Consider the following 72,089-nt stretch of genomic DNA (forward strand, 5'->3'; position numbering starts at 1 on the left):
AGCACTATTTTTTATGCTCGCACTTCGCACTTCGGCACTGAAAGTATATAATTTCGTGTTTTCAGTTTGTTTTTCCATTTTGTGCTTAAGGAGAACAATGATTTGTTATTCTATGTGTATTTCTTTTGTTTGTTTTTGTGTTTTTCATGAAAAGGACATTTAAATTATATATATATATATATATATATATATATATATATATATATATATATATATAGGGTTAAGGTAAGATATAGTGTGTCTGCTATATATCTTCACATCTTTGGACTGTGGGAGGAAACCAGAGTACTCGGAGGAAACTCACCAAGCATGTGGAGAACAACCTGAACAATAACAACAAACACAATACAACAAATTCCCGAAAAATAGCATTACATATCAATAATAATTCAATTATATAGGCTAAATGTAATTTATAAATGGCAAAAGGGCATATAATACAAGCCAGTTAAATTTTATCTGTAAAAAAGCCAGATTTGTTTAAATAAAGCCAGATTTTATCTGTAAAAGTGGTGCTTGGTGGATTTTGTATGAAATGTGTGTTGGTCAAATGAAAAATACACAGAAAAGGCTACTTTACAACTTGTGAATTGTGTTGAACTTTGAGCTAATTTAGATCCTCTTTATGAGTGATAATTATCAATCTGGCAATCCTGCTCTCCGCGTGCCTGAGCTGTGTGGAGGCGCGCGGCGACACTCGTTGCCATGACAGCAGAGTTAGCAAACTGCCCTGTTGCCGTGAGCTCATTAAGAGCCGCAGCGAGTCGGACAAACGCCTCTGGTTATTCCTGCCATTTATCTTGTTTTTGGCATTAAAACACATCCAGAGCCAGTGTGCCGGGCTCAGGACGGTACCGGAGCTGGTTCTGTTTCGGTCGGCTGCAGGGGAAGGGGAAAAAAATATATATATAATAAACTAACAGGAGTCACGCAGCAGCAGCAGCACTGACCTATTCTTCCATGAGAAGATCTTTTTAACGTCCGACATGATTTAACTGCTAAAGTGGAGATGGAGATGTTTGGAGGAGGTGTAGCTGCTCTCGGGGGTGAAGAGGACGCAGAGGAGGAAGAGAGGGCTAAAGTTGGGGCTCTGCCCCCGCTACTCGAGGATGAGGTGAGCTGAAATCTGCAGGAAGGTTGAATAGTATAAAGAGAATAACAGTCTAAGAGTCTAATGTAAAGTGTTTTTGGGTTTATAAGCAATGTATGTCCATAATTTTAGCTTGCACCTCAGGAGTTTTTCATTTTATGTATGAATTTCGCACTTCATGCCTGAATTTTCTAATGTTTTTTTCGTTTTTTTTTGTGTATCTGTTTGTGTATCTAAAAGTCCCTAGAAATCTTTGAACACAATGTCACTCTGTTGAAAGGTCTCCAGGTAAAAGTGAAGAGAATCCATAACTGTCTTAAAAAATAAAAAATTAAACCTAGAAAAAAAATTAGCCCTATTAAGGAAATTCTACATACAAAACACTAAGTGCTATATAATTATATTCTATTCAATAATTAACATATATAAAATTATTTTCACTTAAATTAAGAGAAGGGAATTCTAAGTTTTTTTTTCCCTAAACCCTTCAATATGTTATGTCTTTATAACATCTAATTAAAGGTAAAACTCCATTACTGAGCATAGAGGATTGCTTATTTATCCAAAGAACTCTTGAAGTTTTTCCCCTCGACTAGTATTTCTTTATACCATAAAGAGTGTTGGGCCCAGAAACTTGCGAAAATCCGTCACCACTTGATTATGTCTCAAATCATATGCAGGACACAATTTCTTTTAGTTGTGTTGACATTTCCTTAAACGGCGTGGGCTATAATTTTCTAATACTCGCTAATATTGGTTTAAAAAAATATACCCCTACATGGTGTTGGCCCTTTATTATACCCTTATATGTAATCTCCAGACTAGAAGAATTAGGTCTTGAGACCTGCAGTCTTAAATTAGCACCTTTTGAATGACCTCTTGTTTTGCTGGTTATATAATGCACATGAATACTTTTAGCACTGTAAACGAGAAAAACACATTTGAATACATAAATATATTAATAAATAAAATGCAAATACTGACATTTGTGGGTTGTGGCTCTGCATTAGATTGCTATTTATATCAAGCAGCCTGAGCAGAAAAGCTTTTCCTCTGATGGAAAAGTGTCTGAGCTGTGTTGTGGCGTTAATATACCAAATCTCTAATGACCTCATACATTATCACCAATGTGCAAAACGACTTAGAAGTTATTCTATATAGCCCTCCTGTAATGAATCAGCGCCCCAGTGGTTATAGGTTGAACCAAGAATCCTATTACCTCACACATTATAGTTTTTGGTTTAAGACTTTCACTCACTTATGTTTGTTATGCAGTGTTTGAAAAGTGAGGTTTCAGGGGATTAGTGGAAGATGTCCAATGTGGTATTTTACATTTGTTGTGGTTGTTTAATTACATTTTAATAATTTTGGTATGGCTTAAAATAATTCTACTGGTAATGAGTTAAAGTTCATCATACAGTAAAATGTTCTCAAAATGTAGACAAAACTAAGTCCGATTTCTTCTAAAGTTCTGGTCAAACAGAAATCCCAGGCAAATAAATGCACATACACAGCATACGAAAAAACATAATAATACTGAATACAGTTTGTCTTATAACTACCAAAAAACAAACAAAAAAACACAAAGCACATTTGGTATTCAAACATGTAAGATGGGCATCTCTTTAATTAAAGGGATAGTTAAAGGGTTGATCAGTCAATCAATCAATCAATCAATCAATAAATAAATAAATAAATAAATAAATAAAATAATACATATTTTCATTTAAAATAAAAGTATTTTGAAGAGTATGACTGGAGAGAACCTGTATAGATCTCTCCAGCCATAAATCCAAGATCGGTATACAAAATTTAAGTATACAAATCCAGACTGAAAGGGAAACTTATCTAGGACGAAGTGTGTAATTTGCAGAGAGAGTAAGACAGAGAGAGAGAGAGAGAGAGAGAGACTGTGCTTCTCTGCGCTGTTCTCGTGGGAGTTCGCCTATTTATGGGGTGCACTTTTGTAGCACTGTAGCACTTTCCTGTTCTATGTCTTATACTGCAGCTTTATGGGTTTGGCCTGTTCACTCCGAGTGCTGACTGTGTGAAAGTTTGTTTTTCAGCTTTAAGATGCTCCATGTACTTTGGAAGAGCTTTGTGGATTTTTTTTAATTAGAGAGAATATTGAAATTCTGCTCTTTTGAAATGTAATTACCCAAAACAAGTTTTGAGACTTCTGTAGTTTGTAATGAACAGTAGTTTCCAGGCAAACTTGATGGAACAATGAATGTCTGTGAAAAAAACAACCGCTTATTCACAGTGGATTACATCATCGCAGCAAGACATTTTATGTATTTGGAAAAAAAATCTATTTGGGGAACTAGAGATTTAGAACAAAGGTTTCCACTCAAAGTTGTATGTGAACTTTTTAAGGTTTAGCAGAAGCTAGGTTTTAAATGTTTCTCAATTTAGTTCTGCTTTTCCCTGTATTTAGAGCCAATACCTGTTTCCCCATGCATTTGTATTTTTAATTCCTGAGATTCATTGTCTCTTGTATTTTTGATAGGTTTTCAGCAGACAGCAAATTTATTGTATCCAAAAGATACATTATAGTGCTTAATATTTACATATTGCTACATTATACAATTACTTTAAAACATTTCTGTACACAGGTTTTACTGAGTTCTCTAATTCTAATAAGAATAAATTTTGAATGGTCACATATTTATTTATATTCACATTATATTCAAACCCTTTGCTATAACACTTACAATTAAGCTAATGTGTGTTCAGTTTCCATTTTCATTTTTAAGATGTTTTTTGATTAGGGTTCATCCATGATAAAGGTAGTTGTTTAGACATGATTTGGAATGTGAATGTCTTCCATTTGTGAACCTTTTCCATTTCAGAATAACAAATGTTTTTGTGCTATTTCATCTATTGGTGCATTTCAGAAAAACAAGAAACAAGCCTTTGAGTCAAATAAATTGTCAAACTCAGGATTGGATGAAAAAGCACAAAAACATTTGTTATTCTGAAATGGAAAAGGTTCACAAGTCTTCCTAGAGATGGTCATCCAATTAAACTGACTGAGTAGTCAAGGAGATGATAAAGAATACAGAGCTAACTCTGTCTGGCATTCCAGAAATGCTGTGTTGGGAAGCCCTGAAGGACTCGCTTTATGGCACCAATCAAACCTCTATAGTAAACTGGCTGGACATAAGTTCTCCTGAATAAAGGACATGTGACAGTTTGCAAGGAGTTTACCAGAAATCACCTAAACAGCTTAGACCAAAATGTTATGGTGTATTTGCACCAAAATGGAACATTCTGTCCTGAATCCCAAGTAACATCTATCGCCATCCACCAGTGGAGGCCAGTGGTGACCATTGTATAACCGTAGTGGGACCCCTGGTCAACATTAACATGTACATTTAAGTAAGTTTGGAATTTGGTAACAACAATTAGCCTAATGTTTATGTTTTTGGACTGTGGGAGGAAACTAGAGAACACATAGGAAACCCACCAAACACAGGGAGAACATGCAGACTCCATGCACTCAGACGTGATGACGGAATTGAATCACAAAGCTGAAGGTACAAGGCGACAGTGCATCTGAATGAAACTAAGCACCACTGATCACCTGTAAATTTCAAACATAAGCTGAAGACAGTGGCACCATGAATCTGTGAGGATGTACCAAAACTCAAAGGTGCTTAGGACCACAGATTGGAACAATAGTTCACCCTACAGCAGGACAAAGACCTAAACACACAGCCAAGACAACACACGAGTGGCTTAAGACAACTCAGTTAATGCACAAGCATGACACAGCCAGAGAACAGACTTCATGCTGATTTGTGTAGAGACCTGAAAATAGCTCTTTTATGCCTAAGATTATATTTACTCCAAGGGTGCTGACTAAGGTGTTTAAATGCTTATGTAAATGTGTCTTCTGTTTGTTTGTTTGTTTGTTTGTTTGTTTTAATAATAAATAGAGTGTTTGAAATGTGTTTTTTCTTATGGAGTACTTTGTTGAGTTCTGAGAAAAAAAAGAATTGAAAATGAAGGTAGCAAAAAGAAAGGTCAAGGGGAATGAATACTGAATGCACTGTATGAGTTACACAACTAAGTCAGATTTAGAGATGACATCATGAGTCTTATGGTCTTGAATACTGTCTTTCACATCTAAAAATAATCAAGCTAAACTCCCATCACTTAGGGCAGGAGATTGAATATTAGGATGTTTAATGCCTAGAACCCACAACCAAATTGATGATAAAATGATTAAATATACAGTAAACGACTGAGCGGAGCGAGCATAAATTTATCAGCATAGAAGGTCAAAAGAGGTTAAACAGGATAGCTCACATCACTAATGGCTTAAATTCTCATATTTTGACAAAAAGCCAAAATTATCCAACAATAAATAATTTACTGAATAACATTTTTCCGTAATTCCGTAATTCTCTCTTCTTAGGAAAATGTGTCTTTGGCAGATATCCTGTGTCTGAGAGACAGCTGTCTGTCTGAACAGGAGGTGTGGGCAGTGTGTGCAGAGTGTGTGCGCTCGCTGCAAAGCATTTCACGCTCTCCACTTTTTTACACTCTCTGCATTACACCGGACACTCTGGCCTTCAACGCTCATGGCAACGTGTGCTTCATGGAGCAGCTCAATGGTCAGTAAGCTTCACACTCACCTGTTCACAATCATCAGTTTCACTGTCAGCAGTTTTGTGTGATTTTTAAGCTCCTAGGTTTGATGATCTGGACTTAGGTGGTGTCTTCTAAATTGTTACCTTTTAAAAACCTTACCATACAAATCACATGCAAAGTGATATTATTATTTTATATATAAACATATTTTATATATAACTGGGGGGCCTAGAGCCAATTCCAGGACACCAAGGGCATGAGGCAGGGTACACCCTGGACAGGGTGCCAATCCATCGTCTTTGGACTGTGGGAGGAAACCGAAATACCCAAAGGAAACCCATCAATCATGGGAAGAACATGCAACTCCATGCAGGAATCGATCCTGGACCCTAAAGGTGCAAGTGCTAATCACTAAGCCACCCTGTCGGCCTAGAAGAACATACTTATATTCAGACTTACACACACAGTTTTTGCAATGCCAGTTAGCCTAATCGGCATGTCTTTGGACTGTGTGTGGAAACCCACCAAGCACAGCGAGAACATGCAACCTCCATGCACACAGTGGCGGAAATCGAACCCAGACCCTGAATGTGCAAGGCGACCACTTCTGAAAATGATCTGTAGTGGAAACATGGGTCAAAAATACTGTGCAGCCAAACAACAAGTATTCAAATAGGGAGAAAAACCACAGACTTCAGACTTCCTAATTCAAATCCTAATATATAGCCTAATTACTAATCACATTGAACAGTAACACTATTCTTTCATACTGGATATGAAATGCAAAAATACCGAATAATAATAGGTTACAATGAAGAATTGTTAGGTTACTCACATCTTTATTAGAACCGAAACCAAAACCTTTTACATAGTTCATTTCCTAGAGAAATGTTAGAGAAGAATTATTTCCTTATTTTAAAAGGTTTCAGAGGGCAGGGAGTGAAGTTTTACAACAAGTGAAAAGTACTAACAGTTTTCCCCAAATGCATTATGATTATTCATCTGTGTCGACATGGAACAAGGCTAGAGTAAGACAGTATTTTATACTGCAAATGATATCTGAGCAGCCCACACACTCAGTCAGGATGTGCACAAGGACAAATTTACAGTTTATACTCACTTCTCTACAGTTAATTTGCGTTTATATTATTAGCACTGTTATGATTGCTAGAGGGTCATTGCTAAAGTAGCACGTATTATGCAGTGATACACTGTGCGTGCCATAGATACCTGCCTCAGAAGCTAAATTACTATCACCTGGGCTTGTTGTCCTTGCAAACAAATTTGCCACATTTTATCTGGCATGTTCATAAATCTGGCCTTGTCCTCCTCTACTTTTCTTTATTTGCTGTCCATGTTGATTAAAGGCTAAAAAAGCTCTCTGCTGTAACTGGTAAAAATTGTGCATTTTCCAAATCGTGCAGCCCGGAATTAGCGGACCAATTAGTGATCTTGGAAGATGGATTTTAATGTCTCATTACCTCCTGTATAATGAGGCAGGGGTGTGATCAAAAAGCTACCTGTGTATGTGTGTTGCTCAGAGCCTAGCTGCCTGCAGCCTACACTGCACCAAGTAGTTCTAACACTACCATCAAATGTATTGCATCAACAAACCCACGGCCAACATGAAGTTGAGACCATTAAATTAGTAATATCTCTCTCTTCTTTGATGTAATTGTATTTCAAGAATTCCATGTATTACAGTGAAGACTCCTTGCTGTTTGCCTTCTGGATATCTTTCATAGTTGAGAATATGTATTACTGTGCACAAAGGATAGTCAGAAGAAAGGAATGTGACCTATAAAACTACCCCAACTCTGCAAAACAGTCTGGAGGAGGCTGGGGATCCTCAGCATCTTTGTCCTACTTAGAAGAGGCGATGCTGCGGCAAGCACCACAGTAGCCTGAGGTTGTCTTAGAGAGTAACACTGTGTGCCTTGATTACTCATCGAAGGAATTTAACCCTCTGGTTCACAGTGGTTTGTTGTTAATCAGGCCCTTATTATAAACCCAGATTATTTTACACAAGTATAATAGTCAAATGTATTTTGAAAACACGTTTAACCTTAATTAACAAATAATATACTGTATGTACAATATTTATGGTCCCCTTCCAAACATACAGAGGATGCAAATAGACCAGAATTTTTTTTTAACTCTTTTGTAATGTGACATATATTTTTATGTCAACTTATTACTCAAGTAAAAATTATTTATTTAATATTATTATAATACATTTTTTAAACCTGACTGTTTTAATCATTAGATAAATTAAAGCTGGTTTGATGCTGGAAGATATATATTATTAGTTTTAGCTTTTAGCTTATTTTTTAGTTTTATCAACAACAAAAAAATGAGTTAAACCTTTGATTCTATGTCTTTTAGTTTATTTGATATTACAGTAATGTTTAGTTGGAATGTGATTTTCTCACCATTTTCCACCAGATGACCCAGAAGGTTCATTTGTCCCTCCAGAGTTTGACAAGACCGGGAATACGTTTGAGGTGAGCTATTTATATCCTGACATTGAACACTAAGAGGTGGGCCAAGTACACAAATCCTGTACTTGGATAAAAGTAGAGATACCCTAGATCTAATATTACTTAAGTGAAAGTAAAAGTCCCCCATTTACATGTCAACTTGAGTAAAAGTTGTATACTGTATAGGTTGCATAATAAAAATTATATTTCATAATTGCTTGCTCTCTCCCATTCTTGCACACACACTTGTTGTTGTCTCCAACCATCTTTGCATCTGATTTCAATAACCTGTAGTGTTATTAAGTGTGTCACAAGGTAAACGCAATTATGTGTTATGTAACACAATGCCAGGCAAAAATTTAAAGTAAGTAAAAGTACAGATATTTGCTGTAGTATGTAATGGAGGGAAAAAGTATCTTCGAATAAAACTGCTCAACTACAGATACGCGAAATATGTACTTAAGTAAAGGAACAAAGAAAAAATACTTAGTTACTTTCCATCTGTGTTTAGTCTTTGACTTTTTTAAAGAGCTTTATGACTATGGGAATTTTGGGTAAAATCAATACAGTGGGGTCCAAAAGTCTGAGACCACACAATTTTTTAGAGCTGGAAATAAGCTGAAAGAGTTTTACCATTTCCATGTAAGCAAGTTTGTCATATTTTGTTGATATCTTAACTCTTAAGGTGGCTTAGCTCTTGGCACTGTCACCTTGCACCTCCAGATCCTAGGTTTGATTCCTGAGTCTGGTCTGAGGGCATGAATTTTTGCCCGTGCTTGGTGGGTTAACTCCAGGTTCTCCGGTTTTCTCGTATAGTCCAAAGAAATGCGGATTAGGCCAATTAGTGTCCCCAAATTGACTGTAGGGTGTGAATAAGCATAAATAAGGAATAAATACAATGGCCACCTGCAGTCCCTTGTTGGACTATAAAGGTTTTTAGATGGATGGATAGGAACTCTCTTGTGCAAACAGTCAGCTTTTCTGTAAGTCATATCTATTTTTATAGAATTTTCTTTAACAAGGATCATCACGTTTAACATAAAAAAGGGGACATACCAAATACTAAGGAATTCTAAAATTCATGTCACATTTTCACATAAGTAAAGATAAAAGTCTTTTCATCAGTGGCATCAGAGTTCTGGCTGTAGGAACTAAAGTAATTTCTTATTTCTGTTTTATTCAGACTCAAAGAGCATCTTTTTAGTTAAAAATATTCCTGGTAGTCCTCCTGACATGGATACAGTAGATTGTGTATGATGTCCTGGTTAAGGAGAGGTGTAGATAAGGACTCATTTGTTAGACTGGAGGAGAGAGTGCATGACCTGCCACAGATGATGGATATTGCCTGGTCTGGCTACAGACAGAAAAATGGATGACACTGTTCACTTTCATCTGTGTTCGTCTGTGCTCACTACTTAATGGCTTTATGAATAGCAGGATGACATAACCAAAACAGAACCATGTGTGGGTGGTCCAGTTTTCTACAGGAATGACTAAGTTTCACACTTTCGAATCTGGCACTAATATCAGTATCTAGAGTGAAAGTGATTTATTAGGACAAAAAATATGATCACTTCTTAAAAATAAAACTTGTTTTTGCTCAGTACCACTATCATTATTATTTCTTGTCACATTTCTTTTCAATACCTCATGACATACCACAATTTTGCTCTGTACAACGTTTTTTTCCACTGAGCTAATGTTGCTGTCATAATTTCTTTACTCTCTATTACTTTTCCTCTTCTGTAGGGTCATGTGTTCTCTCTCGGCTCCACACTTTCAGCTGCTCTGGGCTACGATATAGATCCTGAAACAGAGCTGGGGGCTGATACTCGCAGGCTGCTTGAACAAATGCAAGAAGAAAAACCAGATGACAGGCCTTGCCCACAGGTTTGAAAAATTTTAAATCATTTTTACATTTGGTTGTTTATTGCTATTTGTTTTTTACAGTCTTGTTTTGTTTTTTTAATTGTGCTAGAAATTTCTGTTTTATAAATATCATAAGAAATACATCAGGTATAATTCTAAACCGATTTTTATTTCATCACAGTCCAACACAGATATAAATTGAGAATATGTTAGCCACTATAAACTACTAAAATCTAAACATTTGCACCAAATAAAATACAAGGGCTATACCGAAAGAAATTAATTCTTTTATTTTTTTATTTTTTTACAAACAGACATAGGACGTTCAAATTGCACAAGCTGGTAAAATAACTTTGTGTCTATACAAAAGGTACTACTCCACATAGTCTCCATCACTTGCGATGCATTTTCTCCATTATTAAACACAACTCTCGAAACCTCTTTTAGTATAAATTTATGAGACAAATGTGTAACAATTGATAAAAAACATTAAAGAGAAAAAAACAGCATTGAAGACAAACCATGTGGTGGGAAACTTTGTATAGAGGAAGCTGCTGGAGCTACTCTATCAACATGTGCAATTTGAGCAAATTAACTTTTATTAGTTAATAAAAGTTACACTTACATTTATATTTAGGCATTTGGCAGAAGTTCTTATCCAGAGTGACTTACAAAAGTGCCTAAGTTTCTGTCATTGGATAGATCCATACACTAGTTACTAGATTACTAACTATGTAACATCAGTCAAACACTGTTGGGAATGTGTTTCTTTTTGTTTCGTTTTCGGGGGAGATTAAATGAAGTATCGAAGAAACAGATATGTTGTCGTTTAAGATTGCCAGAGACGTAGTTGTAGAGACATCTAGAGGAAGTTCATTCTACCACCTAGGTGCCAAAACAAAAAGGTGTTGTCTAGATGCATGGCTTTATCAACCTCTGAGAGATGGAGGGACTAGCCGAGCATTGCTGGAGGATCAGAAGCAACATGGTGTAGTGCGGGGTGTGATTAGAGACGAGGCTTAATTGAGCCCTGGCCCGTTTTTAGCTTTGTAGGCAAGCATCAAGGTTTTGAATTTGATGCGGGAGCGAAGAAGTGGGGTAGTGTGGTAGATGTAGCTGCATTCTGGATAAGTTGCAGAGGATAAATGGTGGACAGAGGCAGACCTGACAGGAGTGAGTTGCACTTTTACATTACTTTTGGTATAGCCCTCATAGTTTGAACATGGATGAGCCTAATCCTAACTCTAAGCTTCCTTATTTGGTACCACTTAGATATGCCCAGTAATGTGGCAGCTACAATAAAATACGTTAACACCTTTTTTCTGTTTGGTCTCAAACCTTCCAGGGCTTTCTTTGTGGATAGAAAATGTCACTTTGGCCCTCTGCAACTACCCACATTCTAACATTGCAAATAAATCTTTGAGTAGGCGTTAGATGGCTTGGAATTGTGTTTCACTGGCACATATTTAATTATGAAAATGTTTCAATTCTCCCATATCAAATAACAGATACTAACCAGCAAGGGTGGGGCAAATATGTGCTTTTCCTGAGATAGTTACTTAGCAGTTGAAAGCTATTCTGTATCTTAGCCATTAAAAATCATTTTAGAAATGTGACCGAAATATAATAATATGCTCATTTAATGAGTCATTCCCTCAAGTGAGCATGTTATTAAAGTTATGATAACTTTCGTTGTACCTGACATATCCGAAAACCCAAATTCATAGTTTGATGTTTAAAGCCTTCCAGATAACACACACCAGCAAGGCTTTCCATATGAGCATTTTATTTTTCAGATCTATGCCACTTTTGTTTCTGTGCATTTCTGATTAACCCATGATTTAACAGATCATTGAACAGGATATAGAGCTTAATAAGATTGAATAAATGTATTTAAAAAAAAAAAAATAAAGTGTTTCTTACAGGACTGGTTTTAATATTTGTTTTATGGGCCTTGAGAGAAAGTCTTTGAGAGTAAACTGGAGAATAATCACATTATGAATGCAAAAGTAAAAGTAAAAAAGCAATCATTGTTTATCATGTTTTATGCACGTACTGTACATGAAAAATAACAACCTAGATCGTTTTTTAAACACATATGTCTGTTCAGTCACTTGCTGATGTTGCTGAAGTGAGAGAGATTTGCTTGTAACAGAACATATATATTTTTGATAGTGTATAGAAAGACAGTTCTACTTTCTATATGAGCTTGGGGTCGAACATTTTTCAGTACAAATCACACACTCTAAAGCTTAATTGTAATAATTTGTGTCTCACTGATGTGTAATTCTTATGCTGAGTATATACCATGTTGCCAGATTTTGTCTCTTCAAATTTCTTTCAAACAAGAAAAAAGCTTCTATAACTTAATTATAGACCAAATGACATTACCAGTAAAGCAAGGTAGAGCAAAATTCTCTTTCTTAGAGGACCAATTGGAAAAGTGTGAAAGATGAAAATGCAACACAGCTCAACACAACACAGTAATGAAACACAACACAGAACACAAGAGAATCCACTAGAGAAGAAGAACAGAAAGGCACAGTGGAAACCAAAAAGCTTTTAAAATGGACAAAGCAGACAGGCATAAGTAAATACACTAGAGAACAACAGATCAGCCTGAATAACTGCCATGACAACAGGGTAATGAGAACAGGAAACATTAGCCATATAAAGAAAGTGGAGTTCAAAGGGAGCAATACTGCACAGAAAAAAATGGGACAGAGGGTGGATGTGACAGTGTATTAAATTTGGTCATTATTTTTGTGCAATCTCAGAAAAAAAGCATGAATTAAATAGCAACAAAAAGACAAATCTTGTGAAGACTAGCAGCCTTTCAAAATCTTGTTATAATTCTTCTCCCTGTTGGTGAAAACTAATGGAAGTTTGAAAGTTTTTAAGGTGGTATTTTCCTACCTTAAAAACTAGTTGCATATTATCCTGTTGATATTGATCTCAAGTAAATTTTTAAAAAGATCAGTTGGTTATATTATACCTTATAATATAGTTGGTCTTATTATGGGTCTGTTAAGTAATTGCATTTATTTTTTGTTAACATGTCTTTCTTCATAGGTCATGTTGTCCCTAGCAGAAGCCAAAATTAGAGACACCACAACCAGAGCAGTGTGTCGAAAGCTATCAGCGATCGGAAGAAGAGTGTTGTCTATAGAATCAGTCGCACCTTTTCAAGGTATTACAGCCCTCATTTCTCAGACTGTAAAGCTTTTATGGTTGTTGTTGTTATGGCCTAAAAGTGTTATTTTAATTCACAGATGAGTGGGAAAAATCATATCAATTTATGGAATATAAAGGATCACAGTCAAGCTCTGTTGAGAATCATACATATGACCAGCTCATGGCCAGACATTATTCTACAGATTCTCATGAAGACGAAGAGCATCAAGTTAAACAAAGGCGAAGAGTCTGCAATGGTTCATTCCGCTCAGGGAGTGTAGATGGATATCATGGAGGTCCAATGTCACTTCGAGATGTAAACGCTGTCTATCCATCCCAGAATAGCTTTCCCTTTCTTAAAATGAACCAAGATGTAAGGTGGAGAAGATCACGGAGTGCCCTCAACCGCTCCTGCTCCATTCCTGACTCCAACAACCCCCCTGTGTTCTCGTCTCCATCACACACAAACCTAAGCATGATGGTAGCAGACTTGTCAGAGATTGGAGGAGACGAAAGTATGATAAGGCAATGGGAGGACCATGTGCTGAAGGAATCACACAAAACAGATGCAGACAGAACAGAGCAGGTCCACAGTCACTTTATAGAATCTGTGAACAGAATAAATAACAGCACCCCTACTTATGTCAGTGTTGGCGCAGCTCCAGATTACATAGGTCAAAGTGCAGTTATAAGAGACGAAACCCCTGTGTTCTCCACATATGTAGAAGAGGAAATAAAGTATAGCAGTCTGGGCTGTTCTAATCATATGACCAAAAGCATGCTGTGCCTCAATGAAGAATCTCAGGATGAGGTGAGAAGTAGATTCAGAGTCTGTGTTTTTATGAGAGACTATTCGTTTCTCTCCTTGGTGGTTTGTCAGATTAAGTGCTGAGCATTTTTATATTGAACATTCAGATGAATGCTGTTTTGGATTTTATTTGCAGTGGGTCTCTCTGCGGGAGCTTCTGTCACACTGTACGCGGCCTCTGTCTGTGAATGAGTTGTGGGCCCTGTGTTACACCTGCCTGTCCACACTGCAAACCTACACTGATTTCCCAGGTCAGTCCTATACAGGAAAATGTATAGAAATACATTGAACAGTTTCTAAAACCATATGTAACATGGTGGTATACTTTCCTCATGACTCTATGGGTTTCTTTCAGGTTTATCAGTTTTCTCTTGGACAGTATCTTAGGAATAGTTGCAGTCATTTTACATTTATACCAAATATCAACTTGTTTGAGTATAACCCATAAATATACACCGATCAGTCATAATATTAAAACCTTAAAACATTAAACCCAGTATTGTGTAGGTTCCCCTTGTGTCTCCAAAACAGCTTTCACCCCTTGAGGCAAGACCTCTGAAGGTGTGCTGGGTTATCTGGCACCAGAATGCTGGCAGCAGATCCTTTATGTGCTGTAAGTTGCAAGGTGGGGTCTCCACTCGTTTGTCCAGCACATTCATGGATCAGATCTGGGTAATTTAGAAGCCAGATTAACAACCTTGTGATCTTTTACTGCTATACCCCATACACAGCAAACAGTGATGAACTGAGTGTTTGGATGTTTTTATAATTATAGCCAGCATTAATCTTTTTCAGCTATTTTTGCTACATTAACCTTTCTCTGGCATTAATCTGAACAGGCTGGTGTTTTCTTCCCAAGGCAAAAATAAACCTTGGGTACCCATGATCTTGTCACCATTTTACTGGCATATAGTTGATAATTAGTGTTAATGTTATGTGGTGTTAATGTTAGGGCTGATATGTGTGTACATTAAAAGTTATTTTACATTTATTTTGATTCAGCATTATTTCATTGCCTATCTGGGACAGTCTACCAAAGGTTACCAGCTATTGAGGTAGTTTTCATGTAGAAGAGGTTTAAATTTAGGATGAATAACATTGTTTCACATTACCCTGTGGCATTTTTTTCCAGGATTTCTGCCAGAATTTATAAGAACAAGTTTTTTTTTGTTTAAATGACATGCACTTTTTTAAAATTATTTGTCTTGAAAGCCTTCCTGTGCCTGGACTCTGTGTATGTGGGCTGGGATGGAGACTTGCTGTTCCTTATGCCTAAAAACACAGGTACTTTTCACGTTTTCAAAAGATATATTTGGCTTACAGTGACTGTTTCTAACTAGAAGACATAATAATGGTGTCTTATTGGAACTTATGTTAATATTTACTGAGCAATGTCCATTAAAAAGTTAAGTACTGTTAAAGATTAGCTGGTTAGCATTTGCACTTATCTACCACTCATTATGTTGCCACATTCCAGTAAATTGCAAAGATGATATTAACGGAGTTCCCTTTCAAAAGCTACACTCGATGCTGCGTGAATACACTATGGGAACATCTTTTTGTGTTACCGGTTGTGAAGCATGTGTGTATCAAACACACCAAATTTTGTGCTCCGCGCACGGCTCGCGATTTCGCGTCTAAAAAGGTGAAGCACTTGAAGCGCTCGTGGCACGTTCCTAGGGTTCACGTGCAGATCTGGCAGACGTGCATGAGACGGAATTCCCCCTTTCCCCTTCCGCGCATATGGAGGAGTTAATGCAGGTAAGTAATGCGTGCGATTGAGTGATTGCATATCGTCTGGCCGCAGAAGCGGGATTCCCCCAAGCGCTCAAAATTAGACGACAGGTTTCTGTCGGGTGGCCGGGAGGAGGAGCCTCAACGACGCTCTCTCTCTCTCTCCCTTTCTTTGGCGACCTCCATGACGAGTTAACTCTTTTATGGAATAAGCCTTATTCATCCCATGTTTTTCGTGCAATCAACTTCGATTGATGCGAAGGCACGGGGTTATATGATGATGCCCCAGATAATCGCTTGCATGCTATCTCCCTCCTGGGACATCATCCTCCCTGAAATAGCCCACACTCCCCACCAAGCCGTGTAGACTGACATCTTCCTTGGTGGAGAAAAGCTTTCAGGCAGTGGGTCAGGCAGGTATCCACTGCACACCATGGGGGTTTTGCAGGCCTACCAGGCTGACCTGCTAAAAGTTTCTCCACCTTTCGTGCTCAGGAGTCGGGACTGTCAGCCACCCAGTCCTGACCAGGTCTAGCTCTCGCGAGGCACGAAGCGCAAAAGAAGAGTGTGGTGAGCCAGTCACCCCCTCGTAGAAACTGGGGTGGGGCTTTTTGAGGATCTTTGCAATCCGCCTCAAAGAGGCTGGACCTGTGCACCGTCATCTTCTCAAAGAAGAAGTCCTGAGGCTCATGCACCCAGGACCGTGGGGCGCGTAGAATTTCTTCTGAAAATAAAGTCTTCTCCCTGGCACCCCCAGGAGGCCGGTGTTTAAGCACGCCACTACTGGTGTTTCGGGGAACAATGGTCTTCAATATTCCCCCCCCCCCAACCATCTAGCTGAAACTTGGGCCCCTTTCGGAGAAGCTGTCACCGTGGAAGCTACTGCCAGGTATATCTCCTTGGGTACTAAGGACTGTACAGAGAGGAACTACAGGATTCAGTTTGCACATCGCCCTCCGCGTTTCAACGGTGTGGTCTCCACTTCCGTGAAACTGGAAAGGGTGCATCTGCCGACTCTGGAATTGCAGACTTTGCTGGGGGAAGGGGCCATAGAACATGTTTCCCTGCCCGACAGAGAGTCAGGCTGCTACAGTACGCTTTTCTTTGTGTCAAGAAAGATGGGGGGGCTGTGTCCAATTTTAGATCTTCGCGGGCTGAATCACTATCTCAAAAAGTACAGGATTAAAAATTCAAAATTATTGTTTCTAAAATCCAACCAAAGGATTGGTTTGTGACAATCGACCTGAAGGACGCATATTTTCATATAGAAATATCGCCACAACACAGAAAGTTCCTGAGGTTCGCTTTCAGGGGCGAAGCTAACCAGTATTGGGTCCTTCCATTTGGCCTAGCTCTGTCACCCGCACATATACAAAATGCATGGATGCAGTCCTGGCTCCTTTACAACTCCAGGGCATCCGTATTTTTAATGACATAAACGACTGGCTGATTCTGGCTCAGTCTCAGAAGCTAGCGCTTCGACAGCGGCATGTCGTCCTAGCTCATCTTGATTCTTTAGGATTGAGACTCAACACCACGAAAAAGCATTCGCTTTCCTGCTCAGAACACAACATATTTGGGTGTCACATGGGATTCGATCGCCATGCGGGCACAGCTGTCTTCTGCGCATGTCGAATCCATTTTCAACACCCTGAAGGAAATCAAGCTATCGTTTCAGTTGTGGCTAAAAGCCAATGGATTTCACTCAAATTCAAATTCAAATTCAAATTTTTATTTGTCACATACACAATCATACAGAGTACAATATGCAGTGAAATGATTTTGTGCGACCACAGAGTCGCGACGGCAGCCACCTAACCGGCGCCATCATAGAAGATAAGGAATAGATACATTAGGATAACGAGGGTAAAAAATCCCCTCCCAGACTGTCCTTCGAAAAGGGCAGTGTGCGATCAGGGGTACAAAAAATACCTCAGCAACGAGCACATAAAAACATGTAAATACAAGACATAAACATTGCAACGATTAGGGTACAGGGGATAGGAAATGTCCAATGTAGGCAAACAGCTCCAGTCCCTGCAGCTAGAGAGCGCTGGTCCTGATTCCGCCTACCCACACTGAAGGGAATAAGCACACGAAGGCGTTGGATATGGGGAAGGTAGAGTGTCTATCTGTAGCTGTTATGTGTGTGCGTGAGTGCGTGCGTGTCAGTTGTAAGCCTGTAACATCCCGTAATAGTCTGCGCCAGGTGTCCTTAAAGGGGGGAAGGGAAGTAGGATTCCAGAGCGTCTCATTATCTTGGTCTTCGGGGAGTTTGTTATGTCTCCAGCCACGGCCTTGAAATGCAGTAGCTGGAAAGAAAAGGGGCAGCCGAAAAGAAAATCATATTTTCCAGGTTTCGGTCAATATCTGCCAATTTCACAGATATTTAATGTCCATCACTGGTCTCCAGGTCTGTCCAGATCACGTTGCATAGCTGCTAGTCTCACCAAGATGTTATCCAATTTGCGGTCCAGAACCACAGTCTGATTACTGACAGCTCTCGTCACCACTATTTCCCAGCCAGCCAGTCTCTTGGGGTTGAGACTGACTGCTTTTAAGATTTTTCGATATCCAAGTATTCCACCTAATCCAATCAGCAGAATCCCTGTTATCAAAGTTCCGAATAGGTAGATATCTTCAACATCCTCCAGAGACAGTGCGGCCAGGCACACAATGCGCCACTTCTCCCAACCGTCCATCATGTATCCAGCAGCAAACGTCCCAGCAGGACAAATAGGTTCCCCAGAACCCACACTTCTTGTCGAGAAGATCGTGTCAATTTCATTCAGAGACCACTTGATCAAATCCATATTCCTTTTTATTTTCAAGAGCAAGGCGAGGAGAGTCTCTGAATAGTATCACAAGACAGACAAGAGAAGCAAGCGGGGAGAGATAAGGGAGGGAGAGCAGATGCGACCGCCTTCGTCAAGAGCCAAGAGGGGACAATCCCCGGAGGCAAATAAGTGTTACGCGCCAGGGGCTTCGTACCCTTTCTATGTGGTTCAGACCCCGGTTTCTGATTTTGGGTCCCACTCTGCGTGCATCTTGTCGTCGCATGCGCTAATGAGAGACGCTTCCCTCATGGGCTGGGGTGCAGTCTTAGATGGCTGTCCAGCCTAAGGAAGCTGGAGAGGCCATCTTCTCGCATGGCACATCAATTTATGGCTTTATTTCTGGCTCTGAAACGCTTTCTCCAGCAGTTGAGAGGCTACCATGTCCTAGTGCGGGTGGACAAAACTACGGTAGTCTCATACATAATGGCTAGGGCAGACTGTGCTCACGCCGCTTGACCAAGCTAGCGCACCAGATTCTGCTTTGGTCACAGGACAAGTTTCTATCTTTCAGGGCGATTTACATTCCAGGGCATATGAAGGTGGGAGCAGACTTGCTGTCCAGACAGACTGTGACACATGGGAATGGAAACCCCACCCCGAAGTAATCAGTTAAATCTGGAAGAGACTTTATGTAGCAGAGGTGGACCTCTTTGCCTCACAAGAAACATCACAATGTCCCCTTTGCTACTCTGACTCCTCCAGCCCCCAACACCCCCCCCCCACCTCTCCGATGGCCCATACGTGGCCCAGATTACGTCTCTAATATCTCTCCTGGACGAGTCACCTTGGGTGATTCCAGTAAAAAGGGATCTTCTGTCTCAGGCGCAGGGGACAATATTTTATCCCTGGCCCGAGCTCTGGAACCTTAACACCACTAGAAGAACTTGGTGCATGGCAAAACATGTAGACAGAGTCAACTGCCGAATTGTTTTAGTGTTGGAGTTTCTGCAAGAAAAGTTGTCCTCGGGCTTATAGTACCCTCAGAACGTATGTAGCCGCTATTTCGGCTTGTCATGCTCTGACTGATGAGGTTTCTGTGGTAAAGCACCCTTCCTCCTTAGCTCGCCATTTATTTGCGGAGCTAAACATTTGTGGCCACCCACTAGAGCGATGGTTCCTTTTTGGGACTTAGCGATTGTGCTCGAAGGTCTGATTGACACTCCTTTTGAACCACTAGAGTCTTAAGATGGTTTTTCTTATACTTACTTCTTTCAAGAGAATTGGAGATCTGCATGCTTTGTCAGTCTCACCAGCCTGCCTAGACTATGCCTCTGGGCTAGTCAAAGCTATTGTTCATCCTCACCTGAACTATCTTCCGAAAGCTCCATTCCCGACTATGCACCCAGTTGTCCTCGAAGCCTTCTGTCCTCCGCCTTTTACAGCTCCAGAGCAGAAAAAGATTCACTTAATGTGTCCAGTACACGCTCTTCAGATTTACGTCCACCGCACTAGCCAGTGGCGTAAGTCAGAGCAGCCTTTTTTTATGCCAAACACTGTCACATCGGGTGAGAGATGCTATTGCCTTAGCCTACGAGGTGCGGGGTCACAATTCGCCTCTAGGAATTAGGGCTCATTTGACCAGGGGGATTGCCTCATCTATTGCGCTGGCAAGAGGTGTCCCCTTGCAGCAAGTGTGTGATGCGGCAGGTTGGTCCTCTCCGCACACATTTGTCAGATTTTATAGTTTGGATATTCATGCTACTCCGGGCTCACAGGTCCTTGAGTCAGCCTCCCAGAGCTAGGTTTGAGACCTCCTTGGCTATTGTGCGCACACACAACACAACCTTGGGGTTCCAGGCACTTGCAGTGCGGCGGCGTTGGTATTCTCGTTCCTATCGCGTTTTCTTGCAGCATGGAGTGTAGCTTTTGAAAGGGACCATCTCGGGGTACTTTGCTGTAACCTTGTTCCCTGAAAAAGCGGGAACGAGATGCTGTGCTCCAGTGCCGCACTGCTTGCGTGACAAGGCGTCCTTTCAGACAAAATTGACCTGAGGATGTTTCCGGTTCACTCCTATTTATAACCTGCAGGTGCACTTCATCAGATGATGTCACCTGACCGAGGTTATATATAGCCAAAATTAGGTGTGTTTGATACACACATGCTTTACAACCGGTAACACAACACTATGGGAACATCTTTTTTTCATGCAGCATCTCGTTCCCGCTTTTTCAGGGAACAGGGTTACAGCAAAGTAATCCAAGACGATCTAGTGGTTAGTGAGCTGAACCCCTTTTTCCACTGCTTCCTGTTTTAATATACCATACCATACCATACCATACCATACCGTACCATACCATACCATACCATACCATACAGTACCGTACCATACTATACCATTCCATACATACCACATTTTATTAATCCAGAGTGCCTAATCTCACTCACTTGTGTCTAGGCTGAGTGGTGTTAGCATTTTTATCTTAATCTGTGTTTCTGCTTACTAAGATGCTCAACTGCTGGATAACTAACGATATATGTATTACTATAACATTTGGCTTATAATCATTGCCAGCAGGCAAAATGTTTTGCAAAGTGTCCTTCTAGTCCTGTTTTTCTTTGTAACTGTTTGCTGATTTTTCAGTTGTTTAGCATACCACACATTTCTAGGGTTTATCTAGAGCAGGTCCTAAAGAGCCTTGCAGATTTTAGCTCCAGCTCAAAAAAAAAAATCTCACCCGTCTGTAGCCTTAGTAATCCTAAAAACCTTGATTACCTTGTTTAGGTGTGTTTGATTAGGGTTGGAGCTGAACTCTGCAGGATTGTGGCTCCCTTGGACTGAACTTGCCCACCACTGATCTTGAGGCACCTGCCTCTCAAAATTATAAACATATACACTGCCTGGCTAAAAAAACATATACGCCTGGCTAAAAAAACATATACACTGCCTGGCTTCTGAACATTTCAAAAGGGTCTGCATCAAGCCAACTTTCAACTTTGTAGAAGAAATGTGGTGGGAAAAAATCATGAATGGAACTCATCTAAACACATGGGGAAGTTTACGGTTAAAAAAATTAACCATTAACACCATAGCTTTGTTTAATGGTTTAAGTAAGAGCATTGTCATATGTACAGAATGTGGCAAGAACTCCTGAATTGGGACTAAACAGCTGTGTGGCCATATAAAAATCACTTGTTAGTGAGATTAATTTGAAAAAAGGCTTCTGTTTGCTAGGGAGCATAAAGATTGGACTTTGTAACAATGAAAAAAGGTCATGTGTATGAAGTAATGCATCCTACAGGCAGGTGTTATCATCTGGGGATGCTTCAGTTTGTCAGGTCTAGGTTCGGCTCTGTTATGTGGCATTAAAATTAAGTCAGCTGATCACCTGAATGATCAGAGTATCATATTAATGGAGTTTTTTCCCCTGATGGCACAGGAATATTGTAAAAGATTGGGAGCATAGGAAATCATTTTTGCCATATTGTGCATAAGTGGAAGCTAAAGGTGAATGAATGAAATAATTAGTGTGTGACTTTTTGTTGGCCAGACAGTGTATTTACTTGGTTCTGTCCTTCATCTAAGAGGACTAATGCTAATTCTGCATTCAGCTTTATGTTTTTTTTTTAAGCTCATGTTCAGTTCAGCAGACCTATTGTCTTTTTTGTCTCTATTTATAGGGTCTAATGATGTCTTTTATGTAGCTCCTGAATTCCAGGAACATGGTATTTTAACAGAAAAGGTTAGTTGAATGACAGCCCTATTTTTATAGTGATCTGTGCTTCTTTTTTTTTAGATATCTAATTGCTTGCGCTTGCTAGGAAAACATGTTTTTCTTCTTTTCTAGGCCTGCATATATGGAGTGGCAGCTATTTTGTGGGCCACAGCAAAATTCCATTTGTCCCCTAATCAGAAGCTAGCTATGCCAAGAAAACTCAAGAGGCTCCTGCTTGACATGGCTAAAAAAACTCCCATTGAAAGGCCATCTATTGTCATGGCAAAAAAGGTTATCAACTAATAATTAAACTGAAATTTAAGAGATAAATTAATTGCATGTAATTGCATATTTGTTTCATATGTTTATATGGAAACCTTAGTGTTACCTTATAGTGTCTATATAATTATATCCTTATATGTCATTGAATCTGCCTAACACAATAACGAAATTATAGACATGGTGGTTTAAACACTCAAATTTCCTTTATGCTGCATCAGAGTTGCTGTGATTATTTGTCACGCCAGGGGACCAATGCTGAGACTGTGTGGACACAGCTAATCAACAGACTTCATAAGGTATGCATTAGCATGTACAGAGACCTTAAGAAATATTGATCGAAAACATGAAATCTTATAAGATTCCTATTTTAAAGCTGTAGTCAGTGCATTTAAAACTTTATTTACGTACATACATTTAAATACTTTCTTCATCTAATCATTTAGCAATAAATTTAATTAAACTGAAAGCTAAGCACACCACATAATTACAAACTGTGTATGTTAATCAAATCATGGTTTATATTGATAGCGGCTTTCTAGAACACCATAAAATACCATCAAATATTTTGAATGGGTCAAAAATTAATCGCTAAAGAGCACTGAGTGCAGCTTTTCATGGCAATATTAGATGTAAGTGGCTAGTAGTAAACCCTTTAGGCAGCTTGTTTAAATAAACTTGGAACAAGTGTTATCACAACCTTCTTGTTTATTCAATCTTGTCATTTTTCCTCTCCAATGAGAGACTTCTTACTGTGTATAATTTAATATAAACACAGTATGTACCCTCATCTATTATTATATAAAATATATATATAAATAAATATATATATATATATATATATATATATATATATATATATATATACAGTATATATATATAGATAGATAGATATACAGTGAGGTCAATAAATATTTGATCACCCTGTGATTTTGCAAGTTCTCTTACTTAGAAATCATGAAGGGGTCTACAATTTTCAAATTTCCTCTGTGAGAGACTGAATCTAAAAAGAAAAATCCGGAAATCACACATTTCTTTTAACAATTTAAGCAAAACTAATGAGCTGTCAAAAGACACAATAGACAAAATTGTAGACCTTCACAAAGCTGGAAAGGGCTATGTGGGTAATTGCCAAGCAGCTTGGTGAAAAAAGAACAACTGTTGGAGCAATTGTCAGGAAATGGAAGAGGCTAATGATGACTGTCAATGTCCCTCGGACTGGGGCCCCATGGAAGATCCCTCCTCGTGGGGTATCAATGATGCTAAGAATGGTGAAGCATCAGCCCAGAACTACACGGGAGGAGCTGGTCAATGCGTGAAGAGAGCTGCGACCATCGTTTCCATGGCTACTATCAGTAATACATAAAGACGTCATGGTTTAAAATCTTGCATCGCACGGAAGGTTCCCCTGCTTAAGTCAGCCCATGTCCAGGCCCGTCTAAAGTTTGCCATGGACCATCTGGATAATCCAGAGGAGTCATGAGAGAAAGTCCTGTGGTCAGATGAGACCGAAGTAGAACTTTTTGGTCTTAACTCCATTCGCCGTGTTTGGGGGAAGAAGAATGATGAGTATCATCCCAATAATACCATACCTACAGTGAAGCATGGGGCTGGAAGCATCATGCTCTGTGGGTTGGGTGTTTTTCTGCAGAGGGGACAGGACGACTGCGCTGTATTAAGGAGAGGATAAACGGGCCATGTGTTGTGACATATTGGGCAAAAACCTCCTTCCCTCAATCAAAGCATTAAAGATGGGTCATGGCTGGGTCTTCCAACATGACAATGACCCAAAACACACAGCTAGGAAAACCAAGGAGTGGCTCCATAAGAAGCACATCAAGGTTCTGGAGTGGCCTAACCAGTCTCCAGACCTAAATCCAACAAAAAAATCTTTGGAGGGAGCTGAAACTCCGTGTTGCTTAGCGACAGCCCCGAAACCTGACAGGAGGAGTGGGCCAAAATCCCTCCTGCAGTGTGTGCAAACCTGGTGAAGAACTACAGGAAACTTTGACCTCTGTAATTGTTAACAAATATTAAAAAACAAATTGGTTCAAGTGATCAAATACTTATTTGACACAGTAATTCACAAATAAATTGTTATATATATATTATATATATATTGTTATATATATATACACACACACACACACACACACATGTATTTATATATATATATATATATATATATATATATATATATATATATATATATATATATTTGTAGTAGTAGTAGTAGTAAATACAGTATAATAATATAGTAATTTGTTTAATTTTAGGTAATGTTCCTAATTTTTACTTGATTAGTAAACTGTATTTAAACTTGCATTCCTGTGTAATTTTAGGCATCCAATAGAATTAATGAAGAAGACAGTTTCTCAGATGTGGCTTCATTCAAAAACACAGCTACAGCTGAAAGGAAAACTGGTACATTTGTAATCTGAATCATTCTTAACTGATTATAGCTCATTATATTCTGTCTTAGTACATCAAGAGTGGCTAATTTTACACCAGGATATTTAATCCATCCAGGATATTTAATAGGTCCTACCTCTAAATGAGCAAAACCAAAGTCCAAACCTGCTCAAATGCATCTAAAGACCCAAATTACTTTGATCTAGTTTTATTACATTGGGGTTGGAACCCTGCAGAACTCTAGATGTAATAGATTATATCCTTTAATTTATGCATATTTAAGTACCTGTATATATTATTTGTATGTTTAATGAAGCATTCAACTGTTATGTTGCACTAGAGAGTAAACATCAGTGTTTGTTTGCATAATAACTGTGTGCTATTTTATGTGTTGATGTTTGCAGGTTTCATCCCTCTAGGGCAAGATGTTAGGTTGGCCCCTGTTTCTGGTCCTCTTCCCCAGAGCAACTCACTCTCTGTGTCTGCAAAGCTTCCTGAGGCATTTACTTCTTTAGCGACCCACTTTACTCCTATAGTGGTGGCCCAGGAGGATGTCAAAGAAGAAGAATCACCCATCCCTCAGCCAAGGCTAGGCAGGTAGGGCATTGGATATTACTGTATAACATAAAGGAAATGAGTAAGCATGATTTTGTGACTTCAAATAAATATGTTTTCAACCCCTAAAAGAGCAATCACATATTAACCTGACAGAAAAGGTTTTTTTTTGTTCATGTTTTATACAGTAGGGTTTTTAACAGATTTGACTATTTATCTTTTTTAATGCAATGTGTTAAAGCAGCTCCAGTGAAATTAAAATTAGACATGAGGACCTGACTTCTGAAACACCACAATTTCATGAGAACTGGGTGCAGGGAGAGGAAGAGGAAGAACATTGCTCATCCTTGTCCAGTAGCACAACAGTTCTTACCTCTTCACATCATACCAACTTACAAACAGCCTGTCTGGAGTCAAACAGCCAATCTCTGTCAACCTGTCCCAATGTTTTAAGTTCTCCTGGTGTTTACAACAATTTCCTTCTACAGCAGGACCCTCAGAGTGGCCGTCTAACCCTGTTCCCTGTTCATATAGCTGTTTCTCAGCCCATCACAGGCCTAGATCTTAGTCTTCCATTGAGAGCGGATTCAGAGACTGACCCAGGAACACAAAAGAAAGAGCATGATGTACGTCATGTTACCAAGAATGGAGAATCTGATCATCATGTCACATCCTCTTACCTCAAGAATAGCAAAAGCAACATTCCAAATAACAAAGCTCATCTGAATACCACTGAGCCTTCCCAACATGCCAGGGTTTGGAGCACTATACGGCAGAGACAGCCTGTCTTGCAGCAGGTCATTGGTCTTATCAGAGAGGAGTTTGCCTTTGACTGTTATCTGGGAAAGGGAGCAGAGGAGCTAGTAATGGGTAATTGAATTATGTTATTTTGATTAAGTCAGCTCTTTCTGCATACAAATGCTAAGAACTTTCTTATTTGGTAATAAACCTAATATTTCAGGATGTAATGCTCTCTTGTGCATTGCTGTATAAATTAGATTAGGGCATTAGATTCTCTAGCAAAATACTCTTTTTATTGCTTTAAAGAAAAATTGGCTAACATTTCTTAAGCATATTATGGTGATTTAGCCTCTATTTAATTAAGCTATAATTACATCATTAGTTTTACTATAATCACACGATGACCAAAAAGGGATAAGCACATTTAACTAGAGATACTGCAATACTTGTTCATTTTGCTTTACCTACTCCCTTATTTTTATTTTAAATGACAACTCAATGACAATTAAGTGATTTTCCTGTAACTCTTGCTGTATATATTTATGTTCTCTGTTTGTAGGAGAGTACATACTTTCTTTAACAAGCCTCCAATTTGAAACCTTCTCTAGAGCAATAGTGGAGAAGTTCAGTGATCTCCACTGGGATGAAGACCTACTAGGACTGCTACACAGTCTTATCAATCAGGAGCCCTCTTTCCTGTAAGTAGAATGTATTCTACTGCTGATGCCAGGCTCCAGAAAACAAGACTTTTCACATTACATAAACCATTTAAACATTTAGTAGACAAGACAGTGTTGAAATATCAGCTTTTGACTCTAAGTATGGTAAAATTATTATTTATTCTCACCAACCTATTTAAGTCAGGAACAAGCAGCACACATTCCCTTTTTTTGTTTTTTTGCCTGAATCAGAATCAGTCAGTTTAATGGAGCTCTATGAATTTTAATTTGCTTCCAATGAGACTTCCACAATACACACTTAAGATACCAAAACACCTACTTATTACTAGCATTCATACTAGAACCATTTCAAGAAGCCCTTCACCCAGTCCTTCTTCAGTCCAATAGTTTCAACAGTAACAAAATAGCCTGAGCATAGGACTGACAAAAAGATACTTGAGCTTTTTTCAAGTCTTGGAGGGGTCTGAAGGAGCCAGATGTGTAAACAGAAAAGAGAAGGCCATGCAGATGATCCCACTTCTTTCTAGAATTTGTTTCCGGAGGGATCACATGAGGAAGAAGAGTTGTGAGGAGGGTGTGTAGCATGGAGCATAGCACATAGTCAAGCACAATGGGGCCTTTTGCTGAATGAGTCACATGACTTTCAGGCCCTTCTCTGTGTAGGCTTGGAGGGCTGGGATGATGAGAGGTTGGAGCAAGAGAGACACAAAGAGAGAGAAATTCATCTGTTTCTCACTGAAACTGCAAACTCTTTTAAAAAGTTTTCTAGGGACTTAGGAAGGATGCCAGGAGACTTCATGATTGGCAGGTTACTTACTTTCCGACTGACCACTATCTAACTGGTATGTGTTGCTGTTGTGACTTCTGATCAGCTGTCTTTTATCAGTTGTTCTTTTCTGCCTAATTTAACTCAAAGAATAAGCATTTATGACAGCTGCAGTCATAGTAACATGTATTTAAATATATTCAGGTTATTTTTTGTGGTGGAGCTGCTTAGGTTTGTCATTTAGTAGTTTGCCAGTTTTATGTGGTTTGCCATTGGTTTTCTAAAAACTGTGTAATGCCATGTTTTACATTACACACATTATTATATTGTTCTATGGTCAGTGATAAAAACGCACTGTATTTGTTGACATTTAAAATTATATTTATATACTGTATTTGTCAGAAAGAAATATACAAATCTACATACAAGTAAGGTAGAACTAATAACCACGCATAGGGTCAAGTTACGCAGTGAAAAGCAACGCAGTGAAAAGCGTTTCCAATGAAGCCTCCCTTCGGGGCTTGTGTCAGTTCCCTGAGAGTCATGTGACAATGACAAACGAGACCTCAAGTTTGTCGAAATCATGTGACTGACTTGTTTAGTAGCTCGATACTTGGTATAACAGTGATAAGTTTTGAATGGAGCCACTGAGAAAGAAGAATTTTGGGAAGTAATTTATCCCAATAATGCAATGATGTAATTGTTGTAAAATAAATAAATAAATAAAAAAAACCTCTCTTTTTTAGTGTGGGTAGTTTTTTCTTCACTTAACTTTTACAGATTCAGAGATGGTGGTAACATCTCCTTTGCACTGGGCATTTTTAAGCAACATTATATACATCCAGACACATGCCCCTTTTAATTGTGCTGCGATTTTAGGTTCTACAGTATTTGCTACAGAAAGTCTGTCCCCTAGATGTCAGTACAGTGAAGCTTCATGAAATGAAACTTTTGGTAAAAATACATCTAAATAAGGCACCATTTTACCATCACTAATATATGCAGCAAAATAGAATCAGCAAAATACAAAAAGTAACAAATAAAAATTAAAGCATGTACCAAATCTGTGAAGCAAAACAGATGAAAGGCAAGACAAGCTGAGAAACTAACAGCATAAATTAACTCAAGACACTATTCATTAAATCGAGACACTAATGAAAACTAAACTTGAAACACCTGTGAAGCATAAGACAGTGGCCAAATATTTCAACATAAAAGTTCCCCCAAACACAAAGTCCAAAGAACACAAAATTCCATGGGTGCACAATACCATCGAGGAGACAACTATGATAGCTACATGAACTCTGCATGAAGTCTGCTATCAGTCAGTGCATGGCCATTATCAACATTAAATAAATACCTTAAAAATCAAAAAACTTTACCTACAACATTTAGACATTGATCTTTCATCTGTTTATCTGAAGCTCTATGAAGTGATTGTTTTTTTTACGTATCCCAAGGCCTTGCATACTGGCTCAGCAGTGGGAGCTTGAACCCTGACTTTCTGATCAGTAACCCAGACCCTTAACTATATAGTTTTAGCTATATTATTCTGACAGATTGCCCCTTATTCCAGGCAGTCAATAACATGTTTTTTAATGTGGTAAGATTATGTTTCTGTCTCAACCCCTTTTTTGTTATATTGCCTGATTGTGTGCAACTGTTTTGCATTATTTACATTACATTTACATTTAGTCATTTGGCAGACGCTCTTATCCAGAGCGACTTACATTTTTATCTCATTACACATCTGAGCAGTTGAGCGTTAAGGGCCTTGCTCAAGGGCCCAACAGTGGCAACTTGGTGGTTGTGGGGTTTGAACCTGGGATCTTCCGAACCGTAGTCCAATGCCTTAACCACTGAGCTACCCCTGACCTATTATCATCATCACTTGGATAATTTGTTGATTTATACTCAGATGTGCTTTTGTATAGTTTTAAAACCCTAATCTGTTTTTTCCCTTTTTTTTATATTTATTTTATTGGGTTCTCAGCCGTGTTTCTCTCATTGCACATACTGTATGCACTCTCTTGTTGCCTTTTTTTGGGGGTCTGTGTTTGTTTTTCTCTCCCTGTTCCCTGTCCCAATTATGGTCTTTGATGGTCATTCATGGATCATCAAATAAACACTGTGCTAAACACTATTATTTTCTGCCACATGCTTTAATAAGTAGAAACCCAGAAGAGTCTGGTTCCTCTCAGCATTTTTTCCCCCTTGATGCCATCTCCTGAATGTTTCCTTGCCGCTGGTGCTCCTGGATTGCTCATTAGGAAATTAAATCTACATACAGTATTTGTATGGACTGGCGTATTGTTTATAGGAAAGAACCAGTGTGGCATGGATTTAAGTATAGCTGCAAGTCTAGATTGCTGAATCTAATGAGGTCCTCCAGGTAATTTTGTTTGAAGAAACCATTAAGTAATTTTGAAAGGAATATTGGTCGGTAGTTCTTTACCGTTCGGGGTTGAGTGTCATTACTTGAGGGGGTGGTTACATTGACCTGTTTGAATTTAATGGGAAATTTGACTTAAGCGTTGTGTAAGGCCTAGTGGAGATGTGAAAAGGAAAGATGTTGAATTAATTTTGCCATTTCCCTACTTGTTTTTCTTTTCCTTAAGAGTGTCTGATGAAGATCCTTCATCAGAGCTAGCGGAAAATGCTCTGACATCATTCCTGAATGCCAAGAAGTGTGAGGGAGAGGAGGGAGGGAACACCGAACATGGTCAGCTTGACCACAATTCAGACAAGTGCCATGCTCTGGAGGAGAGAGAACATAAAACAACTAGACAACATAACCAAGAAAAGGAGAGGCAAGGATACATAAGAACAGAAAAGGGGCCAGGAGGAGGAAATACAGCTAATGAGATCAGGAACATGCAGAAGGAGACTCAGCTAGGTGGCACAGGTAGGTATGGCCAACAGTGTCATCTGTAGGGACTAAAAGCTTTCATAGGTCAACCTAGTTGCTTTTTATTTGATAGGATGTATTTGTGTCCTTGTAATTTGGATTGACTGTAGAGTGAAACTATGAATGCAGCAGTGTTCTGTTGGATGAACTTATAGTGGGTGAAATGTATTCACCACTGCCAGACACACACAGAGAAGCCTCGATGCTTTGGGCTTACTAAAAGTTGCTCTGGAAACACTCAAGTGAACTTTCCTTCTCTTTCTTGTCACATTTTCTGTCTTGTTTTTGTAAACACATTTGCATTGTATTTTCTGTTCTATTTGCTTATCATTATCAGTATTAGCTAGGTATAAAACTATAGTACTTTAGATAATACCAATCTAATTGATTAGAATGAGTTGATTCGTTTGATTTGGCATCAGTTCTGACAGTAGTGCTGACTGCAAAACAGTTTTAGATTAAGTCTCTTGGTGCTTGGCTCCATGGTAGTGTAAAATAAACACAATAATAACCTTGTTGTTATTTATCAAAGAAGAATCTATAACTGTTAAGATGCTTGGCAAATATTTCGGTGAGGAGACGTTAATTTAACATTTACAGGAAGAAATTGTCTATTTATGTATAGGAAGGTGTACATTTTGACATTTTATCAGTTATTTTTCTCTAGTAAGACAAATTACATTTTTGTGTTATTTTATAAAGTAAGTGCTAACAGAAACTTCCTTGTTGCATGGTTGCTTCACAACAATAAATGTAACTCTCCAAAAGATTAAAATGGTCATGATAAAAAATATATATATATAAACTGGTAATTGCTGTGGTATAAAAGCAACAGAAGACTTATTCAATAAAAAAGATTCAATTAAGGCTAAAGTTTTGACACAAATTCATTTTATTTACAACAAATATTAATATAATAATAAAATTGGTATATTTAGGTTGAATTAATTAGATAGTTTTAAATTAAATATTGTGCAATAATACATATTGTATTAAGTATATACATTAAAAACTTTTTGATTTTAGTAGAATAAGCATAAATACATAAACTATTAAAGCTACACAAGTCCAGAATAATTTTTTTGTGTTGCTGATTTGAAAAATAATCATTTTTAGTCACACACATTTCTGGACCTTAATCTGGGTTATTTTGTTTGTTTGTTTTAGTGTTAAGTGGAATCAGTATGGACATGGAGAGCAGCAGCTCTCCAGCAGATGGAGCTGAAGTGTGTGTATCTAATGTTGAGTCTCTGTGCCAGCATTCTGACCTGGGGGAGAGTACAGAGACCCAGTTTTCCCTGGACTGCTCAGATGCAGAAATGGACGATTCTGACTCAATGATCTCAGACAGGACAGTACCCTCCCACTCAGGCTTTCAGACCCATCTGGCCCGCCCTACCTGGTCACTGGCTTTGTATGGAGAAGGATTTTTTAGCCAAGAAGTGGTGGAGTATGCTTATAAACTGGGCAGTCACACTGACTCACCAAGCTTGGAAGATAAATCACAGGTAGGATCCACAACTAAACATTCATGTGTTTGAAGGGGATATAAATTTCTAACTTTATGTAACTATCATGTTGTGGTTAAATGTAAGATTTTTCTTGCTGGCTTTGTTTTCTGTTATAAATGTGCCCTAATTTATATTTTTAATGTCTGCTTAATGCTAACTATACTAAAAGGAGCCACCATTCATAGGTCAAGATTTTTACCAGGTATGTTTTATTTAATGGGAAAAAAGTTTTTTTTGTTTCTTGTGTTCATATCATGAATTTAGTATTTTAAGGGTTTGCCCTTCATACTGTACATCATTACACTGTATTTTTATAATAAGACCACAGTATGTTTAATATGTAATGTGTTTTATTCTTTGAGTGCTGGTATTGCAAATGAAGGTTATGAGGCCTCCTTTGCTGTGCACCTACAGTACATTCATGATACACATACTATGATGCGAGTGCTTAGATAGATACTGTAAGAGCCGAGTGCTTTGATTATCATGAAGAGAGCTTGGGTGGCACCCTGGAGAGACAGTAAGAACTCTACGGGATGACAGAAGCTACAACCGAGGTCTGCACACACCTCCTGCTTCAAAGCACTAGCCATCAATGATGTTACCATAGTGAAAGGTGCAGATACACCAAAGCACTAATGTCTGAATTAGAACTCATGACCTGGTAACAAACTGGTTCATGTAAACACATCATGCTTGTTTTTCTGTCTTTTAGTACCACGGTGGGTCTTTTAATGCCAGCACTGTTTCTTACCCAACTCTGTATTCTTTGATCTCTGCGCAGCCTCATGGCCTGAACTGTTTTCTTTGATTTGTTATTTTCTGCAGGAACTTCAGCAACAACTGATGATTGAGAGCAGAAATTTAAAGAAGACCAGAAATTTTTACCACAAACTTATTCAGCAAGAACGGAAAAATAAAGGTAAGTTTGTATTATAGAAAAAAAGGACCGTTGATCATATACCGATCTGTCACAACACTTAACACCACTGCTAGTTGAATTAAACAATAATAAATTGGTGACAGGAGAATTGGCACCCACGGCTTATCTATTGCCTTTGGAGAACAAAGGATAGCCTGTCTGGTCCCGAACGCACAGATAAGCCAATGTAGCACAAATTGCTGAAAAAAGTTAACACTGGCTATAATAGAAAGGTACACTCAGTGCATCACAGTCCACTATGTCTGGTGCTCTCAGACCGGCCGAGCATCCATGAAATGCACTGGACAATGTCTGATTCCCAGAGGCCTCACCCCACAGTATCCAAAGGAGCGGCTTCTAACGTACTGGTGCCAAACACCACAGCATTCCCCTTATAAAATCAGAGCTGCACCAGTGGCACAAGGGGGAATCTACACAATACTGGGCTTATTGTTTTGTATTTTATTGTTATGATTGATCTATGTATATTTTGTATATTTTTTAAACATGATGCTGTTTTTGCAGGTTCTGAAGCAAAGGTGATGCTCTGCAAACTGAGGGCCCAGTTTGATGAACTAAGAACAAAAGTGGAGTTTCTTGACTTTGTAAGGCAATATCTCCAGGTACGGCGTTACGGTATCCTCGTCACTTTTATCTATGGAAAAACAACAAAACCATCCAGTTACTAATCCAGATAGAATGTTGAAACAATTTTGAAAGAAAAACTATGACAAAAACTACATTTCTGAAAGTAATGACACAATACTTTTTTTCCTTATTCATGTCATGAGGATGTTGCACAGTTGTAAAACAGCCATACTGTAAAATATAAAATTTAGTTATAAAAATATAAGTTCTTCTATAATGAAGGACTTGTACCACCACAAAGATTATTTTGCAAGTCTTGAAATGTTTTAAAGCTTTTGTATTGCATCTGTTTTCCCTCACTTGCAATGTTAACTGATTAACGAGTCATATTCCACTCTTATGTTGTACTTTTTATTAGTTCCTGTTATCATATTGTCCATTTACTAACAGTTATACCTTCACTAACCTCTTTTTTTTGGTTAAAGTTAATATAACAAAAAAAAAAGTCTGTATCAAGCAAACCTCACTTGTGGCAGAAAACACGTCTTATAGACTAAATTTCTAATTCACAGTATTACTAGAACATAAACATTGCATCAATATTTTGTATTTTTTTTCTGTTTTTAAACTTATCCATACTCACAGAGAACCTGCTAATGTGAGTCAAATTAATTTGTAAAACAAATAATCCCTATCAAATAAAAACAATTTATACATTTCTATACATTTCTGTTAAGGCTAGATGCCACAGAATAACTGAGCCCTAAGTTCATTTAACTTATTTATTTATAAATGTGTTCCCCTAGAGAATGCAGTTTATTCTGACTTAGAAATTAACAATCCTGACGACTGATGTCTTTGTGCATGTCAGGTGTTGTATGTAGAACAGTGGGGGTTACCCCTCTCTCTACTGTCCTCTCTGGCTCCTTCTGGAACTCCTACTGTAGACCTTAAGGCCAGTGAAGATCCAGGCATATTAAGCCTGATGTGTGAGAAGAACAGAACAAGAGGTTGCTGTCCTCTACTGGCTGGAACACCCAAAGGCCTGATGGCTTATTTATATGCCAGGTAGGGTAGAAATTATGCCTTAATTTTTTAGGTTGTCAGTGAATGTGTAGTGTTATATCATAGTTTTTTTTGTTGTTGCTTTTTTAGCTCATCTGAAACCTTTTACGTACATTCATTTTTTTGCATCATCTTTTTGTCATATTTACTGTAATATTTACTTTTTATTGATGTTATGCTCATAGTATCCTGTTTTATCAAGTTTTGACGTACCAATTCCCTTAAAGCTACAGGCAAAAAAATGGATTATAATTGAATAATTATCTTGCTACCCTGTCAGTTACCTTATGTGACCTTTGAAGATTTGTTGAAATAGAAACATTTTATGGATATGATGTAACTTATTTTAGTTGTTTAATAATGTAAAAATGGTTTATTGACTTTAAATATATGATATTTACCGTAGTTACTAATATTTATACAAGAAACATTGTAGTTCCATAACTACATAGAAAATGCTGACAGATTTGATTATAATGCATGGATGATTTTAATTTAATTGAATTCAATTTTATTTGTATTGTGCATTTAATAACTGAAATTTGTATGAAATGTGAAAAAGATTTGTCGAAATGATTAGATCCCTAATGTGTTACATGGTGCCGTATGGAGAGGCGCACCACAAGTTTTTTTTTAAATGTTTATAAGAGCCTCATGAGTTTATAAGAGTGCTTATGATACACACGGGAAGACCTTTCCGTTTGGAAATAGCATGAGATTATTAATTTGGAAACCCAAAAGAAAACTGAAAACACAAAATAAACAGAGCTTCGTCATCAACGCGAGAACGGACAATGTTTTGGAAACTAAAACAAAAACTATATCCTCTTGGGGCCTACGTCTACGTCTGTCTAAATTTTTCTTTCTTTCTTTCTTTCTTTTTTTCTTTCTTTCTTCCTTTCTTTCTTTCTGTTGGCCCTGATACCTTACTGGTGTCACCTAAATGTTCGCACAAACTGCCAAGGTATTAGGATCCTTAAATAGACACGCGGCCAGGTGTGTTGTCTCCAGGCTGATTGCCTTACGCCAATCCTGACACCTTGGCACTTTGCCTGGCAACCGCGTGTCTAAGTGGCCATGTCTGCCTGTTTAGAACTCCGCGGGTTAGCAGTCTGCAGATCTTCCTGTTCTGAACGGTGCATATTTATGCGCGGTTGTGCCCCTCGTGAGACCCGCGTCGTTACATGATGAGCAAGCCAAGTGCAACAGGCAAGGAAAAACTCCCTGAGATGACAATAGAAAGAAACGTTGAGAGGAACCAGACTCAAAAGGGAACCCATCCTTATTTGGGTGATAACAGATAGCAGGAATTGATTCACAGTTATATCGTGTGTTAGGAGGCTGTCCAGTTGTCCAATTTGGAGTCCAGTTCACTATTTGAGGCTCAGGAAACTCCAGCCCTGAACTATTGAGCAACTGCAGTCACAAGTCCTTAGAGAACAGCTGTCTGCATCAGCCAAGGCCAGGACAGTCTTCATTCACCACACTCATCCCAAGTAGACAACACGGGGCATCCAAGCAAGACATATCCAACTAGAAGCGGGGCTCCAGGATGAGTCAGACAAATCCAGGGGGCAGAGGAGGTATGGATCACTGGTAGCTCCAGAGTGGCATGTGTAGCTCGACAGAGAGAGACAGGGAGAGTTAAAGAGAGAGAGGGAGAAAGAGAGAGAAGAGGACATAGGAGAGAGCAGAAAAGAAGGGGAGATAACAGTTAGGTATGGTCACAGACACACTGTAATGTATAAAGTTTTATTGCAGAGCAGAGACTCTGGCAGGACTAACTATGACAGCATAACTAAAAGCGAGAGTTAGAAGGAAACAGACAAGAGGGCTCTCTGGGATATAAAGCAATTAATCACAATGATTTCCAATTGTAGACACTCTTAGTTTGAAGTTGAGAGGAAGTGACCTGTGCTGAGTTTTGTGTCTTTGTCTTTGTTTGAGTCTGCTTATTTGATTATTCTATTGTTTTGTACTAGTAGTAGGCTGTCAGTCAGTAAATGTAACTGTGAGAAGAGACTCACGTGGTCATTATTAAAACTTCAGCTACACAAACACTTTGACAGTAATTACACAATTAAGAAATTGCAAGTCAAAGAAGCATGTTGATCAACCTGTAACAGCATTATTTTAAAGCACGATGGAACCTTGGATTACGAGTATAATTCTTTCCGGAAACGGGCTCATATTTCAAAACACTCGTAAACCAAAAACTAATTGTCACATAAGGAATAATGAAAACTCAAATTATTCATTTCACAGCCCCAAAAAATAAATACATAAAAACAATTAATACAAAATATATGATAAAAATAAAACAAATTAACCTGCATTTTACTTAAAAAAAATTTTTATGCAGGTTCTGTGTGTGTGTGTGTGTGTGTGTGTGTGTGTGTAACGGAAAGAATGTTTTATCGGAAAAATTTGTTTGTATTCGTGTGAGCGCACGTTAACAGAATCACTGCTGTAAAGTAACCAAAAAAACTAAAAGGAGTGGTGTGTGTGTGTGAAGGAGCACAGTGTCCAATGATGCGCACACAGACACAAATGACAGGCTGATACAGAAAGGGAGAGAGAAAATGGATCTTTAACCTCTCTAATGAGACTTTCTTTTGCTTTACAGGCACGCACATGTGTTATAATAAACAGTACACGCGCGCTGTACACACACGCATACAAAAACAAAATAAAATGTTTTACACGCTCACACGTGGTCACAGTGTTATGGTAAACAGTACAGACGCACGGATGTTGATTATACCAGTAAGCAACGCGCACTAAGACCAAGCAGGAGAGACAATTATACACAATTCCGCAGTGCAAGACAGAAAAAAACCATTGGCTTAGTTGTGATCATGTGACATCCAGCATCAAAACTAGAAGCGGATGCATGATACATGATATTCGGTACTCGTAAACCAAGACTTGTTCGTTTTTCAATTTTAAATTTATTAAAAATCCCTCCTCCTCGCAATCTGAGGTTCCACTATAATCGTTTCCTGTATGACATTATCAGTCTCTCACATTGTTGTAGAGGAATTTTGGCCTACTGATCTTTACAGCATTGCTTCAGTTTATTAAGGTTTTTGGGCATTTGCTTATGCACAGTTTTTGTAAGTTCCCACCACTGCATTTCATTTGGGTTGAGGTCTGGACTTGGCCATTCCAAAACCTTGATTATTTTTGCTTTTAGCCATCTGATGTAGATTTACTGCTGTGCTTCTGATCATAATCCACTGGCATGACTTATTTACCATGCTTTAAGCTGTCAGACAGATGGGCGCTGATTTGCCTCAAAGATACTCTGGTATACAGGTTCAACTTATTGAATGCAAGGTGCCTAGGTCATGTCGCTGCAAAACAAGCCCAAATCATCACCCCTCCACTGCAGTGCTTGACAGTGGGTATGAGGTGCTCCTGCTAAAATGCTGTTTGGTTTTTCTGTTTGTACAACTAACTTTTACACATGACTGTATGTTCTCAGTATGTTATTTAAGTAAGTAATATTTCCCTGATATTTATATTTTCCTAAATAAGTCCTCTTTCTCTTTTCCTCTATCATCTTGTGTACACAAAAAAACTCTTATTTATTATTTTCCTGCTTATTTATATTGCATATTGTAATTTGAGTTAAGGGTTGTTTTCCTTGGTTTTCTTTAGTTTTCTTTAGTGCTGCATAGGTGGTATGAGGTCAGGAATGACACCTTTTCTTTCCTCCTCTGACAGAAATGCTTTTTTGGAAGGATATATCCAGCACTTTCTCTATACCTACCGCTATTTCTGTACTGCTGAGGAATTACTCCAGTTTCTAATGGACAAATTTAACAGCTCTGTAGTGTAAGGATCATGTCATATCCTTACCATTTATTTTATAGCTGGTATTTATTACTTAGTTATTAACACTGATTGTTGTGTGGGTATTGTAATATATGCATACAGAGCAAACAAGGACTCTACTGACAGCGCTAAGGTATATCATCGCACCCTGGACCTGTTAGAGTGTTGGATAGAAGATAGACGGTCAGTGGATTTTAGCTCCAACTCCCGTCTTCAACCAACACTTGACAACTTCCTCACATCTGAGGTAATACTAGGCTGTAACAATTATCCGTTTTTGTGGTGAATCACCTCATCCTTTATTGGACTTGTAGCTTGTATTGTCTGTAGCTTAAAGTCAATACAAGGTTGTCTGTGGATTACCAGTGTTGTCGTGTTGTGGCTGCAGGTAGCTCCAGTGGACAGTCGTGGAGAGACTCTACTTAAGATGCTACAAAACAGTCCTAAAAAGAGTCAGGGCTATGGGATGCCAGTTTGTGGTGAGAATCCAAGCAGTGGTTGGGAGAATCTTGATGTCCAATCGGTTCAGTCCTTTTGCAGGAAATCTTCTGTTGATGATGCAGCAAGGAAGGTCAGCATGTTTGATTTGGCCTTATTCTCTTTCAGTTAAAATACTTTTGAAAAGTTCAGTGTAGTGACATTGTATAAAATCGTAAAAATGAAGTAATATGTTTTTTCTTATATGATTCATTCTTTGCTGTGTTCCCCCATTTCATTTTTATTTTATTTTTCCGTATATGTTTTATGTAAATTACATTACTTGTAATTTCTTAATCCTGGTATTTGTCTTAAAACACTGTATCTAGTTTTACGTATTAAAACACTATATCTAGTTATTCCCAATCCTATGTTCATGCATCTTATGCACACAGAGTCTTCGGTGGCATGTATCACATGTGGTGGAGCCCCAGGTGAGCCAACCAAAAGATAAGGTGTACACAATTGCTTCAGCACTGCCCCGACCCTGCTACAGTTCCCTGCAGGGTCAGCTGACCAACATGTCTGTGAAGAACGAGGAGAGATTGGCATTCAGTCAGACAGAGCACAGTCCCTTAAACACAGCACAACAGCTCACACTGCTGCAACAGGTACCAAGAGAGTCGAGAGCACACCTTCTTTTTAATAACTTAGCTTTGGTCTTTCTCCTTTACTCCTGGTTGTGATCTCACTGTTAGAGCAGTCTGGTCTGGTACCAACACAAAGTAAATGGTACATTCGGGCAAATCTAGCAACACTTTCATATACAATGCTATGGTATTTACATAGACAAACACTGGGAAAAAAATGTGTCAGTTATTGCTATGTGTCTGCCATCAAAAGTGATCTCAACACATAATGTATGAAAATATTTTGGATAAATAAACAAATACGTATTAGTGCACTATACTGTATGTTCAGCCCTGTAGTTTTAAACACCAAAATAAAATGATTTTCCAAGAGGAATGTTATATTTTTCTCTTATTCCCTGGTTATTTAGGATGCACAAACTCATCCCAGCCACTAGAGGGTGCTTCTTTCCCACTCCTTATTTCTTTATCTTTCCAATTTACATTTGTTTTGATTCAGAAGTGTCTGTGCAGATTCATCCAACTGTTTTGTGTTTGATTTAGGAAATATTCCAAGGCTGTCACCCTGTGCATTTTCTCAACTCCAGAGCGCAGGGAGTGAAAGAAAAGGCAGTCAGCATCTCTAAGTGAGTCTGCACAGCCTGCATTTCATCGCATGATTTTAGAATGAAAAGTGAAGAGTCCAATATGCTTTGTAAAACACATTACAAAAATATATATCTTCTTCAACAAATTGTTGACCCTGAGGAAACTCCTGTTCTGTAGAGTTTTGATACTACAGCTAAAAACAACTAAAAGGTTTTAGCCTCTATATGCAGATTAATTTAGCTACCCTATCTATCTTGACATTCAGTGATTAGATTTGAAAATCAAAATACAATCATTGGACACTTGGTTTAAAAGGTAGTCATCCAAGCAACAGGGTCTGGCCAACTTGACCAAACCCTGTTGTATAATCAACCCTATTTGTACTTTTCCCAACTTAATGGTGTCAAATTAAGGATCAAATTTAGCATTGAAAAAAAAGCAAGCAAAAGAAACACAACAATGTGGCTGCATGAGTGTTTATGGAAGAAACATTTGCACTGGGGTTTGATGAACTGTTCATGATTAGGGCAAGAAAGTAAAATGGAAAAATCCTATACTGGCACATAAGCTGTTACTGGCACTCCAACTGTATGTTTAGAAATATGTGAGTGCTGAATAAGAGCCAGCAGTGACATGTGGATATGCAGTGAAGTGCGATATAAGAATCCTGCTCTAACAGTTCCTATTTTAGCAGCATGGCTGTGCATTGGATACATTGTCCTATTTAATTAGATAGATAGATAGATAGATAGATAGATAGATAGATAGATAGATAGATAGATAGATAGATAGAAATGTATAATTAATAACATTATTTAATAATTTCTGACCATAAAAAGTATATAATTTATATAAGTATTAATTGTTGTCTTCTTTCATTTGTGGTTTAAAATGGCTAAAGCATGCTACCAGCTATTTGGTAGCATGATCTAAAGATGTTAAAAATGCATCACTAATATTATGTTTAATCATGTGTATTGCCCAGATGTTTAGCATCCGATGTCCCACCACTAGAGGGCAGTAGTTTGTTTGTTGGTGACGTGCCAGGACATGATGGGCCTCTAAAGCTTCTCCTGAGATATGCAGAAAATATTTGTAACTGGGTCGCAGCTGAGATTGTCATTACAGACTCAGTGAAGGTAATACTCTAATAATTAGTATTAGTATACTATAAATTAGTATACTTAGTTTGGGCACTTTTGTTTTAATCTAAAATTATATCATTAAACAGCAGATAACATTTTCTAACAATGTGCCTAGAAAATAATGCATATTTTAGTATTTGACTATCATTTTTAGTGCATCAGACAAAATCTTAAAAAATGAATGTATATAATTTAGACAGGTTTGACCCAAATGCTGTGCTCCAAATGGAGGTGGTTGTTTTTCTTCCTTCTAAGCCAGACTCCATCTCAACCTTGTTGTTTATCTGTTCTTGGGAACTGAGCTGAATTAATTTTTTTTAGCCATCACCTGCTGTGCTCTGTCTTCTTTTAGGTACAAACAGCCTTGCTTGGCAGGTTTCTCATTATTGCAAAGCACTGTTTTGAGGCAAGAAACTTTGCTACAGCCATGCAGATCCTCGGAGCACTGGAGAATGTGATTGTACGACAATTACCGGTAAAACTGGACAAAATTAGCAGTAATGTTGTTTTACTTTAGCATTTTTACTTTTTTCTTCTCTCTCAGTAAAAGTGTTACTATAAATTCGATTCAATTCAGTTGTTTTATAGGACTTTTAATAATAGACACTGTCACAAAGAAACTTTACAGAAATAAAAAAGAATCTGATAACAGCAAATATATTTCAGAAGTATTGCTATCATAATAATTTGTTTATATGCACTTAGTAAGTGCTTAATTTTGTAGTAGGAAAAACTTCAGATCGATTTGTCAATCAATATTTGTCTTTATTTTAACAATATGAGTGGACGGAAACTGTTTTATTGACCAAGGAGTAAAGCAGCATTTATTATTATACCACATTATTTATATTTAATTCAGTATAATAATACTTGTCAATTAGTTGGAAGCACAGTTGACTTAAGGCCATAAGCTGCTAATGAGTCAACATAATTGCACATAATTGTTTTTTCAAGCTGTCTACAGTTTGATCTAAATAAGGAGACAATCTTTTTTTTTTTTTTACACATGCACAGATGTTGAGAAAACGAATTACTTTATTAGTTTACAGACCTGCTGTTTTTTTTCTAGAGTCCTTAGAATTTAGCAATGACTAATACAGTTTGAGATACTGTGAAGTGCTGTTTACTTATCAAAAATGGTAATTTCTAAAACCAGAGAATGATTATATTTCGTCACATCTAAACATACTCAGGGAAAGTGAATATACATCCTTTGTGGCAGCTTCCTAATTTTCACTCAGCTTGGATCATCCTGCCGATGTTTACTAAACCATATTACTGTTTGGGACTGCTTGCACTTGCAGGCTTGGAAGCAGCTGTCAGCAAAGATGTCAGATGTTCTTGAGGAGCTCAGGGCGGTTCAGGTAGGAGAGAGCTTTGATCTGTAGCATAGTAAGGGATAACATCTATGCTGAAACAGTCAGATCTGGATAAACGAGATCAGGGTTCCTGAAGTAATCAAGGCTCATCTGCTTTGTGTCTTTGTTACAGGTGTTTCTAAAGAGTGACAGTATGTGTCTGATGGAGGGAGAGAGGGGAAGGAGGCAACCCACGCTGCCTGATGCACACATTCTGGCCATGCACGTACAACAGCTGGAGATTGGCGCCTTTACTCTCACTAACAAAGCCTACAAGTGGCCCAAGTTACGGTCAGAAACTGTGGCTTTATTTAGTTGTATAGATGTTTCATAAAGATGCCTTTATCAATATCCTAAACAATGTGTGTTAATGTGTATGTGCAGTGAGATCAATTTCCCATGCAAAAACTAAGCATGATGTAGGTTATTTAAAAATATTATCTTAAATAAGCAAAAGAATGAAAGTGTAAAAGTGATTGACATTTACAGAAATCTTCAAGCACAGTAGGGCAATAAGACTCTTACCTGCAGTATTTAAATGGTACATATATTTTAAAGAAGGCTGTATTTCCCTGAACGAAGATCCCGGGTGAAGTGGCTCAAAGCCCGCTGCAGTCTTTCCCACGAGTGGAACACCTGATCCTTGAAAATCGATGGATAACTTGTTGGCAACTTTCAGAAGAGATGCATCTGTCTGTGGAAACTATACACACAGTCATTAATGAACACCTGCATTTCTGTTAGTCGAGTGCACACTGAGTACTAAGAGAGCTCTCTGCTTTCAACTGGCACAGAAGATCTGCAGCAAGTGAAAAGAATGTTTCGAAGCGAAATTCAAGGATGCCTGATCATGGCTCCAATGTACTGAGAAAACTTTCCTACTTGATGGTATCCAAGCATTTGTGAGACACTGGAATAAGTGCCCTACCTTTATTTTTTTATATCATTTGTGAGACACTGGAATAAGTGCCCTAGGGGAGAATATGGAAAAATAAAGGTAGTTTTTATCTCATAGCTCTATTCCATTATGCTGCACAATTAAAAGTCCTGGTTTGACTTGAACGGCCCTCATTCGTTTCCACTCCTATTTGCCAAATAATGTGTGGGGGGAGGGAAGGAGAGGTGTGTTTTGTTTGCTCTTGATAGCTGTACCAAGATCAGATCTTCAAGAGATATTAAATATGCAAGATGCAATTGGAATGCAGTTTGATTTTTTTTTATTTATTTTTTTTTACACTCTATTAAAATGCTGTCAGTGTCTTGGGCAAACATGCCGTATGAATCCAGCTCTGCTGCATTAATATTTTGTCATCTTTTTAAGAAAGGTTCTGTTTATTTCATGATGCTAAATTATTTGCAGACATAAAATCTGCTTTTCAGTTGTATCAACTGAATTGATTGCACACACAATCACCAAGACTGGACTTTCAGACTTAATAATGCGACACGGAAAAACAAAAGGATGCCCCATAGTATTTGGAAAGAAGTCCTCAAACCCTGACTTAGAGTATGACATCATGTCAACACAGCCTTTCAAAGTTTAACAGTTAATAACATTTATCTACTTTAAATCAATTTATAGATTGATCAAATAGTCACATGTTAGTTAGGTAAATCTTTCATCCTATACAATAATCTGCTGTTTTAAGAAAGAGAATGTCGTTAACTTATCAGCAGTAATGTTGGCTAGGATTTCTAGACATGTACATATTCCTGACTAAGAACATGCTTCATTTGTCACTGTCACCAGACACAACCCAAAATATTCTCAAATTAAACACACATTCACACACATACATTGGTAGACATCTGTGGGGATCAGAGGTCATGGAGATACTGATCGAGTGGTAATGACACAGCTGGTGGATGCACATGTTACAGTGTCCAGTCAGGTTCACACATCCTGAGTGTTCACAAGCTCGTGTACACCAAGCGTGAGGAGTGTGTGCAGCCAGATGGTGCATCAGTGGCGACGGGCTGCTTGGGGTGATGGGTTTGTGCCAGATACCTGAGGGGATGGGTGTTGTTGGCAGATGCCAGGGTGTGAGTGGGTGCACTGAGAGTTAGACACACAGCTGGTTGTTATACACCCAGAGCTGTCTGATGGAATCAGGACACATATTTGTCCCAAGCCAAGGGGAAGTTCAGCTAAAGGCTTGCTGAACCATCCTCCATAGACTCAGTTGTACACAGTCATACTTGTTTGTTTAAGGTTTGCACTTATTCCTTCATGGCACAGCAGAGCTCATACAAATGAACTCACATCTGACATTGTTTCTGCCACAGACAATCTGTGCTATGCCTAGCTAACTGTGTTGAATTTGCTTGAATTTATCCTTTTTGACCTGGTACCCTGTGAGCCATGGTTGTAAAGTTTGTGTAAAATACTATAGCCCATTGATAAGTCTAACACAATTATTTAATCACACTTACAGTATATTTGCATAGAATTTGCAATTCCTTTTAATATAATTAATTATCAATATAATTATTAACAATGAGAGAATGATGCAATCGAGATTTTATTGATTTTAACTCACTCTCAATCTCTCTTTTTTTTTCTTTTTTTTTTCCACAGGACTATAGCGCGTGTTGTAAGTCAAGTCCATGCTTTCCAGGAGTACACGTATACATACACTCCTGATCTAGAACTACAGTCGTATCTTCAGGCCCGAATCAGCCATCTGGGTGCTTGTGATGTGTCACTTCTTGCCGCTGACAATGATGCCAACTTCAACCAGCCTGCTGCAGAGCGTCACACACGCCGCATGCAAGACACATTGCGCAAGGTCAAAGCCTCCTTCCAGTAATTTTGAGAGAGATCTGTCATAGACACATTGGCAGAAGTGACAAGTGGCAGAGATGAGAGAGAAAAAGGCCATTTCTCAGAAGTTCTGTGCAGAAGAAGTTAATACATGTGGTTTTTAGTAACCAGACACTGGGGGAAATGTTGTAATCAAGTACCAGGCTGTGGATGTCTACAGCTCAAGGAAGCCTTCATTTTTTTTTATTATTCTTTATTTTTTGAATGTGGTCAAAGTTATTCAGTCTTGTGTGTGTGTGTGTGTGTGTGTGTGTGTTTCCTCTAACCCTGGGTTAGCGAATCAATTCGATATTTTCTTAAAGAAATATCAGTGCTTTTCCAACCTTATTTTTATCTACCACCTATAAAGCATATTATTTAGTTTTCAAATGTAGTGGATGGATAAGGCTTGAAAAAAAACTGCTTAAATAATTCTTTATATTAAAAGAAAAAAACAGTGAAAAAAATTACTAATTGTTTATAATAATACTGCAATACGGAGAATTGAAATATCTGTAATAAACAGCCATGGCTTAATTCCATTACTTTAAATGCTAGAAATTGCACTCATACCTGGTAGCGCAGTTAAATTAAAGCATGCTAGCTTTGTGCAGATCCAAAATGTAGAATTATAAGAGGGTTATTTTAGGTAGGATAATTCTCATTTAGTGATGCAGGGCTAAAGTAACTGGTTATATTTTTTTCTGCATATTACAAATTGTAGTGTATTTTCTTTATCTTTAGAGTAATCGTGTAATTTAGCTTTATTAATCAGTGTATGGGATTATTATTATTATTATTATTATTATTATTATTTGGAGGGTTGGCCCGGTGGGGTTCTCTCTCTCTCTCTCTCTCTCTTTCTGCGTCTGTGTGTGTGTGTGTCCACCCCTCTTCCCGAGGTGAGGAAACAGGCGCTCCTGGAGGTCGGTGCTTCTCTGTAGTCGCCACTTCAAAGCGCTTCAGATAAACACATTTAATTGGTAGGCGAAGAGCTCCGACCTCTCTAAGCACAGATCTGAGATAAAGGAAGCAACCAGCCTGCTGTTATCATCCTCACTTGAGCTAAACGATCCCTTTAGGAGCACATTGTTACCCGGCGGCGACTTAGGCGCTCAAAGGGATTAAGCTACTCTGAGAGAGTCAACACATACAGTGAGATATACCCTGATGAGTGGGATTAACATTGCGGTCACATTGTCTGTGTGCCAATGTATTTCACATGAAATCTTTTACTAGATTTATGTCTTACTCTTGGAGTGTATGTTTAATCAAATGCGACGCTATAAATAAAAATGAGAAATAAATGTGCAGTAAGTTTATGTAAATCTGCGTGTTTCCTTGCATTATGAAGCTGGGGTTTCTGGATCGCTTTGGGATTTGTCTGAATTGTCAGTATTGAGGAGTGTATTGTTTGGGCAGTTTGCATGTGAAATGCAGCTCCATCAGCCCTGACTGTGCTGCTACTGTAATCCGTTTGATGTTCTCTGTCCAAACGGCGGTGGCGCCAGCGGCTCTCCAGGACACCAAAGACGTGTTACTGCCAAGCCATTTGAACTCTATTGTCATTTCCATTGTCTCCTTCACAAAAGGAAGGTGTGCGAGGAACGCAATACCGAGAGTGGCTGTGAGATCGACCAGCATTAGATAGATACATGACTGTCATTCACATTTTCATTTATGTTAAGATGCGCATTAACGCTTTCATTCATGAGGGTTTTAAAGCGGGGCAGCATGAAACGGGTTTAAACTGTAGATGTAACATCTGGATTAAAAGATTCAACACTGGTTCTTCTTTAAGCACCATCTCATGAAATTGAACGTGGGCCAACATTAATGTGGAATTTTCAGTCCCAGCTACGTGTGTTATAATAACATGATCCAGAGGTAGAAGTTGATTTATTTCAACTGGACTTCTTTCTTGTTAGATAGAAACGTTTCACTATTCGTCCAAACAGCTTCTTCAGTCTAAAGAAGAAATCTGGATAACTGAGAATGTTAAATGTAACGCAAACGTGAAACACGTCTCAAAGAATACGTAAAGTGTTTATGTTTTTAATTAAAAAAAAAAAAAAAAAAAGCAAAGGACCCGTCATCTTGGATGTAATTTCCTATAAGTTGAAATATAACAATAGAAATTAACCTGAATTGTTTGCATTAATGTGTCTTTTGCACTCTGATGCAAAGTTTACGTTTTGTATATGTTATATTCAATATCATAGGTTAATATTGATGCATAGTTCTTGTAATCAGAAATCTGCTCCTATAGGCACTATGACTTGTTCTCAGCCAGATGTTGGATTCGTATAAAGAGCTAGCAGACAGCTGATGTCTCCAGAGATGTTCTCACAGACTCAGTGGCGCCAGGTTTTCACACAATCACAGGATATGTAAAGACTTCAATAACGACCCATTAGCCCTAATGATTGCAAGTCGAACAGGCGTTAAAACACATACATGCATATGCTAATGAAGACTGGTGTCCGGAGGCGGTATATATACACCGAGGGTTCCCTCTAGGGCGTCACAATCCTCTTGGGATTTTCACTGGATACACTTGGACCACCTCGAGCTGAAACATGGTGAAAAACTTTTCCGTGGAATGGCTTGCCCAAAGCTTTCATGACTGCAAACAGGATCCGAAACAAATGCAGGCTTCCCAGGCTCCTGTAAAGCGACATGTCCCTTGTCTGGTTCAGCCGCGGCCTCCGACGTCTTATGACAAAGTTTACATTCAGGCCAAGCCGAAATGTAGCCGGATTGAGGAGAACACCGAGGAACAGAAGGTGAAAGAAGGCATGGTGTTTACGCACTCAGCTCAGAGGAATTGCACTTCTCCAAGCTGTAAGTATTTTCAGTGTCAGGTTTTGTAGTTTTCTTGACTGTGCAAGTTACTCAACCGTGATTTTGAGGTGCAGATCAATTACCAGGTGTGCTTTTGTTTTCTTCAGCCTCAGAGAACAGCGGTTACTCTTCTGGTTATGAGAGCGAGGCCGCTGCGTCAGAGTGTCCCTCCATTGAAGATGGAAGTGAGGGGGAAAGAGATGGAGGCGCCCACCGTAGAATCAGAACCAAATTCACCCCAGAGCAAATCGAGAAGCTTGAGAAAATCTTCAACAAACACAAATACCTGGACGCGAGTGAGAGGGTTAAAACAGCACAGAAACTCAACCTATCCGAAACTCAGGTAAGATACAACCCTCATGTCCATCATCCTATGGCTTAATGAAACTCCATAATCGTTTAAGCTACATGCCCGTGTCTCCCATCTAATCTCATTTTTTCTTTTATCGAATGCAGGTACGGACTTGGTTTCAGAATCGCAGGATGAAGCTAAAACGTGAGGTTCAGGAGTTGAGGGCTGAATACACACTCCCTGCTTTACCGCATTATCTCTTACCGGCGGTTCCAACGCTTCCTTTCCACTACGGCGGCGGACAGCGCGTGGCTTTCCCCGCAGCTCCTCACGTGCCCAACACGCACACAATTCCAACTATCCCAGTTCATCACCGCGCCATCGCGCACCAGCAGATCATTCCTCAGCACAGCCACCACATGATCTCCATGCAACATCACTATTAGACTTTATAAAATATCATGGAGAATATGTCGATTTTTTTTGTAATTGTTGCTATGTGCAATATATATGATGTACAGTTTTGTATATAGAACTATCTGCTAAGAGTTTTATTAGGGAAAAAAAGTTTATTTATTAAAAATAATTAAATATTTTTATTTTACATTACTTGCTGTTGTCTTTCATTCCACCAATTACAATCACACAAGTCGAAACTTGTAACGTAAGCAAAAATACGTCTGTATAGTAAAATTAAGTGTTTTGCTCACAGAAATATCACACAACTTTCGTACTTTTTACTTGATAACCGTAAGCCATGATGTGACAATAAGTCTGAATCTGAATATCCACTTTTTGTAATTAACAAACGATAGAAAGCATAAGGGTGACACTCTGGTTTAGTATTTTTCTCTAATAACGTGTATTTAAATAAAACTTTGCACATAGTTAGCACATCTAATCAATCAGATTGTTGGTTAAAATATTTCAACAGGGGCATATAATGCTGTTTAATAGTTTAGTGAGTATTCTAGGCATTGTTGAGCTTCATGCTATAAATTAAGATGTCAGTCATATCAGTTCTAGGCCCTTATCAGCAGTGATCATGCTCCTGTGAGTTGATTATATTGCTTTTGAGCTTTGAGGGATTGAACAGGGATCTTTGTGATAAGTGATAATCTCTTATCAAGCACTTCAAAGAGCCGAAACCCGTCGGCTGATGCATCACGCAGTCTAACTTTTCACTTAACACGTCGCTATTATTCACGTTATTTTGTATTATATTGACATATGTCAAATTAAACTAATAATAATAAGTTATTATTGTAACTTGTCCCACTTAAAAGCCAATGTTTTATTATAAATGAGTGAAAATATTATTCACGTTATTTTGTATTATATTGACATATGTCAAACTAAAACTAATAATAATAAGTTATTATTGTAACTTGTCCCACTTAAAAGCCAATGTTTTATTATAAATGAGTGAATAACTTAAGATATTGATTTACTCGTGACGAGGCTCATGTAAAAACATATATCCTAATATATTTATTATATTATACATATACTTATATGTGTATAATTATATATACTGTATTAATAAAACTTAGCATAGAGACCATACTAAATATCACAAGAGCATAAGACGAAAAGCCCAACAAAATAAATACATAAATAAATAATATGGACAAAGAAAGTCGAAATTGTGAAACTGTCAAGAATATAAACAATTTATAAATAATAAACTAGGCGCATCTTGCAACTCTTGCATCACAAAGTTCCTTTCAGTTAACCTAGTGTAGGACCTGAGAGATCGTTTCTCTGTTGTGAGAGAAATTGTACATGTTGAACATTGAGCATTACATTCACAAACACACATGTTTATACAAAGCTGTTCATGTTAACGGATGTGAGTGAATCGTTAGGCTTTATTTAAATGAGTGCCCCATACAGCAGCAGTGTGTGTGTGTGTGTGTGAGAGAGAGAGAGAGAGAGAGAGCAAATCCGTACTGATCCCACACTGCGCTTTCATATGCACCGCACCTAATTCTGTTTGTCTCTGTGACCGCACTTCAAAAGCGACCTAACGAGTAGATCATGGCCTACAATTAGTCCTAATTAACCGACCATTGATGAGTTTACACTCTTGACAAAAGCCTAAGGGACTGGCTCCGTGAAGTCTGGAGTCTGTGTGCTATTCAAGGCCCTATCCCTAGAAAATGCTTGATTAACATTTATCATTTGATCACTCACTAATGCAATTAAATGGATAAAAATGTAGTGGATAAAGTAAGTTGAAAGGTAAACTGACCCACCGAAAGTGATCAAAATGACTGAATGTTCATTTATTTAAATACTTTAAAGAGTGAAACCAGTTTTGCGTCCACAGTAAAATCAATACGTGATGTAAATCAATTGCCCTTTCACAATAAACCAAATGTAATCTTTTCTAATCCAACTGGAATTGTAACAAGATGGATCAGTGGCCACTACTTTATCGGATTATCAGTACATATCCTAGCCCCACCAGGGGGAAAAAATCCCATAAAGTGTTTTGAGTGAAGGAAATCTTAATGTCTATGTCAGGAAATAATATTTTATGTATTGGTTTCCACGTTTTAGAACGCGTAGGTAAGCAACAGCTCTGGTGGAATTGGTGGAACAGTGTGGAGTTAGAAGGCGCCAGAGGCTAATTTAAACTCTCCTGTTAGAAGACATCAAACGGCACCCTCTCACCTTTGCTTTGCTTTAGTGTTTCACTATCAAGTCCGCTTTGACGACAGAACAATACGGGTACAACTAAGAGACAGACAACTGTCCCCTTCAGCAATATAATACAATGCAATAGTCTGCATGAAAGTGATAATATGCAAAAGAAGATCCATTAGAAATACCTGGTTTGTCATACCTTGCATACCTTTTAGGATGTAAAAACACGTAAAACACAACACGAAAAACCAGGTAAATACATAGCTATATACACAGAAACATAGAAAACAATTTGCAATTTTCCTCGACGCTATAGGTCTTATACACACCACAAAAGGTATATTTGCATCTTTTATTTGTAAAAAAAAATAAATAAATAAATAAAAATAAAATTCAGTTAAAATGTGCACAGACTGACATACACGTGCACAAGGAAACAAAAAAAGGATGCATAATAAAATAAAACTAATATTTTTAGTGTTTGAACTCTGTGTTTAAGCTCTTATTGTTGGCGTTTTTGTTGTTCTGTTGTTAATGAGACAATGCAACAAAAAAAATCGTTACATATCACTTTGGTGCCCAATCAGGCAAGTTTTCGGAAGAACCGGCTTATTTCTTCGATTGAGTTTTCTGTAAGTGATTATATCAATTTGTTCTCAACTTCGCTGATTATTCACTGTTAAATCTTCAGTTTTCTGTCATCACATGAGCCAATGGTCGATAAGCGCTTCAGTACTCAGACACGGTGGCGCCTGGATATAACACGTGTGCCGGGCGTGTAAAAAACAGCAATTGCGACATCTATTAACTTCTATTACAACGCCCATCAAACACTTATCGTTCCGTCGTGATCCCCTTGCTTATGCAAATACTTGTGTAGCACCTCCTACATATAGTCCTGGTGCTGGGCCACTGCTGCTGATCAATACAATCATTTTTATTTTTTCCCCACTGTCTGCCAAGAGGAACTGCAACATGGCCAAAAACTTTTCAGTGGCGTGGCTGTCGCAAAGCTCTCAGCCCCAGTGCCGTTCTGATTTAGACGTTGCTCTGGTGCACAGGCCGGTGCCCTCCGCGGTCCAAACCAAACCTGCTTCTCTCACTGGGTGTTTACTTTCAGATGACAAGGTCAAGGATGACACCAAGATCCCATCTTCACCAACCAGTAAGCATAGTAATAGTAATACTATGGTAACTTTTGATCTATGTGGTTTAGAAAACGTGTCTGTTATTGGTTTTGCCATTAACGTTCTTTTTATCTTATTTTATTTTTTTCAGATAGCTGCGGATACACTTCCGGTTCGGAGAGTGAGGTTGGTGATGAGAACGAAATAGAAATGGGACCAAATCGTCGGATCAGAACAAAATTCACGTCCTACCAAATTGCACGGCTGGAGAAAACATTTTACAAGCACAGATACCTTGGTGCCAGCCACAGGAGAAAAATAGCAGAAAAATTGCATCTTTCTGAAACTCAGGTAAGGCCTCGTTACGTCAAGATAACAGTTTACTATGTGGTGCATTAGAGTAGGCTCTTTGGTTTGGAGAGCTGCTCTTTTGCAGCCCAGCTCTTATATTTGGAAAGAGGTACTGCTTCAGTTAGTATTGACAGTGGTCCATCTTCCGAACACCTGGGCAGTCTCTTTCATTTTACATTAGTGTACGATAAAGGTTTACTAACATATGGTAGATGTTCTTGATCAAATGCTGAGAGATATATCGCGATGTGTTCCACGCATAACCCGTTCTTAACTAGATTTTTCGTTCTTAAACTTCAGGTGAAAACATGGTTTCAGAACAGAAGGATGAAGCTGAAGCGTGAGGCACAGGACATCCGTATGGAATATTACGCTCCGGCACTGCTCGCTCCTGTGGTTTTTCCACCACCGCAGTTTCAGCACCACGCGCTGGCTGGACAGCGACACGCGCTCCCGCCTGCTGCCGGGTTCTCGCAGTACACACCGCAACCCAACCGCACAGTGGCCCTCCACCAGTACACAACACACCGAGCCGTGATTCACCCGACACTCCTTCCCTCTTGTTACTATTGATGACTAAAATTAGAGGACTTTTAAGGACACCATTAATGTTCTTCCTTATGATAGCTACAGGGTAGCTTTAATATAGTAGCACAATCAGCTTTATATTACATTAACTTGCCATTCACTTTTTATGATGCTTTTATGTGAAATATAAATATTTTGAATCGTCCCAATGTTTGGGTCCTTACAATAATAATGTATATAAATAAGCACTGCATATGTAAATAAAGATGCTTCCTTACGTGAATAATAAAAAAAAGATGTAATTATAATACCTTTTGCGGAATGTTTTATTAATGAGTTATTCCTCAATTCAGAGAATTATAGAAAAGTCCAGAGTATGCAGGGTTACAGTGGTGGGCATGAAAGGCATTAAAAATATACCACATTTTAAATGGAAGGCTCTAGAATAAGTGCTTACTGAGCATGATTATGTGAATATGTGACCAGGAAAGATCACCAGTGAGGATTTATTCTTTTCGAACTCACCACATATACAAAATAATTTTCAGAACATCGTATTTGGTAATTACTAAAACTTATGATCTGTTTGACTAGGTGAGTCGGGAAAAATGGATGGAGACAATAGATAGTACTTCAACCCTTTGTTTAATGTAATTTATTCGTATCCAGAACATCTAAACAGTCGTTTAGCAAACACGATCTGTCCTCGTTGCATGCATAAATCAAATTTCGGGCTTATGTAAGCAGAATAAAGCGGTATTGACGGTAAGTGAGTTAGTGTAAGCACGAATATAGTGTACATTTGGGCATGATTGCAGTAAGTGAACATATTGCAATTGAAGTCGTATACTGTTTTACAGTTTTAACACTCGAGATTTTATAAGTCCCCCTAGCCTAGGAGCTGAACCGCCTGTCCGTCTCCGCAGCTTTTCGCACCTTGCGCTCCCCTGTTTGTGCGCCCCTGTGGGTAAGTACACTGAGACGGACATCCAGCGGCGCGACGCTGATCCTGCGCCGTTTGCATCGTCAAAGACACATCAAAGCAACAGTAACGACCACATCATTGCGATCCATTGAGCTCCGTTGTGATTCACTCGCTGAGATTCACACCCACTGGACAGGCGTTAAACTGTGGCGCCATAAAGTCTGCCGACCTCTTATTAGCGCGCGCCTCCGCCACTCAGCTGTATCCGTTACACCGACTACCAACCAGAGCGCGCGCTGCCGCCACACCACCACCTACCATCTGGAAGGAAGTCATCCGTCTCGGGTGTGAGATACAGCCTGTGTCAGAATCGGAGATCAGTTCCCCCAAAATACATATCCTTACCCAGTGCATGACGCACGCACTTAAAATAGCAGCCTGCTGTCATGTTCCATTTAGATACGAGCTGCAAAATCCGTAGCTAAATATTTAGATGAAAATATGTGCTGGATAATGTTTTGTTTTTCTCCCTCTCTCTTTCTATCGCTCTTTATCATATCGTCATAACTCAGCCTCAAACAAGCGTGGCACATCTGGTGCCAATCCTGAGAGGAAAAAATAAAGTGGGAGAATTCACTCTGGGAGGGATTCCAGTACATCACAGGCCACCATACGGACTTTTCACCATGCTTATTTATGCTTTTTATTTTTGTAGATTTTTGAAGAAAACTGGAGAACCAAGATAACACAAAAAACCATACAGAGAAAAAAAAATAATAAAATCCACACAAGTCATGTCAGGTCAAGTGTTTTTTTCTGTCATTTCAAACATACCCAGCTGGTACAATACACAAGAAGTTTACCCAAGACCATGTTGTTACATAAAACAACACAAAACTACATGAGACTACATATAAACAAAATCAGCTACAATACAGGACTTCACAGAGAGCATATGCAGTACCAACCAGTACAATTACTACTAAAAGAAAAAAAAAAGACATATGAAGCACCAACCTGTACTCAGACAGCAAACTAAGCTCATGATTGAACAAAGTATTTTGGAGTTGTGACACAGTCACATTGCCACAAGTAAAATATAAGCATTATAAAATGTATCCACAAAAAAGCCAACTAACTGGAGTATTATGCCAGACAATCAGATTTTTGCCTGACATTTGAATTACATACCAGATTATACTACAAACAATTGCTAATAGCTTACACCTTAAGCACAAGTCTTGTGTATCAGGGAGTGTAATACCAGTGTCATAAACTAGGTGCATTTTTTGCTTAAAAACAGCTGTAATTGCAATGTTTATCATGTACATGGTTAGAAACATATCTATTTTTTCCTGTCCAGTTCACGGAGAGTCATTACATGTTTAATTTTCCTAACCTCTCTCTCTCTCATAGAGAGAGAGAGAGAGAGAGAGAGAAACACAAACACTTAACCATATGTGTCAGTGTATAATTAAAGGAAGGCTAAGATAATAGACAATAATGAAGCTTTCATAATGGCTTGTGCATCATCTATTGGCTGTCTAGGCATTCATTCTGCTTAACCAACCATGCAGATTTGCAAAAGGTCTAGCCCCTGTGTCACGTTTGCTCTACCTCTAAGCTCTAGTGCATGTTGAATTGCTAATCAAGCCATTTGCCTTCCCCTTTTGTATACAGTACAATAGGTTTTCCCACTTAGCTGATATTAATCTTAGCTTTGTGTGTATTTGTGTGCCACCACAGGGAGGCACTGTGTGCTTTTAAAACACACACTAATGGATTTTTAACTGCCATGTTCACAATGCAGGAGTCCACTGTATATGTGGTGTGAAGCATGGCCACTAAAGCCATCGGTTGCAGACAATGGGAAAAGTAATGCCCACCAAGTCTATGAAGGATTGCTGCTAATCTGAGAAACTAGAAGTTTGTGTGCATGTTAATGATGTATTGAATGCCATGAACTAATTACAGCAGGCTGGAGACAAGCACATTGGACATGGACAAGTGGGTGTCCACTGGAAGGTCCCAGGAAAGGACTGTCTCTGCTTTTGTCATAGCTAATTTTCTAGTTAATTGCATCCCAGTCTGTTATTATAAATGCTTGTTTGCTAATAAGATGTTTGTTTTAATGGGTAAATAGTTATCAAGTTTCACAGAATCATTTTCCTGCCTCTTATGCACCCAAGAAGTCTTTATTTATACACATTGCCTATAATTAGCCAGTACTAAACTTGACTGTGATATTACAATTTATCAATGTATTACAGCTAGTAACAGGCATTCTGCTTATTTTTTCTTTTTTTTCTTTATTTTTTATTTTTTAAGTCATATTAAGGTTGTAATTTCATCTCACACATGGGATGTTTGCTTATTATTGTTTTTTTTTCTGCTTAGTCTTTTTAAACACCAGAAAATAAATCCTGTTGATTTCTGTCTTTCTTCTCCACTTCTCCACCATGACATTCCACATACACACCATCAATCATGGCAACCTGCTCCATATTTGATGAGGACAGCCATGGTGTAAATATTTCTCTTTTTTCATACCACCTCAGTAATGAGCACTTAAGGGACAGTAGAGCAGTGAGTGGGCACTCGCTGGGTTTGATTCAGTATAATGATACTCCAGGCCTGTATCCCTTGGTACATGCACCACATATGCATTTATTGTCTGTCTACAGCTATACTTTTGGTCTTTTATAATCAGAGAGAGATTTATACAAGAAAAACTAGTAGTGTATACAGTATTTTATTTAAAACTAGGTTAGCTTTTCCAGTACATAAATAGCTAATAAAATAGCCATTGTGAATGCTTTAGAAATTAACTGTATGTAATTTCATTATTAATAATATAAAGTTTTCAATTTATTACGATAAATTTATTTAAATTATTCATTATAACTAGTCAATCAGCCTAAAATGTATATAGTGTAGTGTATATAAATAATGAAAGTTTAACAGAAAACAAAAACCCAACAAATACCGTAGAATTTTATTTTACTTTATAATAGAAAAAAAGTGACATGTCTTGCAAGGATTATCCAGGGAGCGCAGCTTTTTGAACACAGACACATTTAGGATTGCTTTTCAATTTAGTTTCTTTATTAAATCACAGGCAGGCAGCACATTGCTTACAGAGTTTCCATTCTCACTCTGCACTTCACAAGATCACACATCACTGTTTCTTCACAGCATCTCATGTAGCAAATAAAAACAATCCCTCTGCTATCTTTCCATTAGTAGAGTGGCAGATCATGAAAGCATTTAAGAAAGTATGTTTACCTAACCTTTCCTTTGTAGATGATTTTTTTTTTTTGTAGAAAACTCCAGTGGAACACCTCTGCAGCCCCATTTTCCCATGCCCTATGCCTCTTTAATGCTACGTCTCAAAGAGGTATATGCATAGGAAAAAGGAACAACGAGCATGGAAACAAGGCGTCGGTTCAGCAGGTGTCACCCTAAAGAGATGGAGAGACAAAGATAAACTTAAAGTTATTCATGAGCACAAGATCAAATCCATATAGGATTAACATCATTGAGAAGACCTTAATCTTTGCGATTAACTCGGAAAATGATTTATTCCGAAAGACATGCCTGGAGGCAATGCTAATTTAACAAACCAAAATTTAATCACTTATGTGAGATGGTAAGTAAACAAAGATTAATATTAAACCCATCTTATTCATTATGTTTTACTCGACCTAAAATCATTAACTCTGCACGTTACAGGATAACTCTTTTCTCCAACAAAAGTTATTAGCACAAACAGAAAAAAAACATGAAGTCAGAAAGACAAGCCGAGCTTACCCAGTCCAGCGCCGGGGCGGTCTACTCCCAGGAAAACCTCTCCCTTGGGAATTTATTCTTTCCCCAAGACCTTGAAGATGTTTAAGAAAGACAGTGTAACTTTTATTCGCTGGCTCTCCTCCCCCCCCTCCTCCTTCTCTTCCTCCTACACCTTCACCACCACCACCACCTCCTCCTCCCTTCCTTGGGACTCCACAAGCACCTGCACACACTAGATACACACTCCACTCAAAACAACTCGCTGTAAACAACGTCTGTTGCGGGCACACCGATGCCATAGTGCATTGGCTGGTGCTGGCGCCAACTCCTGTGCATGCCGAAGGCTCATTCCCTGCTGAGCAGATGAAGTGCTATCTAAGGTGAGGACGTCAGAGGGGCAGAGAACATGAGATAGGAGGCTGAGGGTTTGGGACGCCGTGTTCTCAGTTGCCTACGAAGTATGTTATCTCTCAGGGTCTCGCACTCTCCCAGACAAGAGACAATTCATGCCCCCATGCTTCAGCAAGCTCAAGGTCTCAGGCAAGGCCTCTTAGATCAGGATGAACACACACACACGCACACACATAGATGAAACATTCAGGCATGTCAAGGTTACTAGTGAGATCCACAGAGAAATAACTTAATTTAACACATTCATCTTGTGTGTGTGAGTGTGTGTGTGTGTGTGTGTGTGTGTGTGTATGTGTGTGTGTTTTGGCAGTCATTGGTTCTATATGTTTATAAGCATGTTAATAATTTTTTTTTATTACACTAACAATAAAGAATTAAGGCTCTACAGCCTCTCAGAAAGAGCTAAGGAGTGGAGGTCAGGAAGAGATCAAGTCATAAACCATGAAGTCGGTTTAATTAAATATTGCTCGGATGAATTATATCTTTTACATTATATGCCCACTATTATGTAAGGCACCCCTCTGAATTAGTGAATTCAGTTGTTTCAGCCTCATCCAATGTCAACTAGTGAATCAAATCAATACCCAGGTAATCCCCATAGACAAACACTGACACTACAGTAGAATGAGTGCTACTGAAGAGCTCAGTGACTTTAAATATGGCGATGTCATAGGACGACCTTTACCACGAGTCGGGTTGTAAAACTCCTGCCAAGTTAAATTTGCCCAATGCAACTATAAGTGCTGTCTTTAAGAAAAAAAAGCATCTAGGAGCAACAGTTCAGCCACAGAGTGATAAACAATGCAGACACACAGAGCAGGGCCGATGAGTACTGAAGTGCACAGCACACAAAAATCATCTATTCTTTCTAGTCTCGCTCACTTTAGAGTTCCAGGCCGCATCAAGCAACGTCAGCACAAAACCTGTGCATTCTGGGCTTCGTGAAATCGGTTTCCATGGAAGAGAAGCCGCAAACAACTGGAGTGGTGTAAAGGACAGCATTACTGGATTCTGGGGCAGTGAACACATTCCCTGGAGTGATGAATCGCGTTTTATTACAGCAGAGTTTTGTGGACACCAGAAGAACGCTTTCTACTGTGATCCAGAGTGCCAGTAGTAAGGGAAGAGGGATGCTGTTCTGAGGCAGATTTTTATAGTTTGGGGTCATTAGTTTTATTAGTTCAGCAAATGCAAGTCAGGCCTACTTATCCAACTCCATGCTATAACTCCTGTTTTGACTTCCCACAGACACACTCCAGAAGTTAGTGCGTCACAGTTTCTCAAAAAACTAGAGACTGATAAAGCTGCAAAGGTCATGGAGTAGGGTTAATGGTTTTTGAATCGGATGTCCGACATCATACAGGTGTCCACATAAAGTACTTAATCAAGAAGCCATGTACATTTAAAATAGCTTGACTAATGCTGCATTATTGAATAATTTCTAGCATCTTATGCCAGTTATGTAATGTATGCACTGATTTGAAAGGAATTGTGTGCGTGTGTGTCTGTGTTGGTTGCATGGGGTATATTTAACTGGACATGATTGAAAAAACAAACAAAAAGCCATAAATTACCTCGGGATGCAAGTTTACTATTGCTGTCATTTGGTTATTTTAAGCCCATATTCTCTTGAGTGCTGAAGAAAAAAAAAAAAACATTTTTCTTGCTTGGTTTGCTTTGATTTCAGGCATCATATTAAGCATTTACCACCAAGGTTCTTTTTTCTTCTTCTCCCCACATATTTGTGAGCCTTGGAGGACATCCAAATTGAAATAACGTCCCTGCCAACATATTTCTGAATGTGGTATTGTGGCACCCAAGATTCCACTTAAGTGTCTGTTCAGTGAAAACTAAGGTGCCAATCTGTGAAACCACCACACAGCTTGTTTTCGGTGTTATATGGGTATTTTCTATGTTGCTGGTTCTCTTTCTATGCTAAAAGTAGTAATAGGTAAAATAAAACCTGTGAAAACTGCAAAATTGTAGAGTGCAAAACGGTCACTGCTCAAATACTGTACTACAACCTTTTATTCTCCTTTAAACATGAAAGGAATGGCACACGGATATATAAAAGTAATTCAACCCAGTTTGGTTCAATGTAAAGTGATGTGTGTATTTTGTTCAGATAAAAGCACAGTCTGAAGTGTTTTATTCTGCTAATGAGATAATTCAATTCAAATATATTTTATTTTATTTATAGCCCTTTAAACATTGCAGAGCAGCTTTACAGAAATAGAAATATGTATTTAGAATAGATATTTATAGGTTTATCAGTGTAGCCATGATGAGGTGACGGTGGTAATGAAAACCTGTCCAAGATTACACAAGGAAGGAACCTTGAGAAGAATATCACAACACCACAACTAACTAATAACACAACTTGTCAGACAGACAGGATAATATTTGGTGTGACGATGCTTTGAGGACACGTTTGTCTCTGTCAAAGTTTGTGCAGTTTTATAAGGAAATTAGCACCTAACTTGTACTGAACTTCCGTGAAAACCACTCACACTTCTTCTGAGGACTTTGATTGTTGCACCTGCTTTTTTTTTATTGCATGCAAATACACAGCAGCTTCCATTTGCTGTTCTAAAAATGGTCACTTATGTAATGTGCTGCTTTTTTTTCTGGCATACAAATATTCTTCTGTAACTTAAATATTTCTGGTAGAATATTGATGTTTGGAAAATTAGAAATATTCATGTACTGACTTAATAATAATAAAGTCATAAAATGTAATAAATAAATAAATAAATATATTATATATGCCCAAGACTTTGGTATAGTACTGTATATACACATTGCACTTTTAATACACATGTTTTAGTAATATTTTGTGAAAGTAATAAAATTGTAAAGGTCAGATAGATCTCAGGCTGCAGTAAGGGTGACAATCCTGGAGAATGATTTTATTACAAATAATGACTGGAAAGCATAAACAAATCCAAGCATGATCGTGCAAAAGATATGGCAATGTACCAACTTTTCTTTTTTTTTTTTTTTAAGTAAAACTATGATAAGAAAACAAACATAGGTCAAAAAGAGAAAACATGAAACCAAGATTTGGTATGTCAGATGCATGAACAGCACATTACAAAGCCTTGTTGCTCTTAAATGTGCTTATTTGTGTGCAATGTTAATGTAATGTGTGTAATCAGTGAGTTTAAAAGTGTGAACTGGAAGATCAAATCCGGTGTAGTCATACTTGGTGCTGGAGGTGCATTCTGAGAAGTGCAGATGATTCTCAATCAAAGGTTTGATTCAGTATAATGATACTCCAGGCCTGTATCCGATGGTACATGCAACATATATGCATTTATTGTCTGTCTACAGCTATACTTTTAGTCTTTTATACTTAGAGAGAGTGAGACTTGAGTGAAAAACAATATTTCATTTAAAATTGTGTTAGCTTTTCTAATACAGAAATTAAAATAGTTATTGTAAATGCTTTTGTAAATGACAAGAGACAGGTTCACTCATAATATCATTTATAACACATCTTTTTAATTTTTCTTTAAAAACAGCTAGTCATTTTATGGAGAATCAGAAAGTGTGAACAACTTCGCAACACTAAAGTGACTGTTACAAAATGCTGACACCCAGGACATCTTGCATAATTGTCAAATTAAAGTGTAAAAAAAAAAAAAAAAAAAAAAAATTTTATGATTTAGTTAGGACCAAAATATCTGCCATAAAGTCCCTGTGCTTGAGAGTGTATTGCAGAAACAAAAACATGCACTAGAATGAGCACATTTATATAAATTGCACATTAATGAAATTGCTGTCTGAGCCATGCTGTTGTGTGAGTGAGTGTGAAAATGTGTGTGCATGGTGTCTGCCATCGGCCTGGTGTCATAGATGAATCCCTGCCTCACACCCAGTGTTCTTGGAATGGGCTTAAGATTCCTCGTGACTCTGACCAGGATAAAGCAACAATAATGGTCATTGGATCATAGCGCAGGTTTACACTTACTGGCAGTTTTTGCACAGTTTCATATGGTAGTGTTTTGTATCATGTACTATATGACATTTACACAACAAATTCTGCACTCCACTTTTATTCCCTGCTGTATTGTGTTTTAATTTATGTAACAACTTTTAAAATTTATTCCTTTTAAATGTTGCACTTAGTGATTCATAGAACCCAAGCACCAAACATGTTCAGATTTATATTCTTACCTCTTGTAAACCTTTTAACTTCTCTACTTTACTTTTCAGCATAGTTAGTGAATAATTTATATTAATTTATCATTAATCAATGTGCCTTAGGTACAAATAACAAAAAAGAAGCAGACAGCATTTCCCCCCCAAAAAAAACAAAAAAAAAACTTTTTTTGACAAGTGACAAGTGTTGTATACATCCCTTTTTCTGCTGACATGGAGTAAAAGAAAGTCACACCTAAAGACTTACACACTCTGTCAAACTGTCACTGAGAGAGAGAGAGAGAGAGAGAGAGAGAGAGAAGTAAACCCAAATATGAAGGTCAAAGCAGGCGTTTGTTGTCTGTAGATCTGCGAACACAAGTTACAATGCAGTGAGTCTAACTGACTGATACATTCTTACAGGCAGAAAACTGACGCACTTCAGAGCAACAATAGCTTACAGTATACTGAATCTGCGGGTAAACTACAACAAATCAACTATACTGCATATACACTATGTATAACAAACTATTAATTTCACTATGAATATCATCTATTATTTAAATAATAAAAAATAAATAATTTTCTTCGCCATTTTGCCTTGAAAACGGTACAAAATGAAATTTCACATAAATCGACTGTTTATCAATACAGTGAATAATTCAAGAGATTTTAAGAGACTTTTTTGTGGTATAATAAAAAAAACAGAGACAATAGGCTAAGTTAAGTCTTTGTCACATATACATTACTGCACAGTGAAATTCTTTCTTTGCATATTCCAGCATAGTTGGGGTCAGAGCTACGTACATTGCCCCTAGAGCACATGGGGTTAAGGGTCTTGCTAAAGAGCCCTACAATGGCAACCTGGTGGAGCTGGGGCTTGAACCACTGACCTTTTGATCAGTAACTCAGTGATTTAGCCGCCTGAGCTACCACTGCCCCGAACAGTTCATGAATTTATTATTCATGAATGCAGGCAATCTATAAACAGAGATTTTTAATGTAAAATGTGAAACAATATGCAAATAAAACATTCTGTTTGTTTAAATTAATTCATTGTTTACATATAAAATAAAAATTATTTTTGTATGCTGCAAATCTAAATTTAGTTGAAATCCGAGCTATTAAACTTGAAATGAAAGAAAATCCAGAAAATAGACAATATGAAAAAGTTTCAGTTTTCTACTTATTTATGGCCTTAGACATTATAATTAAAATAAAAACACTTTCATAATTAATTAAAAAACATTTAAACTCAGCTTCACTAGAATGCCACTTATTTCCACTACTTTTTACTTCTTTCCTCGCCTTTGGTAGCCTGTTAATTGTTTTTTACTAAATACAGTAATCTCCTACATAAATTAGGTTGTGCTTAAAACAAGAGTGGACTGTATGCTTAAGACATGTACATTAGGGGCTATTAAGAGGGAGTTTATATTTCATCAAAGTTGGAGCTTATTTAATTAATTTCGCTCAAATCAGTGCTTATTTTAATGTTTCTTGAGTTATATTTTATTCTGTATTCATGTAAATCTGTCTCAATTCTGTGCAACTTTGATTTACAAAAAAAGTCATATTTAATTAATGCTGTACACTAATTAGCCATAACATTATGACATTTAGACAATTGGCACGACGACTGGGCTAATAATGAGTAGGTCCTCCTTTGTCACCAAAACATAAATGACCTGTGTGTTCTGATACCTTTCGATTGGGACGAGTATTAACCGTTTCATCAATTTAAGCTACAGTAGCTTTTCTATTAGATTGGATTACACAGGCCAGTCTTCACTGGTTTTCCTTCCTTGGATTAACTTTGGTATGTCCAGACCACTGCAGCATAGGAACATCCCACAAAAGCCACAGTTTTGGACTTGCTCTGACCCAGATATTTGCCTTTCTCGAACATTTCAATATCTTGTTCCAATAGTGGTTAAAATTGGGTGAGATATATTACGCAGAACCTTTTATTCCTAAAGTTTATGTGATGGAAGCATAAAACCTGGACAATTTTGAGTGTCTTTGACAAGGACCAAATTTTGATGGCTAGATGACTGTGTCAGAACAACTTCAAGACTGCATGTCTTGTGGGATGTTCCTGGTCTGCAGTGGTCAGGACACATCAAAAGTAATCCAAGGAAGGAAAACCAGTGAACCGGCGACAGGGTCATGGTTGGTCAAGACTGGTATTGATGCACATGTGGAGTGAAGTCTGTCTTGTAACGTCCGATCCAACCAAAGCGCTAGTGATGATGAAATTGATGAAAAGGTTAATGCTGGTTTCAATAGAAAGGTATTAGAACACACAGTGCATCACTGTTATGGTGGCAAAAGGGGAAAACTTCTCAATATTAGGTGGGTGGTCATAATACTGTATTCTGGCTGATAGGTGTATCAAACACAATTATTTCGGAATTTGCAACATTGTGAGCAAGAACACTACAGATGTTTGTTACCTAAAATCTGAAAGGTGTATTACCTTAAGTACAAACTGCTGACCCTATACCCACTGTAAACAGATATATCTTTATTATGAATTAGAAATATAACCTCTTATTAGCCCTCCTACTTAACAGTTCATAAGAAGCCTGTTGCAGTCAGACCTTCGTTAATCTTCAAAAGTATTTTATTCGATAATATTTTCAGTAAAATGCTAGATTTCCAATGACCCCAAACACACCTCCAATCTGGAAAAGAGATATTTGGAGAGGAAGGAGGTATTGCTGTAATAAAATGCCTTGCCCAGGCACCCGACCTTAACATAATCTTGTTGCTGTGGAAAGAATTGAATCGAGAGATTTGAGAGCGGTGTCCACCCAGCTTCACAAACTCAGATGAATGGCTAAAATATAATATTTTGTGAAAGAATGTGTGCAGACCTTAGAAGAAGGCTTTTCTTTTTAGGTGAATATATTTACGATTCATTCATGATTTAGCCAGGGGAGGAGCTACATTTTCACATAGAGCCAGGCAGGTTTGGACAGCTGTCAATCAATTGGGTGTTACATATGCAAAAAGAAATTAAAATCTGGAAGGGGTAAATACTTTTTCACAGCACTGTAGTGCAATTGTATTTAATTTTTGTAGGTATGGTCACAAGTATACAAGTGAAATACTGCTTCCTTTTAAATTGAACTATTTGGTTTATTTAGAGCATATTATCATGTTTTTACAAAGTAAAAGAGAAAATGCTCTATTAATAAAACATTAAGAAAGTCTAAATGTCCTCAGGTCTTTGTTAAGCACTGTGTCTTTGACCTATAATGTCATTTTTTTAAATGTCGAGTTTATAATGTGACTGAGAATAGAGCAAGTTTTCTCATTACTCTCCAAACACTCTGTCTCTCAGCTGACTGCCTCTGTGAGAGTGCTATAATGAAATTCCCAGTCTAATCAGAGTTTGGGGCTCAGTGGGGACTTTAATTGGGGCAAAATTTTTACCATGCAGCATTTCTGGCATCGAGTTTCTCAGAGTTTCAGGCTGAGAAATTTGCAGAGTAAAGCAGAAAGCACTACAAAGCCTGTCTACTTGTCTAGGGCAACAGACAAACACACAGTCATACATGTCCTAAAACTTCCTAGGTAGTCTAACTATATCATAGAAACTTTAGGGAGTTCAAATAGTCTCCATACATAGAGAAAAAAGGGCACTATTGCACTATTGGAAAATGCATTATTTGTATTATATATTGTATATTCCCATATATGAGCGCACTTAAGGCCATGGTGTACCAGGAAAGGATAACACAAACATCATTTATTGGGAAAGCATTTAAAGTGCAATTACAAATTAAGTACAATTATGAAATGCTATGGCCAAAGGTTTGACACAAATATTAATTTTCACAAAGTCTGCATTACCATCAGTCCTGTGTTATGCCAACAGTAACGCATCTTGATTCAAGGTTCCAATGTTCTCAGCCAGGGGAATAATCTCACTCACAATTTTGCCGAAGAACACAGCCATGAATAAAAAAAAAACTACAAAAAAATCCCCTGAGAGCAACTTCTAACTTTATCCAAAAACAGTTTGGTGACTGGAGCAATGCCTTTTCCAGCATGATGGAGCACTTTGCCATAAAGCAAAAGGGATAACTAAGAGAACAAAACATTGACATTTATTTTGGTCTATGAACTGAAAACTCACCAGATCACTTAATGGTCGATCCTCAGGAGGTGGGTCGAAAAACAAAAACACACAAATTTTGACAAACTCCAAGCAAATATGCAGTATACAGTATATTGCCATCAGTCAGGATGTGGCCCAAAAATAGTGCAGAACTCTTGAAAAGAATCGTCAACACAACGAATATTGACTTTTTGCATAAACTTTATTTCATTTTCGAAAAAAAAAAAATAATTAACACTTATGATATGCTATTATATTTCAGTATACAATAATAACATTTGACAAAAAGATTTAAAACCACTGAAGCAGTAGACTTTGTGTACATTAATAATTGTGTCAGCCTCAAAACTTTTGACCACGGCTATACATGCATAAAACCTACATAAGATGACTGTGTGTGTTTTTTTTTTTTTTTTTTTTTAAAGGAAATGGCAATCACTGAAAACTGTACATTTCCCTGTATGTACAGTATGGAGACTTTTGTGACAATTTGTAATATTTGCTTGAATATTACTAAGATTTAAAATAGCAGCCCTGACATTTTCAGGATAATAAATACTTTGCAAGATGAAATAAGAGCACAGCATTAAGACACCCAATACACAAATAAATGATGTAAGTAAACATAACCCTCTTTAACAACCCTCAACACCACTAGCACTAATGAAAAGCCATATTTCTTTCCACTAAAGATATTTATCAGCGTTATTGCAGGAGCAGATTTGAAACATGATTCAGCCTTGAGGCATAATTGACCCTCAGGGCCATTACTGTGTTGTGTCTAGTGCAGCTTTTGATAGAGGAAATCGCTCAGTGATTCTGTGCATGAGCTTGTGTCTATCAAGCTACTTCTGTGATTTTTGCAGAAGGAAAACAAGATCCATAAAAGCTTATCTACCATGGCCGTATCACCGTAACTATACACATTCTGACAACACCAGATCTTGAAGCCATAACAAGGAGCGTCTCTGTGATAATAAGGACGGAAGTCAATAATGTGAATAGATCTACGGTATAGAGTGTGTGTGGGTACTTTTAATGCTGATGTAGGTCTATTTACAGAAACATAATAAAGATCCTGCCTGCTGGCGAAAAATGCTGACAAATCAATGATCAAATGGAACATTTTGCTCGAAATAGCCAGTTTAGAGCTTTAAAATGATTCTACACTTAAAAGGTCCACTGAGATTGCACATGTGCCTTGTTGATGGAAGTGAACATGAGTATAGTCCTAAAACTAAGGTCTTGCCCACTGACAGTGGCGTAGTATATAATCCACTTCGGTATGGCACAATTTGCTCAGCTTCATCCCTTGAGTGGAGGAAATGGATTAGCTTGCCTTGGATTGATCATTGTTCAGGTTAAAGGCTGCAACATAGGGCAATTTCTTTATTAATTCATGTATCCATGCATCACCACATACATTTTTTGTGTGTCTTAAATTAATTACCAAAATTACTTGAACATCATTGAGGTTATTATCAAGTTATTAACAGAAGTTTTCATTAAACAGACTAAATCAGACTTTACATTTGGTTTTATTTGGTAATAAGATGTTTTCCCACCCACCATGGAAGTGTCACTTTCCCTTAATTTTACCTAAAAGTTAAGTCTAAAAGGAAAAAGTCAAAATTTTACCATCCATTGTTTTGGGCATTGGGAAATAACAAGACAATATAAACACTATTATAATATGCAAATCCACGAAAGTGAAAATCAAAATAGCTGGAAAGATAGGCTACGCCTCATCTCACTAGATTAGTTTTGCAGCCATGTGCATAGATGTAACAAATTTAGCTTTTTTTCCCAACAGAAAGAGGAATAAAGAGCATAACACATTGTCACCAACAGATTGTGACAGCGTGTTAGGTTCTTTTATTTATCTGCCTGGAACGAAAACAAACATTACCATCTATGTAATGTGTGAGTGAAGCAAACGTGATGACGTCTATACAGTATGAACCATAAGGTAGCAACCATGTAATCCATGATCACCGCGATATCAATTCAATACACCGAACATTCTTTGTGGTCCTTATTCAGAAATATCCGCGCACATGCCTGTATAGCAATCAGTGTTCTCACTGCTCTACATCTGTTTCTGTAAATGATTTCACCCGTGTTTATAATAACATGTCATGAGGAACTCCTTTCTTATTCCACAATAAGATGAACCTTTCCCAAATTCTGATGAATAAAACTGGCAGGATAGTAGTGGTCCAACAATAGTTTCAGAATGTGCTTCGATTTTTAAGTAGACATGTACAGATATGCATACGAAATACTTTATTATTAGATTCATTATACTGTATTTATACAAGAGTATTGCGGAATAATCAAATCCGATTGGTCAGAATGTGTTTAATAATTATTAATTTATTTATTTAATTGCAGCTTTGACAGTTGTTCTGGCAGCAAACCAAAGCTCAGGTTAATATTAATGTACAGATTTAAACCAAGTTATAACTCGAATAGTAAATATAGAAATTTGTATTTTAATCCAGTTGTTGTGATAGAAGGGAAATAAAACATTTAGGACATGAACAGAGTTGAACTGTAACAGTAGGCTTACTTTTCTCTCAGGCCTCATCCCTCACGTAGTCATTGATTACTTTTCCGTAACAGCATGCTTCGTGTTTTATTCCTTACATATTGCATAACTTCTTTCAAAAACATTGTCCATGTCTCGATCCTGATGAAGAGCTGATGCATTACACTCTTGTTGCTTCAGCACAGGTCTAGTTGCCTTATACACTTTCCTTTTTTCACCCAACTAGTGTGTAGCAGTGACATCATGTATCTGGGGTGTGTGGTGTGTACAGAAGTCAAATGGATGAAGGTGAGGGATGCCTTTTTTTCACTCATGACAGCTAACTGGTACGAACCATGGGGGGTCTGACAGAATGGGGCCAAAGGGATGGTGTGTGTGTGTGTGTGTGTGTGTGTCTAGTGATATAGATGGCAAGCAAGTGACACAGGTCTGACAAAGCTTGACAGAAAAGGCAGGAAATGCCTTGTAGCACTAGAGGTAAATTTTCAAGAATTAGATTTTTGGTATATCGCAGTAAATCCTTCGCCCAATTAGAATATTGCAATGTCACTCAGTGTCAGGATTTACAGTATATAAGACATACTGTAGTTTTGGGAAACCTGTGCACTATTCTGCTCTGCAGAATTACTTGAGCATGAGAAAAGGTCTAAACTGAATGCATGATATGAATAACAATGCAGGTGGGCAGACTGGCTAAGTGAAATGGTCCTAATGAGGATGTAAATGTGTGTGTGATGAGCTCAGGATCAACATGAAAGAATTTAATCTTAAACATATTAAAAAGCACATCGTGATAATAATTTTCTGATTTATTTCCAGAAAATGAATGCATTCACATTAATGTACCAGGTTTGTTCACTCACTCAGTCACTCACGTTCAGTCTTAACTTAAAGCCTTGGAATTATTTTTAGCTTTTTAATTTTTTTTTTTTCTGTAGATCAAAACCTTACTAAATGGACAGGATCGAAGTTCTGCTGGACTAATCATGAGTGCTTGCAGAAGTGGACAGGAGTGCGATGAGAAAACTCTCCCACACAAATGTCTGCTTGTAGCCCTTTGTAGAAAATCTCAAATCACTCCTTTATGTACTTTTCAAGGTCTTTTATATTCCTGCATTTACCCATATGGTTGTTATCTTCAATTCAGACTTTTTCAGACCTATTCAGAAAGGTTCATTCTTTCTTTCTTTCCTTCTTTCAAATATTTTAAATCCTGAGACTAACCAAGGGCAACACCCTTGTGATTACCCTTTTTTCGAACTATCTATCAATAGCCAAACTTTATTCCTCTAGTGCAAACAAACTACTTTTAATTAGTTTATGAATTCATATTCTTAGTTACTGTATGATACAAACATACAGACTCAAAAAGCGACAGCAAGTTCCAGAAATGAGTTCACAAAACGCGTGAATGTTCACCCAGTCACAAACGGTCACAACACAAATAAATGCTATGTTATTCATATCTGTAGTAAAACTCCTTCAGGCCGTGTGCCTCAGTTGTACTGCATAAAGTAACACAGTATAATATATTTGTGTACTGCATTTTAAAAGGTTTTTGCTAAAAAAAAAAAAACGAACATTTTATGTGGAACGACTATTTGTGACTTTATATATATTTCCACTGTGCATTTATTCACGAAGTGCTTTGATTATTGAAGTTTGTAAGTGTACTTAATCGGTTATGTCTGTATTTGTGGAAGACTAAGGTGCTGTCAATCCTTAAAAGACTTCCTGGACCAGAAGACATGTGGCATTTTCTCTCTACCCTGTCAAGTCACACTAACCAGTCATGGGCATCTATGACCTCCTGTATGTGGAGATCAATTACACATTCCTGCCATGTGATGCAGCATATACAGCATTTGTAAAGAAATTTGTTTGGCTAGCTTCATTTCTTGGAGGAAGTTTTGTTGTTGTTGTTGTTGGTTGGCAGCCAGCTTGTTGGTGCATTACTGCCACTTGTTGGACTGGAGAGTGGAACAGTAATGCACCAACAAGCTGGCTGCCAACCAACAAAAAAACGTTAAAGGAGAAGAAGGTTAGCCCTTGCTTCTTCTATGCCCATGCCATATGATGGAGTGGATGGTGGATGATATATGATATATTTTTCATCATTGCTACATGGGCTAATCTTTACTGTCCCATGGTTTGTAGCTGTCTCATGGCATATCTCTGGAATGTGACCAAAATTGGGGGAAATGGGGCACAAACATGAAACAAACTGATGTTTTGGGTCACTTGGCAGTGACAGAGGCAGTGTGTAAATGCATCCAGCTTTTAAACATTTCTGTCTTGATTGTGCCTTATTTAGAGAGTATTTTTTAAATAGGTTTAATCCAATTGTGTGTAGACCTTATTTTATACGATCATTTTGTCAATAGCTTTTTTCTTGGGCTTTGTCCATTTATTCAAGATCTGGCACAGGTTTTTATTTTGCATGTCCTTCCTCTCGCACTCCACCCAGTTTCTCCAAGCTTGGCACTAAATCTTAGTTGTTGTACATTTGAGCAGTCAGGGTTAAGGGCCTTGATCAAAGGTCCAACAGTGGTGACATGGATGTGAACCCCTGACCTCCCAATCGCTTCTGAGCCACTGCTGCCCCAATTATTTTACCAATAACACTGTAATATCATTTTATAATATGAAATTATACAATAATATAATATAATATAATATAATATAATATAATATAATATAATATATGTTGGCATCCCACTTATCTTCAGAAACAAAGGCTAATGCCTCTGGCAGTGTTTTCCTCTCAAATCTGAGAAAAATGGGGTATAAAAGTAGAAGTCAACCTTCATGAGCATGCATGATATCTTACTTCTGAAGTGTTTTATATTCCCAATCTAAAAAAACGTTTTGGGA

General features: G+C 38.0%; 2 protein-coding genes across 6 annotated transcripts; both read left to right on the top strand.

Annotated features, from left to right (window-relative positions):
- The first annotated feature begins 748 nt into the window (after positions 1 to 748).
- On the top strand, positions 749 to 46,300 carry LOC128529469 (kinase non-catalytic C-lobe domain-containing protein 1). 5 transcript variants are annotated; one of them, XM_053502992.1, is made up of 31 exons: positions 749 to 1,114; positions 5,514 to 5,712; positions 8,135 to 8,193; positions 9,919 to 10,059; positions 13,111 to 13,228; positions 13,311 to 14,023; positions 14,157 to 14,271; positions 15,233 to 15,304; positions 22,211 to 22,272; positions 22,378 to 22,536; positions 22,746 to 22,823; positions 24,867 to 24,948; positions 25,341 to 25,533; positions 25,733 to 26,361; positions 26,792 to 26,930; positions 30,297 to 30,583; positions 31,754 to 32,094; positions 32,267 to 32,299; positions 32,926 to 33,019; positions 33,545 to 33,642; positions 34,479 to 34,675; positions 38,402 to 38,512; positions 38,615 to 38,759; positions 38,901 to 39,083; positions 39,385 to 39,600; positions 40,123 to 40,205; positions 41,153 to 41,306; positions 41,665 to 41,787; positions 42,617 to 42,676; positions 42,804 to 42,961; positions 45,249 to 46,300. In XM_053502992.1, the coding sequence occupies exons 1-31, from the start codon at positions 1,010 to 1,012 to the stop codon at positions 45,478 to 45,480; spliced, it is 5,379 nt and encodes a 1,792-aa protein (XP_053358967.1). In that variant the 5' UTR covers positions 749 to 1,009; the 3' UTR covers positions 45,481 to 46,300. The 5 variants fall into 5 exon arrangements, with proteins under 5 accessions (XP_053358967.1, XP_053358968.1, XP_053358969.1 ...); XM_053502993.1 differs by having other exon boundaries at positions 25,736 to 26,361; XM_053502994.1 differs by lacking the exon at positions 32,267 to 32,299.
- Positions 46,301 to 47,573: 1,273 nt separating this feature from the next.
- Positions 47,574 to 49,144, top strand: LOC128529173 (homeobox protein vent1-like). The gene is made up of 3 exons (XM_053502537.1): positions 47,574 to 48,317; positions 48,425 to 48,660; positions 48,774 to 49,144. Exons 1-3 carry the CDS (start codon positions 48,053 to 48,055, stop codon positions 49,053 to 49,055), a joined length of 783 nt encoding a protein of 260 aa, XP_053358512.1. The 5' UTR covers positions 47,574 to 48,052; the 3' UTR covers positions 49,056 to 49,144.
- Positions 49,145 to 72,089: the final 22,945 nt, after the last annotated feature.

This window comes from Clarias gariepinus, chromosome 8, assembly GCF_024256425.1.
Source record: "Clarias gariepinus isolate MV-2021 ecotype Netherlands chromosome 8, CGAR_prim_01v2, whole genome shotgun sequence".
Lineage (NCBI taxonomy): Eukaryota > Metazoa > Chordata > Actinopteri > Siluriformes > Clariidae > Clarias > Clarias gariepinus.

Coding starts and splice junctions, on each gene's coding strand:
- LOC128529469 (XM_053502992.1), top strand. CDS start 1,010: ATGGAGATGTTTGGAGGAGGTGTAGCTGCTCTCGGGGGTGAAGAGGAC. Junction 24,949..25,340: donor TACAGCTGAAAGGAAAACTG/GTACATTTGTAA, acceptor TGATGTTTGCAG/GTTTCATCCCTCTAGGGCAA. Junction 25,534..25,732: donor CCTCAGCCAAGGCTAGGCAG/GTAGGGCATTGG, acceptor AATGTGTTAAAG/CAGCTCCAGTGAAATTAAAA.
- LOC128529173 (XM_053502537.1), top strand. CDS start 48,053: ATGGTGAAAAACTTTTCCGTGGAATGGCTTGCCCAAAGCTTTCATGAC. Junction 48,318..48,424: donor GAATTGCACTTCTCCAAGCT/GTAAGTATTTTC, acceptor TGTTTTCTTCAG/CCTCAGAGAACAGCGGTTAC. Junction 48,661..48,773: donor TCAACCTATCCGAAACTCAG/GTAAGATACAAC, acceptor TATCGAATGCAG/GTACGGACTTGGTTTCAGAA.